Below are 72,089 nucleotides of genomic sequence, written 5' to 3' on the forward strand. Positions count from 1 at the left end.
TCGTGGTCACAATAAAGATCAAACATAGGGTTTGACATGCAATTTAAAATATGATCTTTACAAAGATCATCATCTTCTTTCTATTTCTTAATTTTCCAAGATCGATAGGGTTCCATAAGGTTGGTATCCAGTTCCTCCTTTAGGATATATAGAAGTTTTTCTTTTCTCAATAGGAATTCAATTTTCTTCTCCCCACCTTTTAAGGTTTGATCCATCAAATAGAGAAATTGTCACAGAGGATAAAGAATGACTCTTAGAGGAGGACATCAGATCCAAAGAAGGATTCATTCTTCTTTTTAATTTTTTTAAATTTTTTTAAAAAAGATTAATTAATTTCTTTGTCCAAATCAGTATCTGTAGATTAATAGTGAAAATCTAATTAAGCGAAATTAGATCCTATTAGATTTATCAAATCGAATAAATTGATTAAATCCTGACAAATTAATGAATACATAAAAGGGGCTTGAAAAATATATATAACTAGTTAGTCTTGAAATAATATAAGGTAATGGATCTGCGGAATTATAATCTGAAATAAAAGATCTACAAATTTATAAACTAAATTAAAGGATATGCATATTTATAATTTAAAATAAAGAATTTGCAGATTATAAACTGAATTAAAGGATTTGCAGATTTATAACTTAAAAATAAAGAATCTGCAGGTTATAAACTGAATTAAAGGATCTGTTGATTATAATTTCTATGCATCAAATATATCCTTCAGATTGTTAGATCAATGCAAAGAAATCAATATAATAAAAGGATAAAGGATAAATATAAATTAAATATCTGATAATTCAAAAAAAAATAAATTTAAGAATAAGTTGGTAAGAAGACACCTGAATCGAAAGTCTAAAAGAATGTTTAAATCAAATTCACATGCAGTATATTTAGTGGAGGCATGGATATATGTCGCTTTCCTGAAGACTATTCAACCCGTTGAATGGCCTAAACATACCATCCAAATCTCTTGCAGCGAAAGTCTTCAGGATATAATCACTTCTTGGTTGATGCTCACAATCTTTTATCATGAGAATTTTCTTTTAAAAAGTAACTTTCTTTTAAAATTAATTGCCTTTTCATGGTTTTTCAGCATTACCTTTTATAAGAAATTCAGACAATGACTTGGCCAACATGTACCTTCGTTGGACCAAATAGTCGGGCAAACCATAATATCCATAAAACTCAGTCAAAGAAATAAGTTCAAAAGACTCGACAAAAGTTTTGAGATTAAGTTAAGGGAAAAATAAAAATTAAAAGATATTTAATTTAAAAATCAAATTCAAACCAACACAGTGCTCAACTGTACATTTAAATCATTCATATACTTCACTGAACCAATCAAATCCTATCACATCATATTTCCCATGGGTCCAAATCATATTGAGTCAATAAAAAAAGATATTAGGCCTCATTTTGTATGGCTCAGAAATCAATAATCATATTGAATTGAAGCTCTAATTGGCTTATTAATGGATTTCTTAAGTACTGTCAACTTGAAAAAAATCAATAGTTTGAAATTTAACAAAAGGAATTTCCATAAATCAAAAGCTAGGATATTCCAATTGATCTTATTTTACGTTTACGGCGTTCCTGCAGTTCGCCCCATTGGATGAACGGTTTAATCTTAGTTATTTAGATTTCAAGTGTACAATTCTTGTTGCGTGTGTATGGAAAATCAGTCAGCCGTGAGCAGAGCATTTATAATACCTCATCGTGAGGACAGCAGAGTCGGTGTACACGACAACCGATAATCGGTGCAAACGTCTCCCACCGTCCGGCGGCAGTTTCAACGTACGTTCAAACTTTTCCCGCCACCGGTGGCTGGTGTTGGATGCACCCACTTCTCAGTATACCGCGAGTGCACTGAGCATGCGTGTTTGTTATTGTTATCTCTACAAATTGGACGTGTATAAATGAATCTGAACCGTTCATCGAGTGTATCTCATCGTGGTCCAACGATGATAAAAAAAATTCTAACCATTGAGCTAGACCAGGAAGAAAATAATTTGATGAGCAGAATCGAAGGTGTGAAATGAAAAAGGTGTGATTAATATTTCCATCGTCGCTCGAATAATGGGAGCGAATTAATTAAGTACGGCGCCGGCACCACCCAACACAGAAGCGGATTGGCTGGTGTACCACACACCAGCTATATATCGGAAGCGACGTCAGCAAGTTCTGTGGATCCCGTCATGAGGTATGTGTCATATCCAAACCGTCCATCCGTGTTTTCAGCTCGTCGTAAATCTTGTAAAAAAATAAGAGAGATATAACGATCAAGTGGACCACACTGAAAAAAACAATGGGGATTGAACGTCTACCATTGAAACCCTTTTGGGGTTCGCAGAAGTTTTGGATCAATATCAAAATTTGTTTTCCTCTTCATCCAGGTCTTTGTGACCTTATGAACAGATTTGATGGAAAATAAATGTTATGGTAGGCCCTACGAAAGTTTTAACGGTGAAAATCATTATATCCTCTGCTATTTATGGTGTGGTCCAGTTAATCTTCTGATATGATTCATTTTTTGTATAATGCTCTAAAATAATCTCTAAAAATGGATGACCGGTGTGGATATAATAAATACATCATTGTGGGGCCATGTAACTTTGATCTCCCTTGAACCGTTCGTACAACTTGGAGGTCGAGGAGTATCAGCACTCCTCTTCGAACGACACGTACCTACACCACCTACATAGCTGTGCTGACGTCAATACACAGATATATAGGGAATCGGATCGGCTACTCCCCCTGACACCAACCAGTGGCCGGTGGTTGGTGCTATGTGGGCCCCACCATGATGTAGGTGTTTCATCCAAATCCAAAAATGAGGCGTAGCCAAATCTCAGGTGGACCACATCACAGGAAACAGTGTTGAACGAGGGTTGACCATTAAAAACATTTTGGGGGCCATAAAAGTTCTGGATCAAGCTGATCTTTGTTTTTTCTCTTCATCTGGGACTGTATGACCTAATCAACATATTACAGTATAGTGGGCCTTAGGTGGATTTTAATGGTGGATATCCAATCACTATTGTTTTCATGTTGTGTGGTCCATTTGAGATTTATATTCCTCTCATTTTTCCATTAAGCCATAAAATGATATGTGAAAATGGATGAACGGAATGGATGAAACACATACATCATGGTGGGGCCCATAGAGCACCGACCATCAGCCGCGGAGCTGGTGGCAGGGGGAGTAGCCAATCCGTTTCCCTTCCACCCAACACGGTGTGGCCCTGACCATAGGGCCCACGTTGATGTCTGTGTGGTATATTCAATCCATATTTTCAGTTCATTTTAAGGTGGACCACACCACTAGAAACGTCATGAGGTCACAAAAGTTTTGAATTAGGCTTATATTTGTTAAAAAAAAAAAAAAAACTTTCTTCCACTTTTGCATGACATTATCAAGAATTTGGATAGAAAATAAAATTACAGTGGGTCTTAAGTATTTTTTAATGGTGGGCATTTAATCGCCAATGTTTTCAATCTTATGATCCACATGAAATTTGGATCTGCTCAAATTTTGAGCTCACCACCTAAAATGAGCTGGTAAAAGGATTGGATGGTGTAGATATACAATACATACATCAAGGTGGGTCCCGATCCACCCCGCCTTGTTGAGTAAGGAGGGGCCACACCTAATCGGCTCCCCGAATGGTAGGTGCGGGATAAAACGTCCAATTTTCTGTTATTTAGGCTGCAACGTGCAAGCTAAAAGGTCTCAAGTCTCAAGGCCAACTGGTTGGACCACATGTTATGATCGGTCCAGTGTATAACTTCCAATCTATTAAGTACATGCGACATCCAACCCATCCAATAGCTTGGATCAAACACAATGATCACCTTTTGCAAAAATCATCCATGTCTACACATGTATTTTCTATTTATCAATGATATACATTGTTTTCTATGGAGTGGCCCACTTCATATGTGGATATGATTGATTTTTGCATAAGGTGATACTCATGGTGGGCAAAGCTATTGGATGTGTTGGATTAGATATGCACTTAAAAGGTTGGAAGTTATAAGTTGGGTGGACTGTAACTTGTGGTCAGACCGGTTGGACCTGAGACTTGAAGAATGCTTGAAAGCTTGGGGCCTCGCCCATCCCATTAGCTTAGCCACTAGTAGAGCTGTACATGGGTCGCGCTGTGCCAAGCTCGCCTTGGCTCGGCTCAACTCAGCCACTAGCTGACCCCAGCTCAAACTTGGCTTGGCTCGGTCCTTGAGCCTGATTGTCTAGTCGATTCGATCAACAGCTCGGGCCAACTTAAGCCAAGATCAAGCTTGTGTAGCATTTTCTCAAACATACGGTGTGTACCTTCAATTTCTCATAGCATGTAAAACAATAGCAGCAATTTATACATATTTCATCAAACACTTAGTAATCAATATCAAAATCCATATACAAGAGTATTTGTTTTATATCCATACCATCCTCGCCACTGGCCGACACTTCGTTGAGTCATTTCATCAAACACTTGGTGAGCAACATCAATATCAAGATAACTAAGTCACCGAATTGGTTCGATTCGAGCTCAAACTCGGCTCGAAATTTTTTCAAGATCCAAAAATCAGCTCAACTCGGCTCGAGCTTCGAATCGAGCTTTTTCGAGTCGAGTCGAGCGAGTTAACCGAGTTAACTCGGTTCATGTACAGCTATAGCCACTAGTACTACTAGTCCTGGCCTGACCCACGAGTCAATCACCTAGCCAGATGATGGTCTCTGTCCTAGGAGGACCAGAAATTCATGTTCTGGCCCAGCCCATGGGGCTCATAATATATCAACACAAATCCAACAGAAAAGCTAGATGGGCCTGGCAGGACAGGCCAGCCCATTTTCATCCCTAACAAGAGATTGGCAGATGGCCCATCGACAGTGCTAATGGGACCCATCTAATGAAGTGTTTGGATAGTGAACGAACGTTTTTGTTGCATCGTATCTCCAATTTCGGTGCCTTTTGTTTTTTTGGAGTTATAAGCGAGAGGGCATGCGCTACGGTTCGCTTAAGGGGCCACCTAATCCATTTTAAATGGTAGATGTGGCATAGAAATGCAACAATCCAGATCGTCCAAACTGTGGGTTCCATCTTTGATTAATCACTGCCTTAAAAACTGGAAATCCAATTCGGTGAGGTCAGGAAAACACTGAGTTGAGTAAGGTCATGATGCGGCGGGATTTGATTGAAACTTATGTGACTATAAGTAAAGCTACACCACGCAAAACATGTTTGAAAAACCCGGATAACAAGTTTGTACCATTATTGTGAGACGACCTTGATATATGTATTTTATATTCACACAATCCATCAGTTTTTCCAGCTCATTTTAGGGAACAATCCCAAAAATGAAGCATATCCAAATCTCAAGTGGACCACACAATAGGAAATGAATGGCCACTATTAAAAACTTCTTGGGGCACAAAAGTTTTTGGATCATGCTGATTTTTTTTTCCCCTTAATCTAAGTCTGCGTGACCTTCTCAACAGTTGGATGGCAAACAGACATTTTGGTGGGCCTTAGGAAGTTGTTAATGTTGGGGCATTAAACCACCACTATTTCCTGTGCTGTGATACACTTGAGATTTGGATCTAATTCATTTTTAGGACCATGCCCTAAAATGAGCTTGAAAAACTGATGGATGGCGTGGATATACAACAGATACATCAAGGTGAGCTCCACAGTCAAGGCAACAGCTACTGAAGTGTTACCGGTAACACCTAATCTGCTCCTCTGAAAGTGGTCCCATGGAGGGGTAGGTGAGGCCCGGGTAACAGTTTAGTGGGCAAGGCCCTGAGCATGGGCCTGCCTTGATATATGTATTGTATATCAATGTTGTCCATTGGTTTTTTCAGCTCATTTTAGGGCATGGTCTTAAAAATGAAGCAGATCCAAATATCAAGTGGAACATACATTAGGGATCGAATACCCATCATTTAAAACTTCTCCAAGGCTACAAAAGTTTTGGATGAAGTTGACATTTGTGTTTTCCCTTCACCTAAGCATATGTGACCTTCTACATAGGTCGGATGGCAAATAAGCATTACTGTGGCTCTTAGGAATATTTTGGCGAGCATTTAATGGCCACTGTTATCTGTGATGCGGTCCACTTAAGATTTGGATCTACTTTGAGCATTCAATGGCCACTGTTTCCTATGGTGTGGTCTACTTAGGATTTGGATCTTATTCATTTTGGGACCATGCCCTAAAATGAGTTGGAAAAGCTAATAAACGATGTGAGTATACAATACATACATTAGGGTGAGTCTCATGTTAGGGCCTCACCTACTCTACCCAGTTCGGTTCCCTCCAACCGGGGTAGATTAGGTGAGGCCAAGGTAATAGCTTAATAGGTGAGGCCCTAACATGAGACTCACCCTAATGTATGTATTGTATACTCACATCGTTTATTAGCTTTTCCAACTCATTTTAGGGTAGAGTAGGTGAGGCCCTGACATGGCAAGATTCGATTGGTCCAACCTTGTGTGTGATGCCAGCCAAGTACCCTCAACCACTTTTAAATAAGACTTGGCTTTCGCGAATGTGGTGGATGGATCCCTGAGGGCCCACCAAACATGTCCCGCATGCATTTTGTCCATCCATTTTGCTATATCATTTTAGGGAATGAGCCCAAAAATACAGGAGATTCACCACATGAAACCTAAACCCTAAATCTTAGACCCAATATTAAAATTTTCTTAGGGTCATGAAAGTTTTTGATAAATGACAAGGACATTGATTATTTAATGTTGATCGATCAAGCTGATCTACTTGTTGAGGTGTTTTAGTATAAATTTGAAGAAAGGGACCTAAATATCTTCTATAATGGTCCAAACCTGTAGACTCATCAATGGACCACACATTATGACACTTATGATATACTTTTAAGTTTACAAAATAATCTTTTAGGGGCATCTTTCATAAGTTATTATTTTTTGATAGAATTTTATTTTGCTTGTCTCACTTAAGTAGATTTGCGTATTTTAGTCTTTTCCTTTAAAAACAAGAGTGTAAAATTGATATTATAACATTTACCTCATAGTTTATGCTTGATTTAAAGCCTAAATTAGTTTTAGGGCTTTTTATTTATTTATTTATTTACTTTCGTATAAAAACTCAATTATAAAAATTGTCTAAATTTTTTTTGCGACATCTTATATTATCTACAAGTTTAGGCTAGGATTTGTGTGATTGTATGTTTGCACACATGGGGCGTATGATCCAGGCCATCAAAATTAGTGAGAGCTTCGATTATTTGCTATTTTTTTTTACATTTTTTTCTTTTACTTCCAGTAAAAGAATCTCTATTCTTGGATGACTGACTGGTCAAATCATCGAATAGAATTAGTTAGTCCTGATTCACTCTGCCACTAAAGAGTATTCACCTTTCTCAGTTTCGATCCATCACCAATGGGCCTCTGTATTTGACGGTCTGGATTGAAGATATAGATGCCACTTGAATGGTCGATGAGACTACGCCATCTAATAAATGGTGGTAAACACACGATCTTGTATCCGTTTGTCTTTGACCATTTTGGAAACTGGATGACCGAGTGGCAGAACTGATGGTTGGTGGCCACCGACGCAGATTACCGAGTGAGAAGGTCACCACGTGGATTCTCTGCAGAGCCCACAGTGATGTATGTGTTTTATCCACACCGTCCATCCGTTTTTCTAGCTCATTATACGGCACGATCCCAAAGTTGAAGCATATCCAACATAAAATAGACCACACCACATGAAACAATAAGACAATGACGTCCACCGTTGAAACCTTCTTAGGACCCACAGTGATATTTATTTGTCATACTTGAAGGAGGGAAAACACAAATATCAGCTTCATCCAAAATTTCTCTAAGTTTTAAGCGGCAGGAGTTGAATTCCTTCCGTTTCTTGTGGTGTGGTCCACTTGAGCTTAGGATATGCTTCAACTTTCGGCTCACGCCCTAAACTGAGCTTGAAAAATGGATGGACGGCGTGGATAAAACATATACATCAAGGTGGGCCTCACAGAGAATACACACCATGGCATGGTGAGCTGCCCACCAGACAATCCGCGTCCCATCAGAACCGTCGAGCTATAGCCAGCATATCTTCTGCCGACTCACTTCATGTGAGTTTACCACCGTTTTGAAAGTGATGATGATTCACCCTCCTCACATGTGCAACGATGTACAGTAATTATTTAGGCATTCCTATTTATGGTTCACATTGTTAAAAAAAAGAATCTCTAAAATTACACTGATCCAGCAATCCTAACCATCCAATTGATGGGTATCAAATGAATGGTTAAAAGTAACATAGTGGCTAACCGAAACTCCTGCGTTTTTTAGATTATCAAATGAAAAGAAAATGAGATGGTCGTCTTCTATTGCGTTTTTTAGATTATCAAATGAAAAGAAAATGAGATGGTCGTCTTCTATTGCGTTTTTTAGATTATACTCCATCCATAGCTGGATTGCGGTACAACTATGCCATGTGAACTGTAGCTCTTCGAATCAGTAAAATGTAAATGGGCAGTTGTAACATACCTTTGAAAATAGAAGATTGACCAATTTTAAGTGCTTTTTTCATTATTGTTCTGATATTCCAAGTTGGGAAGAAGTGGGACAGTGGGTCTCACAACGGATGGCAGAGATTTTCTGAACTGGGAGATCCTATCCATCCGATGTCTAGCCTTTTTTAGGACTTGTCGTATTTCTCTAAACTATCTATATGTAAGCTAATGATAAATGAATAATAATCTTCTACCTTAGGAATGTTTTTCTCAATCCATGATGGGGCCCATTAAATCATTGGTTTGGATCACCTAAACATAATGCAACTTGCATGGGATTGTTACATTAAAACCTTACAAATCCTATTTTTATTAGAGCTGTACGTGAACAACCGAGTTAGCTCGGTTAGCTCGCTCTACTCGAAAAAGCTCAATTCAACTCGGTTCGAACCGAGTCGAGCTGATATTTTGAGCTCGAAAAAATTTCAAGCTGAGTTTGAGCTTACCCGAGCTTGACTTGGCTCAGATCTAACCCCAACTCGAATCAAACCAGTTCAGTGACTCGGTTATTTTGATATTGATGTTGCTCAACAAGAAGGTATGAATATGAACCGAATACCTTGTATCTTGATTTTCATGTTGCATGCCAAGTGTTTGATGAAATAACTGTAAATCAATGTTGCCGTTTTACATTTCGTGAGAAATTCCATGTGTTTGAGAAAATGCCACAGAGGCTCAATCTTGGCTCGAACTCAGCTTGAACTGGCCCGAGCTACTGACCAAACTGAGCCGGCCAGGCCAATTAGGCTCGACGACCGAGTCGAGCCAAGTTCGAGCTGGGGTCAGCTAGTGGCCGAGCCAAGTCAAGCTGTGCCAAGCTGGAATGGGTTCAACCCTTGTACAGTTCTAATTTTTATAGAAAAACATTCATAAATTTATTATTATTATTTTTTAAAGGTGAACAATGATCAGAACCAGTTATTTGGTGGGACACCATGTGGGTGGGCCATGGTCTGAATACATCTAATAAATATGAGTATTGGCATTGAATTTTGTGTTAGTTGTCCATTTGTATGGTTATAAATGGACACGGATTTCCTTCGAAAGGCTTTCACAGGAAGTTCGTGCACAAGGATACCAGACGGCCCCAAAGCTCCACAGGGATGTTTGTGAAAAATCCACCCAGTTCATCGTTTTCGAGAGTTCATTTTAGGAAATGCAACAAAAATGAGGTGGATCACGAACTCAAATGGGTCACACGAGAGGTAAAAAATAGGAAAAGAAATTCCTACCGTTGAAACCTTCTTAGGCTCCACCTTGATGTTTATATGCCATCCAAACTGTTTATAAGGTCATTACCACTGGGATGAAGTGAAAATGCCAAAAAATAAAAAAAATAAAAAAATGCCTGACACAAATTTTATGGCCCAAAAATGTTTCAACAATTCACACCGAATGCCCACTTTTTCCTCTCGTGTGACCCACTTAAATTTTGGATACACATAATTTTTGGTCGGATGTCCTAAAATGAGCTCTCAAAGCGGACGTACGGGGTGAATTTCTCAAGAACATCCATGTGGGCCCCACCTAGCATCCTTGCGGCTTTCCCAGGAAATCAGCGTCCTTGTAAATGAATGCCTTGGATTTCGATAGGTACTTATGTTTCTCGTGATCACAGGCTCTGCACACATGAAACGATCATACCTGCAAATTTTGAGGAGAATGCCTATGGTTAGGAAATGCTAACCGGAGATTGACATTTGCAATGCAAAATTCTTTGGTCATTGTAGTTAACATCATCCAAATGATGTGAGTTTTTGTGGCACCCATGGTGAAGTCTTTGGGATGAGTCGTCTAGATCTAGATGCACTTTTATCTTTTGGGTTTACAGGAAAATCAAGAGTTTTTGTGCGAGCTTGTTTAGGGCCCATTTGGATGCCGCCAAATAAGTTACTTTTTCTCCTTGTAGCTACTCGATAACTTATTTCAGATAAGTTTGGTTTCTGGTCAATTATAAGTAGCTTTTTTATTTAAAGTTAGTGTGACCAAATAGGTTACTTTTTCTACTTACAGCGACCGATAAATCAATTGTTTGAGATACGTAAGTTTGGTTTATGATCAATTATAAGTAGCTTTTTCTATTTATTTAAAATTACTTAATCAAGATAAGCTACTTAAGGCATAATTAGCTTATATTAAGTAACGGAAGATCCAAATGCCCCCTGATACAACCTCATACATAGTTTGTTTTTAAAAAAAATAAAAAATAAAAAATTATGGGAACAAAAGAAGTTAACTTTCAATACAAGTAGATTTGTTAAATAAGTTTACCATTGTAAACTTTGTTAGCTTAAACTCACTCATACCCACTAGTACAAAATTCTTATTTTCAACATTCCACTTTTTCTACTCTCCTCTCTTCCTTAATTCTCCACATGACAGACTGTCTATATGAAAGGTGGCCCTGCATGATGGACGGTCCACATTTAAGGTGAGGCCATCACAATGGATGGTCCACATCAAAGATTAGATCCACATAATGGATGGTCCACATCATAGGTTAGCCCCTAATGATGAATTGCCCACATCCAAAGTAATTCTTGTATGTATGATGGATGACCCACTTTGAAGTTCGGGCCCACAAGATGAACGGTCTACATCAAATGGGCAGTGCACAATGAAGGTGGGCCCGCATAATGGATGGTCCACATCAAAGGTCTGTCCTTAATGATGAAGGCCAACATTCTACACTGGCCCTGCCTGATGAACAGCCCAATTCCAAGGGGGGGCCCACACAATGGATAGTTCACATCAAAGGTGGCCCTTAAACATTGATGCAGGCTCCACGTAATGGACGGTCCATGTCAAAAGTCATCCTATTATTATGAATTGCTTACATCCAAGGCGGGCCCTGCATGATGGAAGACCACTTCAGAGTGGAATCAGATTGCGCATCGACTAAACTGTGGGGCCGACTGTGATGTATGTGTCTTATCCAGGCCATCCATCTGCTTAACCAGATCATTTTAGGGCATGAGCCCAAAAATTGAAGCATATCCAAAGCTCAAGTGGCCACACCACAAGAAAGGAAAAAGTGGGGATAATGACATTGATCGATGAAGCATTCCTAGGGCCCACGGTGATGCATATTTGTCATCAAACCTCTTCACAAGGTCACATAGACATGGATGAAGGGAAATGCAAAAATCAGCTTGATCCAAAACTTCTGGGGCCTTCAGGAAGTTTTCAACAAGAGGCATTCAATTCATACTATTTTCTGTGGTGTGGTCCTCTTGAGCTTTGGATATTCTTTAATTTTGGTTTCATGCCCAAAATGATTTGGCAATCGGATGGACAGCATGGATAAGACACATACATCATGGCAGGCCCCACAGAGTTTACTGAATCCGCTATAGTGTACTCGGTACACACTCCACTTCCCTTAGAGTTGGCCTGCAAGGACAGTCCACATTAAAGGTGGGTCCTGCATGATAGCAGGTCCACATCCCATGTATGACATGGTGGACAATCCACATCCAAAGTGGCCCTGCTTGATGTATCGTCCACATCAAAGGTGGGCCTTAGAAGGTAGATGGTCATATTGAAGGCAAGCCCCACACAATGGATGGTTCACACTAAAGACAGTACCAAGGTAGGGCCATCATGATATAAACAGTCCACATCAAAGGTTGGCCATGGTGAATATTAAAGGTGGACCCCATATGAATAAATAAAAATTTGAAAAAAGGAGAGGGGGGAGAGATTAATGGAAGAGATCTAAGGAGAGGGGGGTGAGATTAATGGAAGAGATCTAAAAATTGCTAATGTTTGGAAACCAAACAAAATTTTCTCCTTTTTGGTTGATATGTATACTGTTTACCAAACATACTTGTATATGCAGATAAGTAGAAACCAAGATAAGTTACCTGAGGCATAAGATGGAGCCCTAAAAGTTCTCAGCTAACAGCAATTCATTAGTAGTTAAAATTGTATAATTTTTCTTAGCCTCTTAATGCTACCACACGAGTGGCACACACCCGAGACGTGCCACATGGCCCACTTTGTAGATGACCTGGCCTGAAATTGAAAATAGCCCGTCACACTGGTAAAATGAACAAGGACTGTTAGCATTTTTTTCTTTTCTAAGAAAAACATCCATTGATTACAGTTGCTCATCAGCCAGGTCATCTACACAATGAGAGTCACCTGACACAGCTCAGATGTCCCACACGCCACAATTGTAAGCGCATGTTGGATTAGCTAACCACTCAAAATGTCACACATACCAGCTTTAAGAATGGACATATGCTAACATCACATTTTAACTGTCGGGGGGTCCGGCGACCTCTGGTAAGAGCAAGTGTTGGTAGTGTCCTTTCAACAGCAATCCTGACCAACTGCTCGTCAAGTAGGCCCCACAGTGGATGGCTAGCTGCATAACAAGCACACATATTAGACAATTCTACAGGTATGATTAGTGGGCATTTTACCTTTACAATGTGAACCTTTTGCTATTCCATTTGTAGGTCATTGATCAGGAAACTAAGACAGCCTGCTTTAGAACATTCACAGCGGGATGCACTAGATGGTTGGTTCAGATGACGGACATTTATGCCACATCTCCAATTCTCTTCAAACAAAAGCTGCTTCATTGATATAGACAAACCAAAAGTTACAGCAATACCACCAAGAGATCACCAATTTCAGACTCCTAGTAACGCCCGCCCTTACTGCATTGCAGCATCAACCATGTTAAACGCCTCGGTCCTTTGAGAGTCAGGAAGGCGACGGCATTCTTTTCATCCCTGAGAATATGGACCGCCTTCATGAAGGTCATATCATCCAATCCTTCTACCATCTGTAGTTCTTCTAGACACTTTTCGTAAGAAAGCCTGTCCTCATTTGTTGCGGCCACTTGAGTCGACTCGGCTAGTCTCTCAGAAGCTGCAACTATGCGTTCCAAGGCCGATGCAATCCTGCCGCCAGTGCCCACTCGCACTCTCTTCCTACGACGGGGTGTTGATGATACTGGGGCTCCTTGTCGCTTGTTGGGAGGGGAATCATCTGAATGGATCTCCTCTTCGGATCCTGAACTAAATTCTTCATTGTCTCCAACGACATGCAATGATGGCGTCGAATGAGATAGCATGCGATGGGCTACTGGTGTGTTTCCGCCGTTTTCGCTCTCCTCTTGACGATGCATTGAAAGCTGGGATCTTCCTTCTGAGCTTGGGTTTAAAAAATGTAAGCATTTTTAAAATATATATATATATATATAAGAAATTGAGGTCTTGCATGATACTCCAGGGTTGTTTTTTGTTCGACTCAACAATGGTTCAGTCAGGACCTGCCTTTCAATAACCTAACCCATTGATATGGCAGGTTCCATCATGGGATGATGGTTGATGCTGCAATATTGCCTCTATCAGATGAACGTAGACATCAGATGGAAATGGAAAACTAGATCTAATGGCCGACATTCAACTGAGGCCAAATGAAGCAGTTAGGAACATATGATAGGGGCAAGTTTATGGTATCTTCCACCCAGTGGGGCCCACCATAAAGGCAAACTGGATAACCACATGATGGGCCTCATGTCTACAGCATGTCATGTCAAACAACTGCTTGATCAAGCATTACACATATCCTCTCTAACAAATGTAACGGAAACAACAGAAAGAAAAGCACACCTTCGAATAGAGTTCCCAAAATTTCATATAAAGGCAGGCCCGTCTTCCTCAGAGGCCTTGCTTCAGGGTGAGTCTGCATATAAGGCCATAGGGAGATAATTAGTCACTTAACCTAGCTCTACTATTTCCTCTCTGTGAAAGGCGATCTCACCATAAGATAGCGGTCCCACACATCGTCATCAGCGGTCACAGTATGCATGACACTATTCCAAGCAAAGCCGCTGTGAGAAATGAGTTGCTTCACGATGTAGTAGTTCTTCTTGAGTTGTGCAATACGGCTTTTCAGTTGTTGTACATTGTGATGTAGCCGGAACCTTTTATTAAATGCGTCCACCACATACTTCCATGCTTCTTTACTCCAGCCCATGTTGGACCGCTTCCCCGCATTCTGCTGCTCTATTAACAACTCAACCAAGTACGCATCACGGGGTGTTGTCCAATCAGCCTTCGAAACGCCATCTTGGGAGGGAGTATATGCAGACATTTCTTGGAATCCTAAATTTGAAGAAACCAGGGTAACTTTAATTGCCTTGTTTACAAGTTCATAAAATAATAACAATAACAACAACAACAATAATAATATAGAAAGAAAGAAGTGTGGTTTCATCTGTAGTAAGTTTTTTTAAAAAAAAGACACCTGTTGATGAGAAGCACAAGGACCATGACATGCATATGCATCCATATTTAAATCTGACCAGGGGCCTCAGATAAGTTCAGGTGCAGCTATCGCATCTTTTTCCCCCCCTAATAAGGAAATGCACAATTTTCATTATTTGATTGAGCAATTTGCTTGATCCAACAAGCTGTACAGTTAGGGCCCACCATTTGTGATCCAAAGCATTCATATGAGGGTTCCATCACAAAAGAAAATAACATAATAATCTCCCCCTATCAGATGATCCAGTCTGAATGAGCTCCTGTTAAGTGTCAACCACTGCCCATAATCAGATGGCTAAGATCATCTCACATGGGAGATGTTGAGGTGCTCTTGAGGGGGGCAAGACGATCAGTTTAGATTACCAAAAGCAAGATTCACCAGCGCCTTCACTCAGTCAAACTAAAAAGGTCCTTTCTCGAAAATATGTTTTCGTATTCATAAACTACAGCATGTAGGCTGATTGTGTGTGTATGGAAAAGGTACTATGAGGTCGACCTCATGGGAAGCTTCCCATGAGGTCGAGCTCTGTGGGCCCCATTGTGATCCATGTCAAACATCCACCCCATCAGTCAGATGCATCCCTCCATGGTGGGCCACGGATCTAAAAATCAATCCAATCCTTGACTTAGGTGGGCCACACCATAGACAACAGTTGAGAGTGGATATCTACCCATTGAAACCTTCATGAGTGTTTGCAGGGCCCACTAAGATGTGAGTCAGTCATCCAGCCTATGTATTGTGTGTCCCACTTGGATGAGGGGTCAGACCAAGTTTCAGCCATATCCAAAACTCAGGTGGGCCCCAACAAGTGCTATTAGAGGTTTTAGGCATGATTTCACACAGTTTCAGATGGTGTGGCCCACTTGAGTTCCGGATACGGCTGATTTTTGGCATATGAGGGGACCCATCAAATGCACAATGTGGATGTCCACTACCCTCATGGGAGAGGTCAACCTCACACACACAGGAGCCCACACAGCTCGACCTCATGGGAGCCTCCCATGAGGTCATGCAAGTACAAACACACACACACACAGCCTGCATGCTTTAATTTATGAATATGAAAACATATTTTCATACACTAAAAGAACAAAAACAAATCATCATAATTACATGATGAGCTACCGACATTAAGCATCAAATTCTTAAACAAATACACAAGCAGATTTTGAAAAACTTCTGAAGGAAAATGTCATTGTGAGCATTTATGGACAAGTTTTGAAGCAAGTAAACAGATAATAACATGTCATCATCGAAACCAAAGATGTAAGAGGGACCAGTTTTTTGAAGCATGGTTTCAGAGTGCAATTCCCCAAGGGACCAAAACCAGTGAGTCACCCCTACTCCTTCCGACTTGGTCAGAGTTTCTGACTTGGTCGTAATCAAAGTTTATAGTATTGGTATTGGTACATGTATCAATGACCGGGGGGATACAGAAACATGTAACAGTATTACGAATATTTTTTGTTTTTTTAAAAAGATGATAAGAATGTCATTAAAAGTAAAAACAGAAAGAACAGAGCTGCACAGGAACAAGAATATACAAAACCCCACCCCACACTCTACAAAAGCCAAAAGCTCACTCATACAGAAAAAGACCTGAGCCCCTTACACTGGATTCATGGAAAACCAATCCAAAATAGACAACAAAACCCAACTAAGAACTGACGAAGCTGTGCTCCTCGTTTCTGAAAGTACGATTATTGTGTTCCAACCAAATCACCCACAGCAACAGCATTAAAGCTATCCTCTATCTTCGCTTTCCCCCTGCAGTCCCCATGCCATGCCATCAACGAGGGTCAAACCGATCCTGGCATGGCCGAATTAATGGACACTTCGATAAAAACACTGGATGAAATGATCCTAGCAAAATCAGTGGATGAACAGGTGATCCACCATTTCCTCCGCTTCGAGCCACATTATGCACACGTTATTACCGATATTATCGCCGATACTTGTAAATATCACTGTCTGAAGGAAACATTGGGGAAACGTTGGGAAAAAGGTGGAATTTTCAGTGAAGCTTCAGGAGATGTTGAAAGGACACATCTTTACACATGTAGGAATCAAAATATTGCCAAAAAAAAAAAAAGAATACACATAATAAGTATCCTTTTATGGGAGCCTAATCATGTGTTGTCGAGAAAATGAGTACAAAATAAATATATATTTTGTATCCAATCAATAGATAGGCCAACACATTAATATACATATTTTCCAATATAAAAATGGGAAAAACTAGGATTTTACCAATTTCCCTCATTTTTCACTTAAATTTAAATGTTATTTTTTCACCAAAACTTTTTGCCGATGCATGAGAATCATGCATAGACATGGATTTTCATTGCGATCCATGCTAAAATTTGGGGGGGAAAAAGAAGAAGTTTCTACGGATTTTTCATCACCTTTGAGTTCCGGCCTTATTCGTTTCGAGTCGAGATTTCTCCCCAAGTTCAAACTTTGATTCAATAAAAACAACGAGTGATCAAAATCACCTAAGGAACAAAATTCAAAAAATATTTGGGATATTATCACTAGTATTCAGGAATATTATTGATTGTATCGCTGATACCAGGGAACTTTTATAAGGTATTATTCTCAAAATACTGCAGATATTGGTAATGTCACCATTGCCAATATATATATATATATATATCAGCAATATTTGGAAATTTTTAACTTCCAGCAGTTTTGATATTGCCAACTTAGCGATACCAATAATATCGCTGATAGTTGGAAGACTGGTCTTGATCAATGAATTTTTGGATGACTTGTTCTGTTCTTCACCAACAGATTTGACTCACTATTGGACAATACTTAAAACACGGTTAGAGGCTATATGTTTTAATCATGTTTCAAAGCAATGTGCACCGATTTTTTTTCAAGTGCTTTGATCAGCTTGCTAAAATTCTATGTGAAGGCAGCTCTTAGAGTTGATGGATATGAGTTTAGGTCATGGTTCTATATATCAATATCGGTGGGCATATCGACTTGACCAAAAACTGATACAATATAGCGCAGTGTATCAGTATCGTCCCATATCAGACATTTTTTTAGCCAAAAGATACAGAAAAATATTAGAAAAAGGATGAATGTGACATTCAAGAATCTTTCTTTCTTTCTTTCTTCTTCTTCTTCTTCTTCTTCTTTTTTTTTTTTCCTTTTTTTTTTTTTTGTGGGCGCATGGTTTGAACATGTATTCAATGGTGTATCGAACCATTCTTTGGTAAGGATGTTGTTTGTCGGGTTGACCTACTGTAACTTGTGATGTCAAGTCTTTTGGTTATAAATTGTTGATGTATGTCATAAATTGAGATGATATATTATTAATATGATTACTTAACAACTATTGATCTATCATCTTCATTAAATTATGCATAAAACTAATAGAATAAATAATATAATACAATTCAATAATTAGGCAGAGATGATTAGATTTAGATTAGGAAATGGACTAAGAATGTACGAGTACTCTACCAAGCACTGACACAACATCAACTACAAATTTATGATTCCACGACACCAAGGTTCAAAAGTGACAAATCATAATAGTAAAACATATATAACATATACACCATCACGTGTTGAAGACTAAGTCCAAGCATTTTATCCGTCAATACCAAAAGGATTATCCTGGTGCCTCAGCATTACCATCCTCATTAGCATTGTCGTATTGTCCATATTCATACTGACAATATTGAGGATGGCCAAATAAGTAATTATGTCTTAGCACCAGATGGTGGCTGTGGTGTGGTTGCTATGAATAATCCTCAAGTCAACCGAATGGGTATGGCGCCGCTTAGTTTGGCCATGAAGACTGTAGCATCTGATAGGAACGCATATGTGTAGGCTCCATGACATCCCTGTACTTGTCATCATCATCATAAGCATGCATCGTCTAACTACCACCACTCCAACCATTACCATAATCTCCATGACTAGGTAAATCATCTCCATAGTTGGTCATTGTAGTTGAGTTCTTTTCACAGCATCGATTGGAGTGGCGTAAGCCAAGTGCAGTGTTGTGTAGATAAGCATAGGTGCTCGCCACTACCATCTTAATCTCACTAGCACCACGAATAGGTCTACATCTATAACCACCAGTACTACCACTATGGTCACCATCATCCCCACCACTTTCAATACTACAATCATCAAATTCAATTGCACTACGACATACTAATGAGGACATCTGACCATTTAGACTATACTAGAGGAGGAGATCGGCCCAGCCTTCACTTTGGCTCGATGACTTGTACATGGGCCTGAATGCGCCGCACAAAGGACTTGAAGACCCCACATGAATGATTGTGCATCTTTGAAGACCCTACACTAAGAAGATGCATGCGGGTTACTTATTTGAGGAGTTTTGACCGTTGGATGATGTGGATCCTTCGATTGGCAGTTGGATCATTGTGATCCGAGATCACTTTGATCTTAGTATTAGGATTAGTTGATTTTATGTTTTTTATGGTTATTTATACTTTGATCTTAGTATTAGGATTAGTTGATTTTATGTTTTTTATGGTTATTTATACTTTTGGACAAGTTATTTTCAACTGATTGCATCATGGGACGTGAGATGTGTTTTTATTATGTGATGGGTATTTTTGTCAAAACACATTTATTGAGACTATAAAAGGGAGGGACGTCCAGCCCTAGCTCATTATTATGAAATGGAAGAGAGAGAGAGAGAGAGAGAGAGAGAGAGAGAGAGAGACTATTTTGTTGGAAAAGCCCTTTCTCTCATGTGATTTGAGATTCTCTTGTGAAAAGAGATTGGTTGGTGTGAATCCAAAGGTGTGAAGCCTAGTTATCCTCTTCATCTCTATCTTATTCTTCTCTAAAATGTGTGTGTGTGTGTGTGTGTGTGTGTATTCATTCTCATCTTTTCTATTTCTCCACTTTAGAACCAAAATCTTCCTTACCCCTCAACATACTCCACATAGTCTCACTTCCAATCATCCTACAACCATAACCTATGCCTAATTGATCAAAACCAAAAAGTGTACAGTCCACCCCTGTCCGGACAGCCATACACCCTCTTCCCCCTTCCTTCTTTAATTTGGTAAAACCTTAGCCCCAATAACCTTCAAAACCCCTAACTTTCTAACCCTAGAATTGGGCAAATCTACCCATTAAATTAGAACCATACATATGCTAAAGTGAGAATTCCAGTCTCTCATTAGAACTTAGATTTTCATGCTTATGTGATTTATGCCTGTGTAGATTACGATTTAACATAAATCAGAATTTTATTATCTATTTAGAACACGTTTAATAATGGTAGAATGGCATGTTATTATATTTGACTTATTTTGATTAATCTATTAATAATCTCTTGCATCCAAATGTTAGATCACACATCATGCATTACATACACTACTACTATGTCCTTCTTCATCATCTTCAATAATTACCTTTGGATGACTCAGAGGCTAAGTTGTTTCCGCGACGAGATCTAGGAATTCTACTTAATCATTGTCGGCTACATCTTTATCTTTCTCCCTTTGTTTGAGCCATAGGAAAAGAAGGTTGTTTTAACAAAAATGTAATCCAAATTTATTGGACAATACTGTGATTGGTCATCTCTACCTCTTGATTTCTTTATATTTTTTAACCACATCTTTAAGTTGTAGTGAATGAAATTATCTCTCCACCTTGATCTGCTTTAAACTATCATGTTGCTTCATATGAATGTAGGAGAAATTGCTCCAGTTTCTCTCACAACTGGCAAAGGATGTTGTCTAACTCAAAATTTAGACTACAATACTCCTTAAAGTAGGTGCACTTTCTCCATAATTGACCTATCATTGAACTGCATGGATAACAAATGAATATCTCAGCATGTAAAATTACTAAAGACATCTTTGTTCTAAATCGTATACTTCAGTCATCCTAAATCTTACACAGCATTCCTTACACCTGGATTGGTTCTCTAGATAGTAGCTTGTGCAAGTGTATCTGCAAAGCTACCCATCGCAAGTGCATACGTCTCCACCTGTGAAAGATAGAGTAATAAGTACTACACGTGTGACATACGTAATGCATTTGAAATTTGAAACCCTAATTTTAAATATTGGTTAACTTACTTCGGCATCAATTTGTTGATTGATGTCTGGCTCCAACCTCTTGATAACATTTTTCAAACCAACAATAATTCCATCATCTTTCTCATACATTGGCACATATTGGAATAGAGGTTTAAGAAGTTACCTACAACCATTAAAGAAGATGACATATCAAAATCTTATGTCAAGACTCATAAAAAAAGTAACTTATAAATCATAGCTATAAATATGAATTGAGGAGTAAGAACCAACAATTGCTTAGTAGCTAAATAATTGTTACTTTTTTTCCCCACTGCATGGAGGTTATGGTGGAGCTGTTTATTCAACACTCATCTATCAACTTCCAACAATCCATATAAAGTTCACAACCATGTTGAATAAACAACTTTGCTCTATCCATAGCATCATAAAGAAAGCCCATCATTGGCCTATCATCAGTTTCCACAAATCCAAGAACCTTAATCAAATGATCCATTACTTTCATAACTTCTTGGGTTAATCTTCCAATACTTATTGTCTCTTACAACTTTGAACATTTCCACAAGTGTGCCACTCGTCAACTTTCGATACTTGGAGTTTATCTAATGCTGAAATGCAATCATCTTGCGCAAGTTCTCCTCTACTACTGGATAAACCTCCATGGCTATAAAATTTATGGCGAGGTGAATCTTATCACTACTAGCCTCAACAACTCTCGCTCATATGTGAACTTTTTCACAAGAACAATTTTCCAATTGTGATTTTAAATATATGTTGTGATCAATCTTACCTTCTCAACCAACTTCACTCCATTCTTTTTCTTCCCCATATCCTCGAGGGTGAGATCATTCTAGTGGACTGCACAAGGTAACCAAAATAGATTATGTCTCCTCCATAAGCATCTTTCCAAATGCCTTATAGGATGCCACATTATTAGTGATAATATGCACAACATTACTCTCACCGACTTCATTCATCATTCTGTCCATCAGGTTAAATATATATGGAACAATCTTCACTTGATTAAGATGCATTAATGGCTCTAATATACATTGTACCAAGGTGGAAGTAAATAATAAAATTTATCATGCTCAATCTAATTGGTCTAGTCCAACCATTGCACATGATTGTGCATCCTCTGCTCACCCATATCCTTTTACAAGACTATGCATAATCCCACATTCATTGTACAAACCATTTGAATACTTCGTATTAATGTCGTAAGAACTAGGCACTTTAATCCCAGGTCCAACATTTGTTGTTGCGTCTACAAACACCTGAAAGTACGAAGATCTACACGATATGGAGGGATGTTGTTGTGCAAAAATATCTTTGTTGCTGCTCTCTCAAGATTACTTACAATTTGTTTCAACCACATTTGCTTCGATTTTTTCGCTTGCTAGTAATCTTCCTATTTAGCACCTCGCCACGAAGAGTTACCTGTAGCTCCCACTCATCTCCGTCAAGATTCTGAATTCAAGCCAAGCATGGGATGAGGGTTATTGACTCGGGACTTAGCTTGTCTTCACATGCTAAAGACACGACGAAAATTGCTAAATAATCCCCTACTACCACTCCCCCCAAATAATAAATCAAACCACTCCCAAACATCTAACGTCATTGCTCATTCTCATGAGCAATTCGTAAACTTTCCCTCCTCGCCGTCAAAATATTCCTGTTCAAGTTCTCCCTTGACTCAATGTCCTCATCATCACCAATGTCTTGCTCAGGAACACCAAAAACCCCTACTCGACATGCATCAAGGGCAGCCTTCTCCTTCTTCCTCATCACCTTTATCTTTTTATTTCTTCTGAGTTATTTTCTGTTTGCTCTTTAACACCTGAAAATTTGAACCTTTTGAGCAAATTATAAATAATCTTGAGAGAGCGGGGCCCAAGTGTTTATTTAACCGAGTTATGCCCCCGCTCACACTCCTATTACAATATTTGCACATAGTTTGATATCCACTCCCTACTACTCTTACCCTATTTTGTCACCCTACATCTTCATTGTCATTCCCAGGCATTTTCCCGTTGTCAACTACCAAGCCCAAGCACCAACCCAGATCTCTTACCCTGTGTTGTCACCCTACATCTTTATTGTCATTCTCAGGCATTTTCCCATTGTCAACTACCAAGCCCAAGCACCAACCCAAATCTCCTATCTAACAAACACTAAAACAAGTTCACACTCCGCTCTATAGCAACAAGTCAACGACTCAACGAGTGCCCATCACACCAAACACAGACAGCCTAGTAGCCCACTGCAATTCTAAAAGAATGCATCCGCATTGAAAATAGCCAAAAATACATTTTTTTTTTAAATGCCTTAAAAACATCAAAAATATATTTAAAAAGATATACAACACATAGGAAGGTAGATCCATGTTCAAAGAATATAAATCTAAGGTCCGAACAACATAAAATTATCATTTTCCTAAACTGATTTTAAAAAGTAAATAATATTTTTAAAATGGCAAAAAAAAAAACAGTGGCTGAAAATACATTAAAAATAAAATTACAACATATAAAATGTAGAAATATGTTAAAAAAGTATAGATCTATCTTAAAACAACATAAATCTATCACTCTCCCAAAGGAATTTTGAAAAAAAAAAAAAAAAAACCATGACTAAAATTTAAAATGTGCATTAAATGCCAAAAATGGCCTGAAAATACACAAATAATTAAAACCCAGCAATGAATGGTAGATCTATCTTTCAAAAAAAAAAAAAGATTTAGATAAAAATAAAATTTTCAAAAAATGACCTGAAAATTAAAAAATATAGTAAAAAACGCATTTATGCAATGCATGTGTAGATCTATAGTTGTAACAATGTCTTCATGCATCATGACAAAAATTACTTGAAAAAATCTTCTTAAAAAGAGAGAGAGAGAGAGAGAGAGAGAGAGTGGCAGAACTTTTCTTATAAACCAACAGAAATCGACAAAAAAAAAAAAAAGAAGCAAATATCCCCAAATTGAACATAACACAAGCATGATTTGATCGACTTGGGACTATCATGTTGATGCAACATGATTGAAGCAATATTAAATAATATATAAAGTAGCTTTTTTACCCACTATATTTTCCTCAAATCACCCTTGGAGCATTCGATTCAAGCCCAAATCCCTTGTTTTGATCTTCGAAACAAGCATTAGATGTAGTCGGAAATTGGCATAGAAGAATCCTTTAGCAAGAAAAAATCAGAAGGAGAAGGAAAAGAGGGAGAAAAGGTGAAAAACATGATTGTCCCATGACATTTATACGCAACCGATATGCTGTCCAAATATCAGTGCCGATACGGGCCGTATCGGCCGATACTAGCTGATATGGGACTTCTTTTTTACACAGCCCAATACATACCTGTATCGCGTATCGTATCAATATGGATACAATATGGCCATATCGGCCGATAAGATATAGATATTGCAAACTATAGGCCATTTTCTGTTGTGCTTTCATATTTGCTTGTGATTTGTAAACATAGCTCATGGGGAAAGGGCTCAGAAGAGGCTATATGGTCAATTGGTCATAGCTCATGGTGGACAAGAAGAAAAATCTAATCGTTCAAGGCAAGCTGCAATCTCAACTTCACCATACTCTGAAACATTCCTTCTTTTTTCTTTTAATAATGAAGTATTCTTCAAATGAGGATTACTTTTGAAACATTCCTGATACTCTCATTTACCAAAATAATGGCTATATTATTCTGAATATGCAGAGAGAAGTGCTCAAGAGTTGCAATTATTAACCTAACCACCAATTCTATGCAATGGATCAACGTGTGAAAAGGAGTCACACGTCTGGCACCCTAGCAGTGCAAAAGGAACGCATAATGAGTTGAACAACCTGCTCTCCACACCAGGTGATCTTCACAGTGGGCCCACCTTTTGCACAGCTTGTATGTCATACCACGTGACATATTTGTATCCATTGCATGTGATGTTCACATTCAATGCAACCTTTCAAAAACATGTTCACATTCAATGCATTGTAGGTGAAAACTCCTTACAAAATCACTAGACTGCTTAAACGTCAGATGGTTCTACATGGTTTGCAACAATCGGTGGAGCAACCAAACTGACATGATCAAGTGTTCTCAGTTTTCACAAGCAATGAAACAGGCCACCAGACCGTAACAAGACCAAAATGGACTGAGAAGGAATAAGTCAGGGTGAGTCATCCCAGTTTCGGTCTCCAGGCGGGTCGCACTCCAAAATGGATCCATACTCTTAAGTTATGTTATTAATTTAATACTATATAACCATTCAAAAAATTATAATTCAATAGCGCATGCCATGTATAAAATTTCTAAAATCCTGTGCATAAACCATCAGACTCTGTGAGACTATCAGATGACTCCCTAACTCTTAATTATTTCAATTAAATATTAAATGTGTGCGTATATTAATATGTGTGTGTGTGTGTGCATATAACATTCAAAAAATAATTTAATACATATAACACTAATATCAGATATTAACAGGTGCCCAACTCAACCTGATATTTACGGGGGTCCAGTTTAAGGATCCAGATCCATTTAAATTGGGTTAGGTATCTGAGTACCAGCGTATCCAAGTACCTGTTGACAGCCCTAACAACCATAAGAATGTACATATGAACAATGGGGATACTTTGCGCACCTCTTTAAGTGATTTGATTGAAGAGCATTTGATTCTAGCAGATCTTTTATGGCATATCAATGTGATCAAGACAATCACCAACTATGACAACAAAGAGCTAACAATACCATTCTATGAGAGAGCACTTGTTTGCATTGAAAATCATCAAAAGTTCGGGAATCATTTTTTCCATATTATAGCATCAGTGCCATGTAGATAGGATGAGTTATACATGCGTGTGGGATTAGCAATCTCTTAAAATTAAACCCCTAAAATAATATTGAAATGAAGCTATTTTACAAAAATCACTTCGCTGAATCTAGTTGAGGAGAAATTATGCAATAAAACTGCAGCAAAAGAACTCCCATATAACCTACCTACTACCACATAAGTGGCAGGGGAGGTGGATGTTTGAGCACGTATTGGCTGGCTCCCGGATCAATACTTGTATAAGCCCCATGTCTCAGCTACATCAAGGTAAATTTTGTTCAATTTTTTTTTTTTGAATGATGTAAATTTTGTTTGATTTAATCCCTTTTTTCACAATACATACTGGTTTTCCAAAAACAATGACATATATTGGCCAACACGCTCCGTATCAGCAGGTGCTTTGAACCATTCTATGCCCATCCACAGATCCTACCAGATGGAGCATCAGAATTCACTGTGGTGCAAGACAGTGACCGTTGGATGGCCACGGTCAGCCAGCAATCACGATCTCAATACTTCAAGAACAGATACATGCAATGATTTTGAAAATAAATTTTAGATTCCGAAGTTAGATCTTACCATACATGTTTAATAACATCGCACCATCCAATAGTGATTACCATCGCACTAATTAGATAAAAAGTATCACAACTTCTGCGTCTGTTTGGATTTGGACTAGGGGTGTACATCGAGTCGAACTGAGTCGAGCTGGCCTCTGCTCGACTCGGCTCGGCTCGGCCACTGGCTGACCTCAGCTCAAACTCGGCTCGGCTCGGTCCTCGAGCCTGACTGGCCAGCTCGGCTCGGTCTGGTCAGCAGCTCAGGCCAGCTCGGGCCGAGTTCGCCATTGAGGCATTTCCACAAACACCTGTACTGCACCTTCAAAACCCAACTTCTTAATTCTTATAAAAATCGAAGGGCTTTTTTTTTTTTTTTAAAGGCTACGAATTTCATTAAAACCAAAGAAGCAAAAACAACAGCAAAAGAAAAGGAAAGCAAAACAAAACAAGAAGAACAACAACAAACAGAAGGCTACGCTGAGATAGCATCAGCCCTTAAGCAACAAGAAACAAAAAGTCTTCTTCCCTAAGGGATTCAGCATAAGTGGCCCACTCAACCACCATAGAAAAAGCTTTGAGAGAAACGGACTCGGCCGAGGAGGAAACATTTCTAAAGCATCTATCGTTTCTCTCGACCCAGACCGACCACCAAAATCAAAGGGCATTTTAGGAACGAAGTTTCTATAAATACGACCTTACTCAGTGCTCTCACTTGCTTCGGATCATTTCTTACTTATGGTTAAAAAAGAAAAAAAATAAATCCAATTACATCTACGCTCTTAAATTCGAAAATCAATTGCCATTTCTTGAACAGGAAATTTCAACTCTGGTAGATGGATTTGACGGATGGGATCAGATCTAGAAAAAGAGCACTGAAGAAGTTGCTTATAACCAAGAGGAGCGAAGGGGAAAGAAGACGAGATGGATAACGGCGTGATAACTGAAGACGAGCAGCAGCCGTTAAGCCCGACTGCCATTTGTTCCACGAGCCACATTTCAACTGCTATATCATCGCGATCATGGGCTCCGGCAAGAGAATCGATGTTGACGTCGTCAAAGCTGGGTTGGAGGTTACTCTGGTTACCCACCAGCTACACTTCGTTGAGTCATTTTATCAAACACTTGGTGAGTAACATCAATGGCAAAGTAACCGAGTCACCGAACTAGTTCGATCCGAGTTCAATTCGAGTTGGATTCAAGCTGGATTCGATCCGAGTCGAGTCGAGCTGGGGCATGCTCAAACTCATTTTCGAACTCAAAAAATCAGCTTGAACTCAGCTTCGAACCGAGTAGAGTCGAGCATGCTAACCAAGGTAACAGAGCTAGCTCGGTTCGTGTACACCACTAATTTGGACAGAGTTGGGTGCCGACTAGTCATGTACAACTGTAATTGTCCATGATTTGTCAACCCCCTGCGCACAAAACCCATCCAATTTTGGACTAGTCACGGATATGTTAGACCATGGATTGGGTCTCTCATGAAGAGGTGGTGGAACTACTAGTCAATGATGCTTTATACTTTTGGCGCACCATGGACATGAGGATCACAATCATCTATGCACATGCATGACATATCTTAACATACCACGTGTGCAACCATCCAAGTTCAAGCATCCCTCATGTGCATATGTGCCATTGTCAATCTTCAATCACTAAAAAATATGCCAAATGTGCACATGGGAAAATGTGTAAGTGTGACACCAACTAATCTTTAATTTCCCTAGATGTGCCACAATCTATCATGTCCATAATCCAGGGCATTTGACAAACAAGGGACGAAACAACTAGTCAGCAACAATATGTCCATGACCACCTAGCGCTAACAGCATGCCATGGATTACTAATAGCAACAAAACTTTGCCAAAATCTAAACAAGCTAATGCAACCCCATTATTGAGTCAATGAGATCTCAACAACCGAATCGCAAAGAAATGACATGGGTCAACCCACATAAATTTTTTAAAGAGTAAACCCACAAGAATATTTGAGTAAAGAGGGAGAAATAACTTTATTGATATTAAGCTTTTCTCTTGCAATACTTCAGAAAACTCATAACCTAGAAAATTTGGAAAATGCCTACCACCCACCATATCATAGACCTTAAAGACAATCCCTGTGCATCTTTAATGAAAATCCCCCAATCTATTAGATTGATTTCAAATCAATCTAATCTACCTAAGATGGCAACAAGCCTAATAATAGTAAAAGCAAATCTAGGAAATAATCCTCAAAATCTTTAATCACATTTTAAAATCAGCCCCTGTATCTTCCACAAATAGTAAATTCCAATTCCTGATATTTAGGCCCTAAAATTATCAACAAACACTCTAAAATCAGTACATGTTTGGCCCTATGGTGGGTTGTCGCCCTACATCATTCCCCCGAGTTGGGAAGAACACTACTTCGACAAGTTGAACACTACATATTACTATATTAGTATAGATCTCAACACAATCTTTTCAATTCATCGTCCATGACCCATGTGCAGTCAAAATAGGGCGTGTTCATCTATTTCACTAAGTATTGCTTATATTAATCGTGTCAAGTGTTAGTAGCCTTCACATACAAGACTTGTTCAACTTCTTCCTTTTTTCTCTAGGAGTCGTTTATCCATATCGATAATGACTTCATCTTGCACGTCAGACACCTTGTCATGGTACTCGAACAAATCACCATATTGAAAGTCGGCGATATATCTAAGTTATCTGGCAACTTGAACTCATAGGCATTGTCACCCAACATCCTCTTGACTCGACATGAACCGATCTTCTTAGACTTGAGCTTGTTATAAGTTCCCCTCAAAAACATTTATTTGCAAAGATAAACCATAACTAAGTCACCTCCTTTATATATCCTCCCGCGATATTCATTCACAGCTTCTCAGCACTTGGTGTTGCTCTCTCAAATCTCCTTCTTCGTCTGAGCTTGCAAGTCATGAATGTGCTTAGCAAAAGCAATAGCATCTTTGCTCACTTATTCTTGTACCGATAATGGTACTAAGTCAAGTACATGATATGAACTTCTCCCATTTATGATTTCAAATGAGAATTTTTCTGGCAGTGCAATTTACTAAGTTGTTGCAGGCAAACTCGACTTGGCGTAAAGCCAAGTCCCATTGAGATACATTATCGCCTATGATACTCTTTAAGAGGTTACCAAGGCTCATGTTGACTACCTCAGTTTGGCCATCTACTTGAAGATGATATACAACAGAGAATTGAAACTTAGTCCCCATCAACTTCCATAAAGTGCACTACAAGCAAACTTATTATTTTCGTACAATTACCGTGAATGATATGTAGGCGATATGCATAGCATCCATCGTCCTTTTGCATGGAATGAGGAGGGCCATCTTTGGAAAAGATCCAAGACAACGCAAATCGAATATGCTCCCCTTTGAGTCCTAGAAAGACCCAAAGTAAAGACCATAGAAATATCCATCCAAGGTGTGACTAGAACGGAAAGTGGTTTATAAAGGCCAATGTTCTGCACATGACCAACCTTTAGAGACTTATCATCGGTGAACCGTTCGACATTGGCCAGTAGTATTTTTCCTCCATTATGGCCAATGTATCTCTTACAAAATGTCCACACAATTCTCCATATAATTTAGATAGGATCTTCTCTCACAATGATCCTTCGAGAATGCATAAGTGATAACTCTTAATAAATACCCATCGTGTAAAATCAATTCACACTTTGAATCTCGGCCATCCACCCATCTGCCAAGCACTTTGCCAAAATTGGGGTCCTTGTGTTGTTCTCTTAACACCTCGAATCTCATGACCTCCACGGCAAGTGTCTCCTATAATTACACCCTCACACTCAAAGCAATGCTGCTTTGTTCCTACTTCTAGCTTTGTGACACAAAAGGAAAATATATTCTTGTAAAAAAGCCATCCACTTTGCATGACATGTACTCAACTTCTTTTGGGAGCTGAGGTATCTCACGCTTTATGGTTTGTGTAGAATGAATTCTTGATGAATCAAGTAATGCCACCAATGCCGTAGTGCTTATACCACTGCATAAAACTTGAGGTCATGCTTGGAGCAATTTTTCATGCATCATTAAGCTTCTCACCAAAGAAAGTGATCGGCCTTCCTGACTCAGCATTATGTTGATGCCAACATTTAAAACATCAATTTCCACTTCAAAGACATTATTAAAGCTCGAAAGTGTAAGAATAAGAGTCTCTGCTGTCTTCTTCTTCTTCTTTTTTGAAAGATATTGTTGTCTTATTTTTTATGGTCCTTAAGCTCCGGTCCACCGCTTCATTCCATTCAAACTTGACTCTACGCATGCAGTTGTTGACATGTGAAATAATTGTACTGAAATTCTGAATAAATCTTCAGTAAAATGTCACCAAGCTATGGAAAGAACAGACCTCTGAAAGATTCGTAGAGTGTGCCACTCTACAATAGTCATGATTTTCTCCTAGCCAACCTTGATCCCTTCTGTAGATACAATATACCCCAGAGACACGACACTATCAACAAGGAATGACCTCTTTTCAAGTTAATAAAAAGTGACTCCCTTTGTAGTACATCAATATTTATCGTACGTGACCAAGGTGCACAAATGAATTGAGATTAAAAACAAGAATATCAACAAAAAACTAAGAACTTCGCCATGAAGGGGACAAATACCTTTGTTATCAACCTCATGAAAGTGCTCGACCATTTGAAAGGGCGAATGACGTGATGAGCCACTCATAAAGTCCATGTTAAGTCTTAAATGCAGTCTTCCACATTGTCCTCATGCAGATATGTATCGAATGATATCTACTCCTCAGGTCGATCTTTGAAAAGACTTTGTCCCATGTAGCACATCCAGCATATCATCCAAGGAATCAAAAAACGATACTTGAGAGTAATCCAATTGGTCACACAAATGTCCACACACATCTTCCAAGATCCATCTTACTTGAGGATTAATACTGCAAGAACAACACATGGTGACATATTTTTCCAAATTAAATCTTTTTGTAACAACTTAGTAACCTGTCAACGGAGCTCGACATGCTCAGCTGGACTCATTTGATAGTGCGCAAGATTTGATAGACTTGAAACCTACACTAAATAAATGTGGTGTTAAATGTTTCTCATTGGAGGAAGTTCTTCCTCTTCTCTGGCTAGGGGATGGCTTTTGTATATTCTTCTTCTTTTCTTTTCTATTTTTCTTCTTGGTTGTGTTTGTTTTTTCCTTTCTTTTTTATGTTTTTCCCTTTTCAGTTTCCTTTTCCATTTTTCTTCTCTGTAGGCCAGACGGTTGGCTTTTGCCTTTTCGTACGATAAAGTTTCTTACCTTTCAAGGAAAATATATATATATATATATATATATATATATATATATATATTTCTCATAGGAGGAAGTTCAATTGGCAGTTTTTTAGGAACGAAGTCTCTATATTCATGAAGCAGCTCTTATATAAAAGGCAAAACATTTGATTGCTTTGTGTCTTCTTTAGCAACCAATACATAAATGATGCTAGTCTCCTTAATTTTCTCTTTAAACTACAATGAGCAATTTGTGTTCCTCGTCTTCCAGATTTGGAGTTTGGAAGATGTTTCATTAGATGCAATGTGCTATTAACACCATCCTTAACGAAGGAATAGGTGTTGGCCAAAGTCAAATGCACCATATCTTGGTCCCACAACCACAATCACTCTAACAAAATGTGGTATGCATCCATGGGGACCGTCACACCACGCCTCATATTCTACTTAGATCCAATAGATAAGGAAACTAAGCAACTAGAGTTAACAAAAACTTATCCTCCTTTTTAAACCAACGAATCTGGTATGGGTGTGAACACTCATGTTTTGAGTTTTAATCTATCCACAATTTCTTGTGAGACAATAGTCTCACTGCTCTCCCCATTTACAAAAATCGTGCATATCTTCCCACCAGAAGTGCAGGTGGTGCAGAAAATATTGTGTCACAATCATCACCCATCATTAATCACCCAGATCGTCGACAACATAGTCGATTGGATAACCAACATCTTGCCCACATCACCATACACATTTGCTACAGTTTCCCCAACATACGTCCTATCTTCATATGCATGTTCTTCGTATTCTGCTTTCATTTGCATACGATCGAGAATGTCTTCAACATATTATCCGTCCTTGGCCATATTTACTTTAATTATAGACTGATGTTCAGGACAATGAAAAGAAGAGACAATACCGTATAGAAGCATATGTTTTGGTTGAATTCCAGAAAAAAAAAAAAAACTTACTTTTAAACTATTTCCTAAAACAAGCTTTAAGGTTTTCAAATATGGTAAAAAAATCACTCATTTTGACATTGACTAACGGCAGTCACATAATTTCGTCTGTTATATTCCAAAAAGACAATTGTGCCCATTTTAACTTTTTGTTCATTGTGCAAGGGTCACATTATCCACTTTAACCGTGGAGTACGTCATGGGCCCCACAAAGATGCGTTTGTTTGATGTACGTTGTCCATTCTTTGTGGATCATGATTTGAGAGAATGAGCCCAAAAAAGAAAAAGATCCAAATCTCAAGTGGACCTTAAGTCACCTTACAAGAATTAACAGTGACAGTAAAATCCTACCATTAAAAAATACTAGGGCCCACTATAATTACCTTTTTTCCATCTAACACGTTCATTAGATGACGTAGACCTATATTAAGGGCCCCACTAAAAAAAATTCCATCGAACGTATTTGGCCCCTAAAAAGTTATCAAGAGTACCCTCCGTTTCCTATGGTGTGGTCCACTTGAGATTTGGATCTACCTCATATTTGGGCCCATGCCCTAAAATGACCTCAAAAAATGGATGGACAGTGTAGATGTATCGCATACATCATGATGGGGCCCACAACTTTTGAAAAACCAATGGGGAGGTAATGCTTGAGGAGCGGCACTTGGCTACACCACGGAACCAGCGGACATTTGGGCGGGAAAGGCTTTCCTGTGCCAGGAAAGCTAGGTGGGGCCCACCGTAATCTTTGTGAAAATCCACCCCGTTCATCTGTGGGAATTGAACGGCCACTGTTGAAATATTTGTATGGCTACAAAAGTTTTGTATCAAGATAAGCTTTTTGTGTTTTCAGTTCATCCTAATGGGAATGACCTTATAAATGGTTTGGATCGTATATAAACATCAAGGTGGAGCCTAGGAAGGTTTCAACGGTAGGTATTTCTTTTCCCAGTTTTTCCTCTTGTGTGGCTCACTTAAGTCTTGGATTCAGGTTAATTTTGATCACATGTCCTAAAATGAGCTCGCAAAATAAGTAGATAGGGTGGATCAGTAACGGACATCACGGTGGGCCCCACCTAGCTTCCCAACGCAAGAACTTCCTGCCAAAGGTTTTCCACAGGAAATCCGCTTCATGTGGTGTGGTCCAATGAAGCCTTCAATCTACCTCCTTTTTGGGTTGATGCCCTAAAATGATCTGTAAAAGTAGATGGACAACGTGGATATAACATATACATCATGGTGGGCCCCACCTAACTTCCAAGCGCAAGAACTTCTTGCCAAAGGTTTTCCACAGGAAATACGCTCCCTGTGTTGTGGTCCAATTGAGCCTTCAATTTGCCTCCTTTTTGGGCTCTTGCCCTAACATGATCAATAAAAGTAGACGGATGGCATGGATAAAACATATACATTACAGTTGGCCCCACAAAGCCCCTGACATGACCATTCGTCTCTAGCTGTCCTAGTGGGGCTAGTATCCAATCCACACCCAATCCCGAATGTGTATTTCCTACAAAAGCCTTTTGCAGGAAGTTACTGTGATGGGAAGGTAGGTGGGGCCCACCGTGATGTTTGTGAGTAATCCGCCCCGTCCACCATTTTGCGAGCTCATTTTAGGCCATGCGGCCAAAAATGATTTAGACCGTTTAAACCTTCTCAGGCTCCACCTTAATGTTTATATGTCATCTAAACCGTTTATAAGGTCATTCCCACTAGGATGAACTAAAAACGATACAAAACTTTTGTGGCGATACAAATGTTTCGATGGTGGTTGTTCAATCCTTCCTCATGTTTCCTCTCGTGTGGCCCACTTCATTCGTAGATCTAACTCATTTTTTTTGCACATCATAAAATGTACTCGAAAAACAAATGAATGGGGTGGATTTCTCACAAGCATTACGGTGAGCCCCACTTAATTTCCCTGCCCACGTCTGCTGGTTCCAGGGTCAAGGCCAAGTGACGCTCCTCCAGCACCACCTTACAGTTAGAGTTTCGAAAGTTGTGGGCCCTATCATGATGTATGTGGTACATCCCCACCATCCATCCGTTTTTCGAGGTCATTTTAGGGCATGGGCCCAAATATGAGGCAAATCCAAATCCTAAGTGGACCACACCATAGGAATCAAAAAGGATTAAATGCCTACCTTGATAACTTTTTAGGGGTGAAACACGTTGGATGGAAAAGAAGAATTACGATGGCCACTTAATTTAGGTCTACATTACCTAATCAACAGGTTGGATGGCAAAAAAAAAAAATGCAGTGGGCCTTAGCAATTTTTTAATGGTAGGATTTAATTTACACCATTAACTATTGTGGATCCACAAAAGATTTGGATCTTTTTCATTTTTGGGCTCATGCCCTGAAATCATAATCAACGAAGGATGGATGGTATAGTTCAAACAAACGCATCATCGTGAGGCCCACGGCATAGTCCATCGTCAAAGTGGATTCCGCAAGCCTTATGCAAGGAACGAAAGGCTTAAAAGGTCATTATTGTCTTTTTAGAATACAACAAACAGAATTCTCTAACAGTCATGAGTCAAAGTCAAAATGGATGGCTTTTTTACCATATTTTGAAACCATAGCCAGGTTTTAGGAAACAGTTTAAAAGCAAGCTTCTTCTTTTTTGGAATTCAACTAAAATTTAAGCGTCCATACACATTTGCTACATTTTCCCCAACATGCGCCCTACCTTCATATGCATTTTCTCACATTCTGCTTTCATTTGCATATGATCAAGACTGTCTTCAACATATTATCTGCCCTCGACCATATTTACTTTAACTGTAGACCAAGGTTTCAAAATCGGTTACGTAACAGTAACGGTCATAACCGTAATGCGTTACGGGGTCAAAACAGCCGTTATAGAAAAACAGGCCGTAACAGCCCTATAACGGCCCGGTAACAATTTTTTTTCAAAAACTAAAAAACGGCCGTTACGGCTCATATCATAATGATAACAGTGGTGGCCGTTACAGCCACCGTTACCATTTTGGAACACCTTGTTGTAGACTGATGTTCAGGACAATGAAAAGAATGATCTCTCAGTTACTCACACTTAAAGCATGTGAAAGGAGTGTAGTTTTGCCCAGTCTTGGGCACACTAATACCTCGTCCATAACCACCTCTCTTAGGTTGGGGTTTGACTTTACTGTTGAATGTTGGCCAATCATCTCTCGACCTATGGGAGTCAGCATACTACCCCATCACTAATAACGATCCTCGTAGAGCACCAAATCATCTCCCAAGGCCCTAATTAATAATCACTTCAACTTTTAATATAACTATGCATGCATCAGACATCTTAGATGAATCTTTGAAAGTCAATTCATTTTTTATATCCGTAATGGCAGTATCTGAAACCCCTCGATTTATTCCCTTGATGTAGATTGTGACATCTTTGATAGAAGTCATGAGCATAAGTCGTGCGTAGGAACATCCTTTTTAACCTCTTTTTTTTCATCTTTTTCCCAAGAATTTAATCTCTTCAGCTTGACGGATTCATTCGGCTTGGAGATCATCCCACCATTCTAATTGCTGATGCATGACCGAAAAACTCCAACTCCATAGCTGTTAACTTAACCTTTCGATTTTCCACAATTTCCTTGTTCTTGAACACCTTTTCCACCTTGCTTAGCCAATCGATGAAGTTATCAACATGCAAACGACCATGGGATTCTGAAATTTCTATCTTAATAGCAGACTCTTTGTCATGTTTCGACAATTGAAGGATTCAATCATTAATGTCTTCACAAGCCAGGACCCAATAATTGTCGGTTAGAACCTTGGTGAGGATCTTCTCCCATGTTTCCACATACTCCAGCTTCAATCTTCCCCCACATGTCCACGTGCCCATTTCAATCAATGAGATTTACTACCATATGTGTGAGTTTATCCATTTGCTCATCCTTCCAAAAAAAATGATCTATTTGCTTTGTGAGTGTCCGGCTCAATTGTGTTACTAGAGCAAACTCTTCCTATGTCATCCCCTTCGGAGTCATTAGGAAATTATGGAAAATCGAAAATTCACCAAGGATCACCCCACTCTGACACTAAAATGGTGCAACCAAGTTATTGAGTCAATGAGATCTCGACCCAAATCGCAAAGGAAATGGACAAGAGCAGCTCCACAAGAATAATTGAATATATATATATATATATAGAGAGAGAGAGAGAGAGAGAGAGATAACTTTATTGATATCAAGCTTCTTCTCTTGCAACATTTAAGAAACCTCACTCTCTATAATTTTTGGAAAATGCCTACCTCCTACACCACCACCACCCTTTTGTAGATCCTAAAGACAATACCTATGAATCTTTAATGAAAACCCAGCAATCTATTAGATTGATTTCAAATAAATCCAACCTACCTAAGATGGCAACAAGCCTAATAATAGTAAAAGCAAATCTAGGAAATAATCCTCCAAACCTTCAATCGCATCTTTAAATCAGCCCCCATATCTTTCAAAAATAATAAATTACAGTTCCTGATATTTAGGCTCTAAATCTATCAACAAACAATCCAAAATCAGCATACGTGGGGCCCTATGGTGGGCCATGGGCCTACATCACAAGCCCTATATGTACATAGCATCACTCCATGCTTGTATTGAATATCACACTAAATAGGTATTAAGGAATCATTCGCAATGCAAAAGAGCCTCTTTCTGCGTAAAAACTTCAATTTTTCACATTCAAATTCATAAAAAGAGTCTTTACATTTTATAGGCTTTTACCAAAGCAGTACTAACACTAATTTAATCCTAACCATTCACTAAGTCCAATTCTAGCCATCCATTTTAATAAAATATTAAAAAGGAAAACTTTCCTAAACCCTGTCACAACCATAGAGGCCTTCCACAAATGGGTCACAGCCCACTCAATTCATGTCAAGATTACGTGATCATGAGGCCATTTGGAAGCTAGCTAGATAACAAAGTGTGATCCAGATATTTTTTGGTACCCCTAAAGTAGCCCACAAAATCAGTGACAAAAATACTTAAGGGATAATTGTTTAATAAGTCGCTGACCAACTCTACCTCTAAGGTCTCATTAAACAATAAGCCAATGGACTTATGGGCCCACAGTCTGAGTGCATTGTGCATAGGGTCCAGTAACAACTCGACCTCTCATTCGGTGCCCACAAAACTGTCCTGAAAGATTGTGGGCCACAGATCACTAATGGGACAGATTGTTGAGCCCATTCTAGGCATTTGCGGGACCCACTTCTAGACTGCCTCGCCTTGCCTGCACCCATACAGCAGGGGGTAAGCAATGTCAAATTCCTCACCACCAAGCACAAAATTATAACCATCCAATCCTATCCATATAGGAAACCACAGATATCATTTAAGTTTCCTCTTTTTCCTCTTCCTGCCAGGCCACATAGATGTAGATAATGCTAGGATGTTTGTTTTTCAATGCAACACAAGCTTAAAGATTTTGCATGACAACAAAATATTAGTAATAAGTCTACGAAAAAAAAGGAGCAACACTGGTATGAGTTGACAGAACATTCAAAACATCTGCACTGTACAAATGGCAGGAGCATGGTCATATGGGCGGTTGGGTTGGCGGCCCACTAGGTGGATGCGCCATTCATCAGCTGTTGGCCCACTAGGTGGATGAGCCATTCCATCTGCTGGCGGCCCACTAAAAGCAGATGAGTCATTCACCACAATTCGCACCAAATGGACAGTTAAAACTAATTAAAAAAAAAAAAAATCAACAAAGGAGGGAGAAACCCCACCAGACGGACGAACAGATCATGGCTCATCCAAGAGGTGGGCTATCAACTCAATGGTATCGATCACCACATAAACACGTGCCATGGGACTGCAATGGTCCATCCCAAGTCATGCAAACACACAATCTGAAGCATTCAAAAAAACACTCCACAGCACAGAAAAATAGCGCCTAATCGCAGAATTCTAAGAGGCAACATCTGGTAGGGGCATTTGCTCGAACACTTGGAAGGCAGTCTCGGATAGGATTTTGGTGGGGTTCTGAGAATGAAAGAACGGAGGGGATCTTCCCTCCAAAAAAGGGGGCGTGGATTTTCCAGAAACTTACCGTTTTCTCGACGATCCGAAGGAGCAGATGGACTACAGAAAAGGGTCTTTCTTCGAACTTTGAGGATTGGAGATGGAAATCCGAGGGTTCTCCAAGCTCCTCCTCCTCTAATCTCTCCGCAGCAGAGCTTTTTAGGGTTTTTCTTTTAATTCGCTGCCCTCCTCTCTCTCTCTCTCTCTCCCTCTCCCCTCTCTCTCTCTCTCTCTCCCTCTCCCCTCTCCCTCTCTCACATTGGAGCGTTACAAAAGTGCAATAGAGGGCTAGACTACGATATGTTGTGAGGGGTTTTATACAATGCACAACCCGAGGATATTTACAGTTTGCTCGGGATCTTTAGTTCATCCAACTGGGGCCCATTTTAAATGATCCACACCGTTGATGTTGTGTGAACAGATATGGATTAACTATTTCATCAAAAAAAATTATTATAAAAATTATTATGATTGAAATTTTATAAAAAAATATGAATGGTTAAAAAGAAAATTGCAACTACAGCCAACGGGTTAGATTTTAATAAAAGAGGCTGAAGAAAACATTGGATATAATTTTAGATTTTCTGGAATTTTTAGTGAAGTGGGGAATCTACAGTGGGGCTCGTCCTATTAACGGATCAGATTACCGATCAACGGACACTGTACAAATCAATGACCCAAGCAACCGTACGAGGCAGAGCATTGGACGGTGGGATACTCAAGGCGTACATTACATGTGGAAAGTAGATAAATGATGGAGAAATTTACGACTGTGTACCCACCTTTATCCAGTGGTTTTTACGAAACAATACAAACTTAACATACGCACTTAGACCTCTTCGTACGGACACCAAATTTAAGGACGAAAATACCCCTTCCCCTCCTCTGGCTGGCGTGCAGAGACGAGCGCTGACGGAAGGTCCTGCGATGGGAACTCAGTTGGGGCCCACCGTGATGTTTGTGAGAAATCCTCCCCATCTAAGTTCATTCACGGGGTCACGAAGACCTAAATAAAGAGGAAAAATAAATTTCATAGTGATCCAAAACATCTGTAACTCCTAAAAAAGTTTCAATGATAGATGTTCAATTCCCCAATGCATTTTATAGTGTGGTCCACTTGATAGTTAGATCTATCTTATTTTTCGTCTCAAGCCTTAATATGAGCTCGCCAAATAGATGGACAATTTAGATATAACACAGACCTCATGATGTGACCTACAAAAGCAACATAGTCAAAAAAAAAATTTATTGTCGGACGGGCATATTATTATTATTTTTATGTTTTTTTTTTTTTTACAAGAAGAACTATATCTCCCTTGCATTTTTCTCTAATACATGATGATGTAAATATGTATATGTAAGTATATAAAAATATTTTTTTATCTTTTAATTGATTTCTTTGCCTATTTATTTAACAAGCATATCTCCTGTGCTAGAATGATTTACTTAACATACCACATATGATTTGGGAGTAAGAGAAGCTAATTTAGCCAACCAACCTAATTTTCCAAGATTCCATTGGGTCGATGGTCGAAAATCTGTTTCATTCACTTCGCGATTAAACTAGAAATTGAGTAGGATAAACCATAAATTGAGCCGGACAAACTAGAAATTAAGTGGGGCAAACCGAAAATTGATTGGGGCAAACTAGAAATTGAGCGAGACAAATCGAAAATTGAGCGGAACAAACCAGAAATTGAGCGCGGCAAACTAGAAATTAAGCGGGGCAAATTAAAAAATGAGCGGGGCAGACCAGAAATAGGGTTATAGGGTCTGCATATACTTGGTTGGAATGAAAGAATTGGGGCCCTAAAATTTATTTATTTTTTGAAAGATTGAAGTTTGGTGATGTTGGTCAAATAAAAAGATTGTTTCATTCAGTTGGCAAGTTTTGCACAAATTGAGTATTTAATCAATCTATAAAACTACCCTTTACAACAAAAAAAGAATGAAAAAAATCAAAGACAAAAACAAGGAAGTTTTGGTTGTGTATTTTGGTGAGAAAAAAATATTAACGATGAAAATGGATAATAGAGTTTGGGAAAAGATTCGGCAATGAGCTGGGTCATATCTTATCCAAGCTAAAGTATAGTTTGTTAGACTGCTTTCAGTCAATTCTCTTTACTCTGTACTGAGCAAAGGGGCAAACTAGAAAATGATTGATTGTTGATTATATGGTTGAAATGGCTATTTTAGAGTTGAAGATGGTTACTTCTCCTATGCCATCTATCACTTGCAACTGCAACTGCAACCATGGCATCATTTCGAGACTTGATTAGGTTAAAATAAAACAAATGTTAGGTCCAGAAAGGGTAGATAAAAAGTAAGATTGATCCAAGGTTAGAAGGACCCAATCAATTGCATCTTAAATTTCAAACATGAAATTGAGTGGGGCAAACTGGAATTTGAGCGAGGCAAACTGAAAATTAAGCGGGGCAAACTGAAAATTCAACGGGGCAAACATGAAATTAAGCGGGGGAAACTTGAAATTCAACGGGGCCAGCATGAAATTCAGTGGGCAAACATGAAGTTGAGCAGGGTAAACACGAAATTGAGCGGGACAAGCTTGAAATTTAACGGGACAACACATGAAATTCAATAGGGTAAACTGAAAATTCAACGGGGCAAACATGAAATTAAGCGGGGCAAACTTGAATTTTAGCAGGGCAAACATGAAGTTAAGCAGGGCAAACATAAAGTTGAGCGGGGTAAACATAAAATTGAGTGGGGCAAGCTTGAATTTCAGCAGGGCAAACATGAAATTGAGCAGGGCAAATGTGAAATTGAGCGAGGCAAACATGAAATTGAGTGGGGCAAACTGGAAATTAAGCGGGGCAAACTAGATATTCAGCGGGGCAAACTGGATATCCCTCGATTCCTTCACTCAATTTGTAGTTTGCCTCGCTCAATTCCTAGCTTCCCTCGCTAAATTTTGAGCTTGCCTCGCTGATAATGTGAAAGCTACAATTCTAAGAGATCAGAAGTAGAGATGAAAGCAACTTTACCATTACAAAATGCAAAGTAGAGATGAAAAAAGACTCTTCTTATCAATTGCCCCACCAGAATAATGGAGTACCCTTGTTGTGCAAGCCATTGGAAATCCTATTGATTCAAGTTTGTCAATCATATCAACTTCCGGAATAACCATCTCTAAAATTAAAAAGTGGAGATGCTAAAGCACTATAGCCCTATCTCTAATTCATTTAAATTCAGAAGCTTCAAACAAAGCACTAAGGCTACATTTGAAGACATGTAATGAGGTGGAATCACAGTGTGTTTTATTTTTCTTTTTATTTTTTTATTTTTTCTTTCTTTTTTTGGAATTGTTTTTATACAAATTACATAGAACAACTGAATAAAAGAATACTTATTTCATACACAAACTACATAATTACTTCTACCCAAATAATATTTCTCTTAGGCATTTATCAAATATCTAACAAGCATCATCCAAACAACCAAACTTAGCAAACCCATTTCATCAATACACTACATGCCCGATTTTATTTTATTTTTATTTTTTTTGTGCTTTCTTCTATAAAAAAAAATAATAATAATCCAAGTAGACAATAGTATTGGTAAGCAAACTGGTAAGTGATTATATGTAAGGCAAACCTACACGGGACTATATATATAACCTTCAAACGTGACAAGCTTGATGTGTGGTGTGTATATGAGCTTTATTGTACAAGTGTGTGGACTTAGCAAGGCTCATCATCATTACCTGTTTCAAGCCAACTGATGCCCATTCATCCATTATTGTTCCCATTCATCCATTGTTGTTCTTTTAACTTATAATTCTTGATATTGATAACTTAGGTATTAGTGAATCGAAGATGGACTGGCCTCGTACACTGAAGGTAGCACTTGGAGCAGTGAGGGGCCTTGCATTATCTACACTCGAATTCAGCACTCAACATGTAACAAAGATATGTCTAGGGTGATTTTGCTGACATCGATTTAGGAAATTTTTCATGATTTGTATGCCATTGTAGCCTTCTCAAATGGGAGTCAGAAATCATGTGAATGATATAGACAAAAGTTTATTTTACGAGTGAAAACAAAAATATGCCTTGTCAGTATCATCTGTCATGGGTTAGGTTTTGGGAAGTTTAGTTTGTGAGGTTATGGGTCTTAGGTCAGAAGATGTTACCATAAATGAATGGGTCAAGCTCGACTTGAGCTTGTCCCAATCCTACCCACCCATATAGCTTGCACACATGCATATATAAGTGCATGTGTATCATCTGCCTACTGATTGTCAGATGCCCCAAACATTCTACAAGGTTTTAAATGGCACATGGGGCAACCTATCGTCAATGTAAACCATTCAGTGCAAATGAGCATATACTAAGGTTCTTTTAAAGAAAGATGATCTGTAATCATCAAATATTGTTTGTAAAACCTATTTGATAACATGTTCAGTGCAAGTACAAATATTAAGTTGGCATACGCATTTCAGTAAATTAAGATTTAACCGCTGATTCAAGTTTTGATTTTTGTTTATTAAGATATAGTCATTATGCATGCATAAGGTGAAATGACCAGTTATAAATGACTATGATTAAAGCTAAGGCATCTCTTGATAGAGATGACTGGACCACTTAGAAGTGTGCATGCCAGCTACACCTAACATGAGATTTTCATGTTTTACACTAATGTTTTCAGTATTTATGTTGTTGGAAATGCTGACATTGTGATCATGCCTAGTCTCACTTTGATAAATGAGGTGATTATTGTCGTGGTCTAGTGTTGATAGTTCCAATTGACTAAATAATTTAGGATACTTTATAGGATCCATTAAAATATCTAATAGAATCTCGATCGTTAATGAATTACCATATAATACATTACATATTGAAGAATATCATGATTATCTCAAGTTAGAGAATGTTGGAATCATTAGCCATGCATGGCATGTTTTCATCTGGTAATGCAATGATGGTTTAAATTAATCACATTGGGTATATACGGTTTTATATGCATGAAGTACTATAGACAACTCAAGATAGAATTGTATTGAAGAATGACTTCTCTCCTCGTACGTGAGAGATTGAGAAGACGTATATAAGTGAAAGAGTTCTACAATGTGTGGATTCTCTCCTATAGCCACTCCCCTATATAAAATGCATTTGGTCCATAACACAGACCTCATGTTTGCTCCGTTAAATTTCTAGTTTACCTTGCTCAATTTCACATTTGTCCCACTGAATTTCTAATTTGCCCCGCTCAATTTCATGTTTGCCCTGCTGAATTTCATGTTTGCTCCGCTGAAATTCATGTTTGCCCCACTGAATTTCTAGTTTGCCCTGCTCAATTTCATGTTTGCCCCGTTGAATTTCATATTTGCCTCATTGAAATTCATGTTTGCCCCGCTGAATTTTCAGTTTGCCCCACTGAATTTCATGTTTGCCCCGCTTAAATTCATTTGTTATTCCGCTGAATTTTTACTTTGTCCCGCTAAATTTTATGTTTGCCCGATTGAATTTCTAGTTTGCCCCGCTCAATTTAATATTTGCCCCACTCAAATTCATGTTTGCCCCGCTGAATTTCTAGTTTGCCCCACTCAATTTAATGTTTGCCCCGCTGAATTTCATATTTGCCCCACTGAATTTCTAGTTTGCCTCGTTGAATTTCTAGTTTGCCCCGCTCAATTTCATGTTTGCCCAGCTGAATTTCTAGTTTGTCCCGCTCAATTTCATGTTTGCCCCACTAAATTTCTAGTTTGCCCTACTGAATTTCTAGTTTGCCCTACTCAATTTCATGTTTGCCCTACTGAATTTTTAATTTGCCCCACTCAATTTCATGTTTCCTTGCTCAATTTCATATTTTCCACGCTGAATTTCTAGTTTGCCCCACTCAATTTCATGTTTGCCTCGCTCAGTTTCATGTTTTCCCCGCTGAATTTATAGTTTGCCCCGCTCAATTTCTTGTTCGCCCCGCTCAATTTCATGTTTGCCCCGCTGAATTTTCAATTTGACTGCGAAGTGGTTGAAATTGACCACGAAGTGAATGAAATAGATGTTCAACCATTGACCGGATGGAATCTTGGAAAATAACTAGGTTGGTTGGCTAAATTAGCTTCTCCTACCCAAAATCATATGAGGTACGTTAAGTAAATCATTATAGTTTAGGAGATACGCCTGTTAAGTAAATAGAGAAAGAAATAGTTCTCCTTGTGAAAAAAAAAATAAATCTGACAATGGCCACAGGAGATACGCCTGTTAAGTAAATAGAGAAAGAAATAGTTCTCCTTGTGAAAAAAAAAATAAATCTGACAATGGCCACGGCACTGCCGCCGTACTGGCAGTTTGTAATTTTTTTTTTACCGTGTTGCTTTTGTGGGTCCCATCATGAGGTCTGTGTTATATCCAAACCGTCCATCTATTTGTCGAGCTCATATCAAGGCTTGAGACAAAAAATAAGACGAATCTAATTATGAAGTGGACCACACTGTAAAATGCAGTAGGAAATTGAACGTCTACCATTGAAACCCTTTTAGGGGTTACAGAAGTTTTGGATAATTATGAAATTTGTTTTTCCTCTTCATCCAGGTCTTTATGACCCTATGAATGAACTGAGACGGGGAGGATTTCTCACAAGCATCACAGTGCGCCCCACCTGAGTTTCTAATGATTGACGTTCTTTCAACAGTGTTTCCCGTAATGTGGTACACTTGAGATTTGGATATACCTCATTTTTGGTATCATACAATAAAATAATCTATAAAAACATATGGACGGCATGGATGAAAAGAATACATCATGGTGGGGCCCACAGACCACCGATGATCCACCATTGGCGGGTGGCAGGGGGAGCAGCCAATCCGTTTCCGTGCAAAGGAGGGGTATTTTCGTTCCGAAATTTATCGTCCGTACGAGGAGGTCTAAGTTCGTAAGTTGAGTTTGCATTTCCTCGAGAATACCCGATGGATAAAAGGTGGGGCCCACAATCGTAAATTTCTCTAAATGATGATGCTGAATTGTTGAATGTGTGAGGTGATACGGTAGAGCCGGAAGAACCGGATAGAGTGGAGCCTTCTCTGTACAGTACACATGGCATGGATATGTATTGATCTGGACCGTCCATATAGTGGGATTTATCATGGATGGATCATATTTTAAATATATATATCAATTAAACAACGTTTAAGATCACATTATTTCAATTTCCATTGATGAATGTTTGGCCACTAAATAATTTCATCTCGCACCGTTTCTTTGAAGGCTACCTTTGAGATGGATAGAGTAATCGATGTTCTTGCAAATGGAACTTGCACCCAACCAAAGTTGAGAAACAAGATGGACGGATCTGATTGATTCATTGCCTTACCACTTGTAGTGTGTAGAGTCCGCTCTAGCGTATCTCAATACTACCTGCTCCACCGTATCATCTCCCGCTCTTGGTGTATGAACTCTCTCAGGTGGAAACGAGGCAAAACGTGCGTGTGATGAGGGCCGCTCCTCAGGCAGTGCCAGCAATACATATGCCATACGTAAGAAAGCCTTTATGATAATCTGGTGGACCATCCCGTAAAAAATAAATGAACGGTTAGGAATTGAGCAGCGTACATGTGCGGCCCACCTTACGTTCGAATTAGCGTAAGCTGTTGCAGTTCCACACGTGTGACTGACTTCCATGCGTACGTAAGCGAGCGGTTAGAACTATCGAAATAAGAAGGGGCGCGGTATAGTGGTACCGGGGCCAGGGCTACAATGGTACTGGTAAGATGTGTGGCCCACGTTATGCGTGAATAGAATCTAATCCGTAGATCAGATTATTCAGCGCATGTTACCGTAAAAGCCTAAAAATAAGGCTGATCTGTAAATCAGGTGTCCCACACCACAGGGTACAGTTTGTGAGGGAAGGCCGCCCTTGGTTTGTATATGGAATCCAGGCCGTTCTGACCCTTCATCTGGCCTGGATGAGGGTTAGGGAAAAACGCCGACACCAGACAGGTGGCTACTGGTCGGTGCTATGTGGACCCCACCATGATGTATTTGTTTTATCCACGCCGTCCATACATTTTAAAAGATAATTTTAGGGCCTGATGCAAAAAAAATAGGTAGATGTAGATCTCAGGTAGACCACACCATGGGAAAACAGTAGTGATTGAATTTCCACCATTAAAAACCTCCCAGGGCCCAATGTAATGGTTATTTGACATCTAACCTTTTGATTAGGTCATACAGACTTAGATGAAGGGAAAAAATATATATCATCTTGATCCAAAACTTTTGTGCCCACCAATAAGTTTTTAAATGGTGGGCATTCAATCAACACTGTGTGGTCCACTTGAGATTTGGATCAACCTCATTTTTTGACTGATACCATAAAATGATCTAGAAGAATGGTTGGACGGCATGGATGAAACACATATATCATGGTGGGGCCACATAGCACCGACCACTAACCATTGGCTAGTGGAAGGGGACTAGCCAATCCCTTTCCCCCCTGCGCATGGCAACGTGGCACACGTGTGGAAAGTGGACTGTTCATCCGGATGGCTCCACTCAACGGCTAGCACAAAGACAGGCCAGTCTACTCGTTCTGTGGTCCATTCGTGCAGGAGAAAATGGACGGATAAGATTAAGTGGCGGACAATGCCCGTGTGTCCCACCTAATAAATAAAGCTGCCCAACATTTTGGGCAAAGCAGCCAAAGGGTGGGTACACCTGATGAACAACCAATATCTTGCGTACGTACTGTCGCTGGCACACGTGGGACAACTCCCACCAGACTAAGCTAGAGACGGATGATTATGTCAGGGGCTCTGTGGGGCCACCGTTGCCTATCTATTTTATCATTGCTATTTTTTAGAGACCATCTGAGGCATGAGACCATTTGAGGCATGATTCCAAAATGGAAGTACATATAAAAGTGGATCACACCACACGAAACGTGGGATTGAATTTTTATGGTTGAGAACTTCTTAAAAGCCCACCATGATGTTTACTTGCCATCCAACTTCTTTATAAACCTGTAAAATGGGGAAAAATAAATATCAATTTCATTCAAAGCTTTTGCTGACTTTAAAAAGTTTTCAACGATGGTTTTTAAATCCCCATTGCTTTATATGGTGTGGTCCACTTAAGGCTTTCATCTGCCATTTTTTTGTGCTCATGTGCCATGAAATGATACAAATAAATAGATGGACAGCTTCGGATTAAAAAACGTAAATTACAAAGAGCCCCACAAAACCTTCGACATGATTGCCCATCTTTAGCTAAGTCCCGTGGAATAGTACCTAGTCCGCACCCAACCCGACTCCATCCATGTTATAGGACTAGCTTACTAGAGATTGAATAAAAAACATAGGTCTAAATTTGGCCTGAGACCCAGCTCAAGACTCGATGGTAAACAGATTGTGTTTTATCATTGAGGTCATGGGTATGAATGCCTATGCACGGTATATATGTGCGCCAGAGTATATTTGGGTTCAGAGCCTCTAAGCTCATGTATCACAAGGCTCGGGCGTGGAAATTTTTGGGCCCATGCATCGGACCAAGGCTTGATAAATGGCCCGGAGTCAGGGTCTAACTTCTGACCATTGATTTCCCGCATAGAATTCATGTGGATCGATCATCTAGTGGGTACCCGTGGTGACTGGCCAATTCACATTTCAGAAAATGATCAATTAGTTGGAAATTTAAAAAAATGTGCAATTTTCAAGTGAAGGCCATTTACAGATGGGGCCCACTAGTTGGACAGCCGAGATAAGATCTCCATAACCATATATCTATGCCGTTTTAGGACCGGTCGGATATCTTATATTACTATGTGCAGGACATCCCATCCGTGAAAGATGAGGGTCCCACCGTGAACTTCTAGTGCAGAAATCAAGCTGATCAACACATGACGTGCCACACACCGTCCATTGCTTTCGATGACGTTGCTCCTCCTCATGAGTGGACTGCCCTGATTTCACGGTGGGGTCCACCGTTGGCACGTATGTGATACACATGCGGCGTTGGAGGGAAAAGCTGCTAACCGTTGTAGCTAAAATCAGGCTGATCCCGACATGAGGTGGGCCACACAAGTAGCTTTTTATGGCACGGCCCCTCCTACTAAATGTATTGGCCTGATTTCTTGGTGGGGCCCACGGCTGACGTGTTGACACGTTGGCAGGAAAAAAACAGCAAAGCATGCTAGCTAAAATCAGTCTGATCCACACATGAGGTGGGCCACACAGCTAAACATGGGTTCGCCGTCCATTCTTCTGTTCTTTTGTCATGGACCCCTCCTAAATGGACTGCCTGATTTCATGGTGGGCCCAACAGGTGGCACGTGTGTTTCACACATTGGCGGGAAAAACGTCGAATTTGTTAGCTAAAATCAGGTCGATCCACACACATGAGGTGGGCCACATAACAAAAAATGGGGCTCGTCGGATATCCATTGCTTTACATGGGACGCGGATTGCTACCGAGCAAACTCTACGGGGTCCACCATGATTTTACATATTTTATCCACTCCGTCCATCCATTTTAACAGATAATTTGAGGGCTTTAACCCAAAAACGAAGTATATCCAAATCTCAAGTGGACCTCACCAGAGGAAGCAGTGTGAATTGAAATTCTACCATTGAAAATTTCTTGGGGCCCACGAAAGTTTTGGATCAATCTGATATTTGTATTTTCCCTTCATCCATGTCTGTGTGATCTAATGAACAGGTTTGATGACAAATAAACATCACTGTGGGCCCTATCAAGGTTTCAACGGTGGAAGTCATTATTCCCACTGTTTTCTGTGGTGTGGTCCACTCGTGCTTTTAGAATACTTCAATTTTCGACTCAATTGCTAAAATGAGCTCGAAAAACCGATGGACGGCATGGATAACCCACACACATTCACGGTAGGCCTGACTGAGTTTACTCAGTATGATAAAAGCGTACTGAGTAACTCAGTCCGCAATCCGATTTCCTTTACATGGTGCTACGGCTCCTACTAAATAGACTGATCGGATTTCATGGTGGGGCCCAGTATTGGCACGTACGCCCCCACACGTGGCACATTGGCGGGAAAAACGGCGCAACATACTAACTTAAGGAGGTGGGCAGATCAAGGGCAGGGAAGAAAAACGCGTGAGAAGGCCTAAGCCCACCACGTAATGGAGGGACCGACATCTCCGGACCGAAACACAAGCTCAAACCTCATAACAACGTTCTGCATGGACGTGTAGGTGGGCCCCACACCTTCTCTCTACGCCCTTTTCTCTCTTCTCATTTCCATTCAAAACAGATCCTATTTTTCTCAAATCCCATTTCATCAAAATCACATTCATCCAAACGAACCAGAAAAAAGAGAGAACAAATACAAATCATACTAACATAAACCAAGAACTGCAAAACCAGAAACCGAAATGTCGCCCAACGGAGCGTCGGGCGGCGGCGGCAACAGCAAAGACTCACTGCCGACGGGCAGCTCCAGGCCTTTAAAGAAAGGACCGTGGACCGCCGCCGAGGACGCCATTCTCACCGAATACGTGAAGAACCATGGCGAAGGGAATTGGAACGCTGTCCAGAAGAATGCAGGCCTGTCTCGTTGCGGAAAAAGCTGCCGGCTCCGATGGGCTAACCACCTCCGGCCAAACCTTAAGAAGGGCTCATTCTCGCCTGAGGAAGAGCAGCTCATCCTTGAATTGCATTCCAAGCTCGGCAACAAATGGGCCCGTATGGCCGCTCAGGTACAACGATCGATCTGTCTTCTTTTCTCTTCCGCATTCGTATTCATCGATTGGTATTCAGATTGCAGTTGCGTTTGCAATTCAATTCACTTGCGCATTCGATATATGTTTGGATGTGCTATCGAATTGAATTTTGATTCAAATAAGCAAATTATGATTTCGTTGGCATGCACATTAATGGCTTGATATCCACATTGTAATTACAATTCACAATTCAATTCCCTTCGCGTTTGGATGCGCGCATTACATTATGTTTGAATGCGCTATTGAATTGAGTTTTGATTCAAATAACCAAGCTGGCATTCGTATCGATGGCTTGACATCCACACCGTAATTACAATTCACAATTCAATTTCCTTCTGCATTCTCCTCTGATTCGTGTTTGGATGCACTTCAAATTGGATTTGGATTGAAATAACTTAAATTACGATCTTGTTGGTATTCATATTGATGGCTCCATATCCAACTTGTAATTGCACATCTCAATTCAGTTCACTTGCATTCGTGTTTGGATGTGCAGCTGATTTGAATTTATTTCATTAGTATTCGTAATTCGATTCACTTGTGCGTTCAAATGCGGCTTCCAATTCCCTTCTGCGTTCTCCTCTGATTCGTGTTTGGATGCGCTATTGAATTGAATTTTGATTCAAATAACCAAGCTGGCATTCGTATCGATGGCTTGACATCCACATTGTAATCACGATTCACAATTCAATTTCCTTCTGCATTCTCCTCTGATTTGTGTTTGGATGCGCTATCAAATTGGATTTGGATTGAAATAACTTAAATTACGATCTCATTGACATTCATATTGATGGCTCCATATCCAACTTCTGATTGCACATCTCAATTCGGTTCACTTGCATTCCTGTTTGGATGTGCAGTTGATTTGAATTTATTTAGTTAGTATTCGTAATTACGAGATTCACTTATGCATTCTCCTCTGATTTGTGTTTGGATGCGCGCATTCCATTATGTTTGGATGTGTTATTGAATTGAATTTTGATTCAAACAACCAAGCTGGCATTCTTATCGATGGCTTAACATCCACATTGTAATTACAATTCACAATTCAATTCCCTTCTGCATTCTCCTCTGATTTGTCTTTGGACGCGCTAACAAATTAGATTTGAATTGAAATAACAGAATTACAATTTCATTAGCATTCATATTGATGGCATCATATCCAACTTGCAACTGCAGTTCTCAATTCAGTTCACTTGCATTCATGTTTGGATGTGCTGTTGAATTGAATTTATTCATTAGCATTCGTAATAGCAGATATATTCGTAATTCAATTCATTGCCCATCCAAATGCAGCCTTCATCTCTGTCTTTCTTTCTTTCTTTTCTTTTTCTAATATATAGATTCTCCATTTACTTGTAATAGTTGCCAGGAAGAACAGATAACGAGATAAAGAATTACTGGAACACGCGGATCAAACGGCGCCAACGTGCAGGATTGCCTCTTTACCCGCCTGAAATGCAAAGGAAATCAAATTTCCATCAACACCGGATGTCTCTGTCGCCTCCATCGTCGCTTTCATCGTTGCACCAGAAGACCCATTTCTCATCTCAGCTGTCGCCAATGCCATTCGATACTACCATGAACTTCTCTGCTAGGCCACCTCTGCTGACTGATCACAACCAATATCTCCTCCCAACCCCAATTCACAGATTCAAGCGATTCCGCGAAAACGGCATCGCCGATCCCTCAGCCTCCTCTTTGTCTCTTCCATTCTCTTCTCATTTTCTGCCAACTCCGCCTTTGTTCGATCAAAATCTCCACACCCAACAGCAAAATCAGCAGAACCAGCATCCTCAGACACTTCAATTCAATTCTAGCAGCTTTGGTTTTAATCCACAGCCTATTCAATCCACATTCGATCCCGACGGGCTTTTTACCACTCGCTCAATCTCCATGAAATTGCAGCTCCCTTCATCCCAAATTCCTGATGCAGCTTCTGCATCATTGGACCGGAGCAATAGTGGTTTATTGGATTCTTTGTTGCAGGAGGCCCAGGTGATGACAGACGGTAATGATTGGCAGAGAGAAGGGCTGTTGCCAGAGCCCGAAACGGAAAAATGCAATTTAGATGGTTGGGTTGGAGATACAAATCCTTCAGGGCCGGATTTTGGTGAGTCCACGCCGGTGGGATCAGCTAGCCAGTGGGACGATATGGGTCACGCTCATTCATCGATTGGTGAGTTTTGCTTTGAGATTTAGATACAGTAGCTCCATTTCTATGAATTGCAGATGAATGGATGAATTTGCATTTTGTAATTGGATGCAGTTGGCTGCACCAAATATCATGATTTTTCATGATTAATCAGTACCATTTCATGCAAAATATCATTAAATTTCAAGATATTTGTTGCAACCAAACGCATCCTTATCAAGAAAAATAAGTGAAGATTTTTTAATTTTCTATTCTTATTAGAATTTCCAAAATGATGCAATGATACTCATGTGGATATGGAAGAGCTCTTTCATTTCTTTCCAATATAGTGCAAAAGAGCACTCCATTTTGGGATTTTTAGAAATTCTATCATGGGTTTGGTTGCACCAAATATGGTGAAATTTCATGATTTATCAGTCTAATTTTGTGTAGAATTTCATGTTATTTCATGAAATTTGTGCAACCAAATGCAACCTTAAGAATAGAGATTCCAAAATCACAAATTATTTTTCTAAGGCTCATAAAGTAGTTCCATCATGATTGGCTTATGATTTCAAAGTAGCATTTTGGTTTAATGATGCTAACCATCCCTTATATGGCTGGTAAAAAAAAACATATGGTTGTAAGGGGTTAGGGTCATCTAGTTTTCTGACTTGATTTTTCAACCATTTATTCCCAAGGGGTAGAAATGAATGGATGGCTGAGATCGATGATTGGACATTCGCGTGCCACTTAAAAACTTTTGGGATAGGTCATCTTAGCATTCCCCTTAAAAAATTCAAGGACCATTTAGTTGCTTGTTAAAAATGATTTCATCTCATTTTAGTTAATCATAATTATGTATTAGAGATTTTATTTATTTATTTTTATTTTTATTTTTTTAAAGATTATGGAGAAATGATCCCATGATATCAAAGCGCTGGAAGTTACACTGCTCTTACTTGCTTTAGGGTGCTTAGTTCAATTCATTGATCCAGACTGTTCATTATGTCCAAACATGCATTTCTTGGGCTACAAGGCAAAGATCACACCGACCCAATAAATATTAACCATTGATCAATGGCCTTTGACGGTCAAGATTGTTTAACAAAATAGGTCCAATCAACAATTTGATTCATCTCTTTGTTAAGGCCCATCATAGACTGCTTATACTTCTAAAGAATCACTTTTGTTAGACGATTGTAGCCATCACATCTATAGCTTGAAAAAAGGATAGTTAAAGAAAGATAAGGCCAAATCAAGGATGGATTAGATTCATCTGATCTGTATGATTTTTGCATGATATCCATGAACTATATTATGGACTTAATAGACGGTTCAGATCGATTTGACTGGACCGAAGCAACTAGGAGCACTACAACCTATAGCACTCAAGCATGCCCTAAAAATCAATTTTCTTTTCAATTATACTCCTAGTTTTACTCAAAAACCAAAAACCAATCTCATCAATTCGCCCCTTTCTCAATTCCAAAGGTTTGGATTTAGAAACGGGGAATGATCACATGGAACGTGAATTCTCATGATTTTTAACTGTCTGGGGCCCACCGTGATGTATCTGAGACATCCAAACCATCCATCAGATGTGCCACGCCATGTTTGGGCCAGATCCCAAAAATCAGTCTAATTCAAAAATCAGGAAGTGCACATAACAAGGAATATGGGGAGCAATGGGGAGGGGGACACCACCTGAGGCACAGAAACTTTGACTTGTGTGCAGTATATATATTCCATCCAACCTATTCATCAGACGTGCCCCACTAGCATGAAAGGACACCACAAAAATCAGGGAATACCATAATCGAGGTGAGCCACACCACATGAATTTTAGTAGTGTGAGGCATGATTTTGCATTGTTCCCTGTGGTGTCTAAAAACTTTTCTGAGCTGGTCTTAGTTTTGGACTGTACGGTGAATATGAGGCGGCACACCTGATGCACGGTTTAGATTCTACAAAAAATCATGGTGGGTCCCACAAAATTTCAAGATTTTCTCCTTTTCTTTTGGTCCAAACGCATTGCAATTTGATACATTTGGCAACGCCAATGCCGTTTGATAATCATCCAGTATCGGACTCTTGATCCTTTCCGTTTGATCGACAGGGACGAAGATGGAGAATGATCGGGCGGACGAGATCAATTCAATGGAGGATGATTTATCATCATTGCTCGATATCATTCCGGCAGCGATGCCGACGGTCCCAGAATGGTACGGCGACGGTGGGGATATGTCCAATGAGCAATCAGATGTGAGAAACGACGATTTCACTGTCGAAATGCCGCAATTTTCATCGTCTCTCTCAGCCGTTGAGCAGGATTGGAGCCTCGGATCGTGTCCGTGGAACAACATGCCACGGATTTGTTGAAATGTACCAAGATTTTATCTGATGCATTGTATGATGGTGGGGTGGGGATGCAAATGTCTTAAGGTCTTTTGTTTGGGGACATTTGGGTGAAATGGGTCATTTATGCACTTTTAAAGCGTACGTGGAAAGATTTGCTATTAAAGATGGCCGTTGGACATGGCACGTGCAAGTCACGTGGATTATATTTATAGGGAATTTTATATTAAAAAAACCTACCTACTTAGTATCTACTTAATACATAAGCAGAGGCATTGGTGACTGGGGCTCCATTGTGATGTTTATGTGAAATCCACCCCGACCAATAGGTATGTCACCTGATGTTAGGCTTAGGGACAAAAAATCATCCCCATCTATCATTCAGGTGGACCACACAATTGGAAATAGTGTACAGGGGTATGTCCTCCCTTCAAACATTTTCTACTGATTTGGCCTACCTGAATCATGGATGAGCGTGGTTTTTGAGCCCCATACATAAATTCTATTGTGGCATCTAATGACTGGAGTGGATTTCATATAATTATCATTTAGCCCTATAAAATTTAAGGGCGTACATCTTTCTCAAATGTTTTATTTTAGATGGCCATCTCGAATCACATGTTAGCTTAATTTTTTTTTGGCCCTGGTGCAATGCAGCCCTGCTAAAAATCAAGGGTAGGCATCCCACTAAAATTCCCTTAATATATTAGCTAGGGATGTTGCCCTTGATTTTTTAAGGGCCACAGTGATTTATTATGAATCCATTCCCAACATTAGATGGATAATCTGGCTCAAGTACAGGGCAAAAAAATTAAGCTGACATTTGATTCAAGTAGGCCACACTTAAGGAAATAATTGAGAGAGAGACATCCAATCTTAATTTTTAAGAAGCCCATCATGATGATTATATAAAATCACTCCAACTATTAGATGCTATATTAAAATTCCTTCTCCTAACACGAGTGAAGTACCTAGTAATCAAAGTGAATTTCATAAAGATATCACCGTACGGCCCACTAAAGTTGTCCACCCTCTTCTCATAAGGCCCACCCTAACTCTCAGTTAAGAAATCCAACAAAGCTATCCAATGATAATTAATATGTAAATTTTATATTAAGTAGGCATGTTAGATAGACATGTATCCCATGCATCTGATGCACCGTTCCATGGTGATCCATTGACCTAAAAGCCAGCCCATCCATGACTTAGATGGGCCACACCATAGGCAATAGTTGAGAGTGGATGCCCACCCACTGAAACTTTCTTGATTGTATATAAGGCCATGTGAAATGTGGTTTAAACAACCAGCCCATCTATTGTGTGTATCTCATTTGGATGAGTCACACTAAATTTTAGGCAATTCCTTGAGTCGGCCCTACTTAGATGTTTTAGTTATGATTTTTTATGGTTTCAAATGGCCTGGCTCACTTGAGTTCTCAATACGACTGATTATTGGCACCACCGATAGCCTAAAGGAAACCTACCAAATTCATGGCATGAATGGCCATCACACATCATGGTCAGGCCAGAAAGTTCTCCTGAGGATCCCTTCATATAACGGAATGAGAAAAGGGTGCGGGCTAAAATAGTGTAGGAAAGGCACTAAAAATTTGGCATCACTCATTGAGGCAGAACAAGTAAAATCTAATTCGTCTGTTGACAAGCGAACACACTATGAAAATACTCCTAACTTATGTTAAAAATTCCCTATGATGTCCTATTAAACCTCGAAGTTTAAGAATTCCACAAAATTAATAGCCTAGACAAAGTTCTCACTTATCCATTTACACTTTTTACAATAGATAAATGAGATTTACTATCACATTATTGTTTTTGCATATGTAACATTTTAATTTACTCATTTGATAGAGTAAAATGACATAAAATGATTCATGTAGCATACCCCAATTAGTTGGATATGGCTTAAATGTTGCTGCTGGTGATGATGAAAGGTCGTAGTGGATGGATTCAGTTGGTGGGATTAAGTGGGGCCCACTTATTTTGCAATGTGTGTTTTTCCACAAGGTTCCCTTATGTAACACATGATTTTTTTAGGACTTGCATTTCCCCCATCAATTCCCAAGATTATGGCCTAGTGGTAATCAATGATATAGTGGCCCCACAATATATTTATGCCCAATTTTCATCCGTGATCCGAACCATTGATGTAAAGAGGTAGTTTGCAATGCTCGTGCTGAGTGGTTGTACAATACCGTTTGGATTTTCGGTTTGTAAATGCGGGGCCTAATAATAGTGAGCCAAACCTCGCTCTTATGGTCCCACTATATATGTTCCAAGCACCAAATCTCCTTAGATGGAAAGGTTTTAAGTTATGAACTAAACCATCGACGGAAGAGGTATTATACAATGCTGGCAAGTGATTCCAAGGTTTAGTGATCTATGCGGCTGATATTTGGTCCTTGCTTTGAGATGGCCTATGCACTAGATTATGTTTAAATATATGTATTTAGGAGATAAGGTAATTTGTAATCATTATACCTTTTTATTTAAATTATCATGAAAATCTCCCATTCAAATAACAATATTAATTTATTTTGGTGACGATATAACATTGAAGTAATATAAAGATGTTATTATTATGATTTTATCATAAATAAATCAAATACGATAAAATTGTTATTATTGCAGTCAAATGTAACTGATGTCAAGAGACAATTAATTTGTAATCATTGTCTATTTCTTTTATAATTGATGAGCCACACTAGTTTAAAAAATGGAGGACACCTACCATAGAAAATGATATGAATATCTTTTTTTTTTGTCTATTGGTTTCTATAAACCCATCCAACCCATTAATAAGGTGAGTCTTGTCAAGATGAAGGTACCCACAAAAATCAGTCTCATTTGACATCTAAGTTCTTAACAAGACTACTTTTTGGGGTGTATTTTTCATAATGGGCAACACATAACTCATGATATGGATGCTGTGGGCATCTAAATGTGCCCATAGACAACTCAACATTGTCACATGTACATAACAAAAGCATGAGTTGATGTACTTGAAAAGATTAGATCATTGTTGAATGGGAGTGGGCGATCCCATGGACGTAAATTGATGATACTAAGGGGGTATTTGGATCGTAAGTTACTAAGTTACTTTAGATAAGCTATTTGTGCCACAAGTAGCTAATCTTGGTTTCTACTTATTCATTAGATAAACATGATCGGTAAATAATATACTTATCAATCAAAAAGTAAAAATACATGCTTGGTTTCCAACATCATAAGTATTTATCCCTCAAGCCTGTTTGGTACCCCTAACATCCACCGTCCATCATGTGGGATCAACCTTTGATGTGGACCATTCATTGTGTGGGCCCCACCTTTGATGTGGGTCATTTATCATGTGGGGCCCACCTTGGATTGAGCCATTGATCGTTAGGGGTTTAAAGGGAGGTAGATTGTAACATCCTGAATTTTTCACTGTTTTGGATTTCCAAAAATCCTTGAAATTTTCTTCTGTAATTAGCTTATAATATCACTTACTGACCATTAGCACTCAATGTTAGTTGTACACGGCTGGTACCAGTAAAGAACCACACAAGTCCGATTAATCAACTGTCGGAAGCCAACGAATCCGCCCGGATCTTGACTAATAGACCAAATCAACCCCGTTACTCTTTTAGCCTAAAACCGACGGTTTAGAGTAATCATGACCTAATCTCCACTTTCACTAGTTATAAATAGGCCACACTATGAACATAGTTAATCCAAACCCTAATCATTGCCCACGAGAAATCTCACTACCAAGTTCATTCCAGAAATGCCCTGATTCTCCGAACAAGATCTAGACCGCTCATTGGTGGGCCACTAGTTCCAAAATTATAGAGTAATGTCCGTCTTACTGGGCTTAACATCCATTGCAGGAGTCGGACCTGGTTGGTGCCCAGAACCGCTCAACTTGAGCCGAAGGACGAGTGCATGAGAAGTGCATATACCCTAAAGAAAGGAGCTAGAACTTAAGTGAATTGGGTCGTTCACTCTTATGCAAAGTTGAGGATTTCGGACCGTCGGTTTATGACCGAACTTTACCCGTGGAGTAAGGATATTTTCCTACTCATATCCGTATAGCCGCGGTCCTGATTGACCATCGATGACCGTTAAACAGACTTCTAATCATATTCGTTGATTGGTACATCCAAATGGCGGGCCGATCATATCCATACGTAGATCATCATTAAGGCTAACCATCCTACGGTGTATATCGACTTGTACACCCCATAGTGGGCCCTAGAGGCTAGAAAAATCCTTCCATAGGGTTAGTATAGTAAAAACCCAACACTTAGGGCCATTTGCACCAAATCTGGCATTATAAAAGGGGCTTCTTTGGGGCACCCCTCTCCCCATACGAATTTACCCTAGAGAAAGGAAAGATAGAAGAGAGAAAAGGGAGAAAGAAGAAAGGAAGAAGAGAGGAAGGGAGAGTGTAGAAGGGAGGGGAGTGGATCATAGATCGAGGTGGGGCCCAAGGGAGTCCGATTCTTGCAACTCATCACCTCTTCCTCAACAAATCCTTCAACCACAACCGGAAGGACCCCTCTTCGCCGATTGAGTAGGTAAATTCCTCATCTCTTAGAAACCTCTCATGTTGAGGGTGGATTTGCATAAGATTTTAACATATAAGTACATTGTCTTAGGATTTCAGCCGATCGACACTGAGTTCGGCGCTCCTAGGTTGTTTTCCAAGCCTTCAACGATCCATAGGTGCGGACTATTATCCTTAGGTGGCCTAGCACCAATTATACTATGAGTCTAATGATTTTGATTGCTTGGATGATGTATTTGGAGAATCTAGAGAAAACCTAGGATTTGGATGTTTGTTTGGGGATTGTATGGGATTGTATGTTTTGTTTAGTTCTCATATGATGTTGTTCGTGCTTCTCACATGATTAGGTTACAATGGATGATTACATGTTCATGTCTTGTATGATTTTCTCATATGGTGTTGCTTTGTAACATGTATGATTCATTAACTCTTGTGCATTTGATCTACGAGACGTAGGAAGTGCTTAACTTCCTCACTAACTCACACAACACACATGCACCTTTGTTCATCATAATGTTAGCTTTGCTTGTTAAAAGATTTGAATCGTATGTTGAGAAGTATGAAAACATGATATGGTTTATGCTAGTTGATACATTGATAGTTGGCATGTTATGGATCACCATCAAAACCCTTAGGTTGGTCAGGAATATGAGGAGAGTGAAGGTGGTCCCGTTGGTAGGACTAGCCTGAGGCTAAACCTATGGATTTGGTAGAGTGCGTGTGGGCCACAATAGTTAAACTACATGGGTCGCTCGTACCCGATGTCGTCTGTCACGTGCTTACCTGAACTCGTGCGGTCTAGTCTACCTACTGACCAACCTGGCTTGTTAACCCTATCTGCTCACACATGTATAGAACCTAGAACACCCTTCAACCATTGTAGCCCATTGCTAACCATTTGAAACCGATCCACCATCTCGTGAGCCAGGCATGGTGGAATGGGACACTGTGTCTGAGCTGTCGGCCTACGTTCTGGCGATGAGCCTCCCCGTAGTGACCTCGAGCGATCACTTTTCTCAGCACTCCCCATGTGCTTGAAGTCGGGGATGGGGAGCCCGACAGGATCAAGGATCGCGAAGTCTTGGCCTCACATGTTGGGGGCATTGGCCTCGCAACCAGTTCAGGGCATTAATACATAAGGAGCATCAGTTTCCCCAGCCTGCTAAATAAATAGAATTAATTAAGAACTTGACTAACACTACCATCGCATTGCACTAGCTAGGTTGGCCACTTGGCAGTTGAGGTCGCAATGAGGGAGTGTTGTTCATACGCGATCGTTAGATGGAGTTGCTTGAGGGAGTGTTGTGGCGAGGACACGCATCATATCATCTATCATACATATGTAGTAACAAGATTAGTTATGTGTTTATGAATGATTGCCTTTCATTAAGTTCATAATGTAATTGATGCTTGTTATAACTTAAGACTAATAGCACCCACTGAGTTGATCACTCACTCCCACTCTGGGGCGGTGTTTTAAAACACCAACCAGACTCTCCCGTATATACGGTGACGTAGAGTACGAGAAGCCTGGTAGCGCGAGTCTTGAGGAGGAGGACGAGTTGTCCTACTTCCAGCTGATGGACGGTCCTCCATCGGCTTAGTGGACGAGTTTTGGGTCGCTGAGTGGTGGACTCAGCCCTATTCTTTTGGTCATGACATTCTTTTTGTGATTTTATCAATCAAAAAGTAAAAAGACATGTTTGGTTTCCAACATCATAAGTATTTATCCCTCAAGCCTGTTTGACACCCCTTACATTCACCGTCTATCATGTGGGATCAACCTTTGATGTGGACCATTCATTGTGTGGGCCCCACCTTTGATATGGGTCATCCATCATGTGGGGCCCACCTTGGATTGAGCCATTGATCGTTAGGGGCTGACCTTTAATGTGTAATGTCCATTATGTAGCGCCCACCTTTGATATTGTTCATCCATTGATTGTGTGGGCCCCACCTTTGAAGTAGGTCGTCCATCATACCAGCTCACTTTGAATGTGAGATATTTATCATTATGGGCCTACCATTGATGTGGACCATTCATTATGTGGGCTCACATTAATATGGGTTCACTCATCTTTTAGGGCCCACCTTTGCTATTGTTTGTTCATCGCATGAGCCTTACCTTCCATGTGGATGGTACATTATGTGGGGCCTCCTTTGATATGGATCGTGAGAGAGTCTCCTTTGCTATAGACGATGAGGGAGAGAAGTTTTAAAGTAACAAGTCAACTAGAGATAAGTTACTTTTACAATGATACTTACCAAACTAAAGTGGAAAAAAAAAAGACAACTTAATCACTTAACATAAGCTAAAAAGTAACTTTTTTAGTGGTATCCAAATAGGCCCTAAGCACGAATATCTCTATTGAACCTTGCCTTTTCCATATCTTGTTTTCTGGTATGTATTATGCTGGATTTGTAACCTTCTATGGTTCAATGTAAAAGTTAAACGGTTGAGATTTACTTTCCATCCATTTCATTTGAGGTATTCAATTAAGAGTTCAAAAGTGCCCAATGCAAAGAGAGGAACCATTTTGAAACAATTTATTTCTAATATTTTTTCTATTATATATAATGTGAGAAGCCAAAGACAACACAATTTGTTTGAGAAGAGTTTTAGCTTTTGTAATTTTATTGAATGTTAAATAATATTTCCAATATAGATCAATGATATTTCTAGAATTTTAAAAATGTGTTTATAAAAGAATCACTTGGATTTAGTTGCATCAAGTGACGGCTTAGATTTCACCTACTTTTTTCTTTGCATGCAAGTAACCCGTTATCACCTCTCTTTATGTTAGAACGTAGCTTATACAATGAGCTCATCTAACAAAAGCTATGTAGGGCTTACTGTAATGACCTTCTAACATTCTTATCTCCTGTTAAGACTTCGGTCCAGACAAGAGGTAGATCTAAAACTTAAGTGGGCCACATGATTGAAAAAAGAATAGATGGATCACCTACCATTGGCACCTCCGCTTTTTCTTTGTGCGGGTGGCATCCCTCTCTATCTCTCTAACAAAAGCAAGGTTCCCACATTTAATGCCATAAGCCAATTTGGTCAAGCCATTGTCCACAAACCAATGGCTCAACATGCAAAATTTATTGATTGAATGGTTAAGATTGTCCAAATGATTTAATTTTCATCCATGCCCATTCATGTATGCCATGTGGTTCACGTGGCAACATATACAGCCTAGATGGGCTAAAAATTCTTCAAAAATCACATTTGCAAGAGCTGAATTACTATGTGCCCTTTTCACAGTTTCTTAAATAATGGGACTTATCCTTCCTAAGTATGGCATCCATCGGTACTATTAGGTCTGTCAAGATACATGGACCCACATTTACCAGATGGACCCAACCGGATTTTAATAGATTTGGATCCCATTTGTTGGACCTAAGAAGTTGGGTTGAGTTCGGGTCTCACCTTTTAAACCTAGTTTTAAAAAGAGGGTCTGGTTTCTTTTATTTATTTATTTATTTTTTAAATTTTAGTTTTACACATGCCCATACACCCCCCACACACTCACGCTAGTGGAATTTCACCACCTATGGGTACTCGAACCCTTGGCCATGTGTTGAAACTCCTGAGAGTCTACCACCGGAGCAAGAGTAAGGACCCAAAAAAATCAATAGGGTCTAGTTGAGTTCAAGTAAGCTCCATGTGATGAACTCGGTTAAAGTTGGGTTGTGTGGTTCTAGTCATGTCTTAAGTTAGGTCTATTTCATTTAAATAGTAATTTTTTTATATGTTTAATACATATTAATTACTCTAGCAAAAGAAATAAGGTTTTTAAGCCACACACATATAAAAAAGCTTCTTTACACACCATCCACATGTCGAAGTGGCACATATATTTGCTATCTAATTCATCCATTTGATACTGGGCCCAACTATGTAAATGCTCCTATTTGACCCAAACTCAACACCAAACTTAGATCCAAAGACCCAATGGATACCCAAGCAAGTTCAAATCAGGATTTAGTCAACAATAACTAGACAGGGACTTGTAAGACCTGAACCTGATTAACCCTACTACAGGTATAATACGAGTTGACCTGAGCTCAACTCGTTGGCGACCATATCTAACCTGACCATGTATAGTCGGACGCAATTTATCTACCATTAAGCAATGCATTAAGACTCATATATATTAAAGCTTTGCAAACATAACCTCTCCATGAGCCACACATGTATAGAAAGGCAAGCCATTCAATTATGTGCCCCACATGTAGATGGAGCATGTGCCAGAAATCATCCATCCAATTGGTGGCTGCCAAATGGACGGCTGGAAGGAGATTCTCAAATTCCTTGGCCAAAAGTCAGATGGTGAATTCTTCCAAGTAATGATTTATGGGTTGTGCTCCATTCACAACAGGTCTGATGATATGCCACGTGTACAGTGGATCAATCACCACATTTTAAGAAAGAGGCCCATTTGGCACATCATGACCTCCACGGGCTGCTGAAACAGGGCCCACGATATTCATCAATTTCCACGGCTGGGCCATTGCTCCTAAGGGGCCTGATTTGGTGAGTGATTCCCTGACCGTTGGGGCTTCCTATGTATATGTTGTATATTAACACCGTTCATCCGTTTTTTTCCATATCATTTTAGGGCACAGGCAAAAATAAAGTAGATTCAAATCTCATGTGGATCAGAACACATGAAACAATGGTGATTGACTAATAAATACTTTTAATTGACTACAAAAGTTTTGGATCAAGCTGATGTTTGTGTTTTATCTTCATCTAAGTCCACGTGACTTTATCAATGGAAAACAAACATTGAGGTTAGCCCTATGATTTTTTTTAAATCATGGGCATTCAATAACCTCTATTTCATGTGGTGTGGGCCACTTGAGATTTGGATCTACTTCAATTTAATTCAATCTCTTCAAATGGGATGGAAAAATTGATGAGCGGAGTAGATATGCAACACATGCATCAAGGTGGCCCTACAGTCAGGGATTCACCCACTAAGCTGTTACCCCGCTGTTACCCCCCCCCCCCCTTCTTTGACTTGAGTGCCGAGGGTTACGTGTTGCCAATTCTACATGCATGTGAAACCTTCCACGTCTACACGCAAGCCCCTGTACCAAAATAGTAACACGTGTGAGATCTGATCCTTCCATTTGGTGAGCTAGGCTATTTAAATTTCACACTTTGGCCCGAGCATACCAAAACAAAGAACGACTGGAAAGAAATTTTTAACAGTAAATGTACCTTGTTCATTGAGGCCCACCTGAAAAGTGAAACTGTTTTGAACTCGGATTGGGTAGTGACCCCTCCAGTACCTACGTTAGTCGGCACTGTGGGCCCCATAATGATGTATGCGTTTTATCCATGCTGTCCATCATTTATCCAGCTCTTTTCAGGGCACCACCCAAAAATGAGGCAATCCAAATCTTATGCAGAGATCATCATGGAAAACAATGGTGATTAAACACCATTATTAAAAACTTCTCAGGGCCACAAATGTTTATTTGCCATCCAACTTATTGATTATAGGTCACACAAACTTAAATAAATGGAAACACAAATATCAACTTCATCTAGAACATTTGTGGCCCCAAAAAGTTTTTAATGGTAGGCCTTTAATCACTTATGTCTCATGTGGTGTGGTACACCTGAGATTTGAATTGCCTCCCCCTTTGTTTCATGCCAAAAAAAAAATCCAAAATGAATGTATGGCATAGACAAAACACATACATCACGATGGGCGTAGGTACTCAAGGGATCACTGGGTCTAGCTCCATGACTTGAGTGGTAGGCAGACTCCATTTTAACACTCAGGCAAAGGACGAGTGCTCATGTGGTATGAGTAAGTGTGTAGGATTATTATGCTTTCCTACATTGTGATTAGTCTACATCATTATTGGCATTGTTGTTATCAACGGGCGTGGTTTGCTTCCTACCCGGCCCATCTCCAGCGATGAACGAGGGGGAACTTTGAGTGGCCACCATGATGTATGGATCTTATCCACACTGTCTATCTATTTTTTGGTATCATTTCAGGGTATAAGTCCAAAAAAGAGGCAAATCCAAGACTCCATTAATAATTCTCACCGTTGAAACTTTTCTAGAGTTTACTGTGGTGTTTATTTTCCATCCAAATGAAGAGAAAACAAACAAAACTTCTGTCGCCTCGGGAAGTTTTCTGTGATTTACTTGGGCTTGGATCTACCTCATTTTGAACTTATATTATAAAATGATATGAAAAAAATCAACAGACACTGTGGATAATACCCGTACTCAAAGCTCCTTACCATTCCCAGCTGGAGACCGGTGGGGGTGGGACGAAATCTGCGTGCGTTATCACACTGCTGCATTAAATGCAGCGTGTCTTAATGTGGTCCAAGTAGACTGCAGCAATCGTGTTTTCATACCTGTGGCAAGCAATGATCCGGATTCAACATTATTTCTAAGTTCCAACCTTAAGAAAACATGGGCGGCTCACACGTTTTGTGCGTGTGGATGTGTACTGCTCACACGCTTGTGGAATAAATAAACCTCTCGTCTATGAAAAAATATCTTCAACCATGAGTTATCACATGCACGTGCTAAAAAGATACCTTACGTCACCCGTACCGAACTATAACGTGGCGATGATGTATTTATCCGGACCCTCCATCCAGTGGATCCTACCGTGAATAGCACGTGGTTAGAGGGAGCGAATTATGTTGCCTCACCGTGGGGGGTACCTTGATATATATGTTGTATATCCACGCCGTCCATCAGTTTTTTTAATATTGTTTTAAGAACGGTTGTAAAAATGAAGCAGATCCAAATTTCAAGTGGTCAACACAGTAGGAATTAAATACCCACGGTTAGAAACTTCTTAGGATTACAAAAGTCTTGTATCAAGGGTGTGGTTAGAGCTGCACACCAGCCCAGTTAGCTTGGTTAGCTCGCTCAACTCGGCTCGAACCGTCAAATCGAGCTTTTTTGAGGCTATTCCGGCTGATTTTTTTAGCTTGAAAAAATTTTGAGTTCAGTTCGCGTTTACCCGAGCTCAACTTGCCTCGGATCGAACCCAACTCGAATTGAACTCAAATCAAACTAGTTCAGTGACTTGATTATTTTAATATTGATGTTGCTCAATAAGTGTTCGATGAAATGACTCAACGAAGCATCGGCCAGTGCCGAAGAAGGTATGGATATAAAACAAATACCTTTGTATCTTGATTTTTTTATTATTTATTATTTTTTAATTTATTTAAAGCACACGCGCACACACCACCTATCTTGGCCAATTGAGCTTTTTCGAGTCTAGTCAAGCTGTCTTTTTGAGCTCAAAAGTTCCAGTTTACCTGAGCTCAACTTGACTCCGATCGAACCCCAACTCGAATTGAGCTTGGATCAAACTAGTTCAGTGACTCAATTATTTTGACATTCAGTGACTCAATTATTTTGATATTGATGTTGCTCAGTAAGCGTTTTATAAAATGACTCAACGAAGCGTAGGCCCGTGCCGAGAAAGGTTTGGATACAAAAAAAATAACTCTGTATCTTGATTTTTATGTTTTTTTATTTTTATTTTTATTTTTATTTTTATTTTTATTTTTAACACACACACACCCCCACACACTCACGCTGGTGGAATTTCACCACCTATGGGTACTGGATCCCGGGTGTTGAAACTCCTGAGCGTCTACCACCGGAGCAAGAGTAAGGACCCACATCTTGATTTCTAGAACCCTTAAATAATCTGAAAAAATGGACCACTTAGATAAAACCCATACATTACAGTGGCCCCACAGAGCCCTGCGTAGACCGAGTCCGTCCATGCATGGGCAGCACGCAATCCTCTTCCCACTCATCTTGACCGTGACAGAGGAAATGCGAAGGAAGCTCGCACCCAAAAAGCCAAGTTTCAAAAATCTATATGTATGTACGTTTGCACCACGAACAACATTTCAAAACACATACAAGGAGGAGATTGCTCTGAAGCCTTCAACGCCCCCATAAAGTCTTGCATGGCGTTCTTCACCACCATCTTCAGCTGCTTCAACGACTCCAGGCGTCTCACGTGCGATGGAAACTCTTGCACGCTTCGCAAACAAAGCAAATGGCGATTTGTCATCAGTAGCACCAGATCAAAAGGTGGATCCAAGACGAGCCCATCCTTTCTGACCCCCTTCCTGTCTTTCCGAAAGTCACCTCTTTCTCGCACGTGAGTGCACGTGGGAAGCATGGTTCGAATCATCATCTATATTATCTACGTATCGGCGACAACAACTGATACATGATGGGATCGATTTTCGGGTGAATTTTCTTTTTAAAGGCCTGAAATGTTGAAAAAAGTTGTTTTATATCATATCCTTGTATGTATTTATTTTTTGGTTGCACTTAAAATATTTCGGACCGATTTAGATGGACTAATAATGAAAGTTCATGATATTAATTTGTGCAACCAAGCATCATGATTTATGGTATCATTGAGCATCATGATATTAAGAAAATATGTAGTTTTTGTATATTGATTTATGGTATCATTGATGAACCATGCTTCATTAGCTAGGGTCGATATTTTAGACTATGGTGGGAAGTGATTCAACCCACACCTTCAACATTGTGATCTATTTCTAGTGAGAAATGCTAAGGCTAGGGGTGCATACGGGTCGGTTCGGTCTGGTTTTGGGGTGAAACCGGAACCGAATCGTTCCTAACGGTTTTACAAATATTGGAACCGGAACCGGACCGTTAGCACCTTAGAACCGAACCGGAACCGGACCGTGAAGAACAGTCCGGTCCCGAATCGGATCTACAGTTCTTGGCTTTTATAACTCCAACTCATTTAGTTGATTTGAAAAAAAGAAAAGAAAAGAAAAAAAATTTCGCATTAGCTGACTTCACGACCAGCGCACGAAAATCCCATACATCAATTCTAGTTCTTTCCATAGACTCAGCAAGATCCCTAATCCAATCCTTGTTTCGATACCACAATCTCTTCCTAAACATCAAAGCTTTTCATTTTCTCTTTTCCAATAACTAAAGATCATAAAACTCAATGATCCATTGCACTATAGAGAGAGAATTCCGACGAAAAGAAGAAGAGGAAAAAACACAAAATCCGATTCAGGCATAGGTGAATCTCGAAACAGATAGTAAGAAAGGATCGCAACCCATAAATAAATCAAACCCAAGATTTCAAAGAAAATCATACATGCTCAAGTAGAAATATCGACAACAAAGATCCACATTAAAAAATAGAAAAAAGAAGAAGAATGATATAAAAATCCAGCATCAGAATTGATTGCTCAAAACCCTAGAATCATCAAAACAAACCCTAAACTTGAATAAGGACTTGCTTGGTAAGCTGATGGCTTTTCCTTGGTTTCTTGAAACCCTAGAAAGAGAATAGGAGATCGAGAGAGAGAAAGAGAGAGATCTAAACAACAATTGAAGATGATGGAAGAAATCGAGAATGAGAATCTCTCTCTTGTATATGCAAGAAGGGAAAGGGGATTTGCAGAGAGAGAGAGAGAGAGAGAGAGAGAGAGAGAGAGCTTAGACGCGCCGCAGCTGCACGGCCTTCGGGCTAGGGGGTGCCGATGTCTGGGATCGGGACAGAGAGAGAGAGAGAGAGAGAGAGAGAGAGAGAGAGAGAGGGAGTGCGGCGAGAGAGAGGGTAAGGGGCAGGGAGTGCGGTGCGAGAGAGGGCAGGGCGTGGACTTAGGCAACTTTAGGGTTTTTTTTTTTTTTTTTATTTTAAAAATATCGGATCGACGGTTCTTGTCACGGATCGGTTCTACGGTTCAGATCAACGGTTCAATTTGGTTCTACAGGACCCTAAACCGGAACTGACTCGTAATCAACGGTTTTCAACATTTGGGAACCTGAACCAGACCGTTTGCACCCTGGAACAGGACCAAACCGGACCGATCCAACGGTTCCGGTCCAGTTCCACGGTTCCAACGGTTAAATATGCACCCCTAGCTCAGGCAACCCGTGTGAAGATAATGGAAGAGGTAATTCATGGTTAGGGATCCATGCTAGTCTTTTAGTGGGGCTCGCTGATCAACATTCTCAAGCCCTAAAATTGGGCTGAGTGTCACGGATTTTTGAGTAGAATGATTTTGTTGAGAAGATAATAATGTGAATCCGACATGTAAGACTTCCATTAGGGCCTGTTTGGATTACCAAATATCGTCATATAGTAATGTATATCCTTATATCGTACTAATTTCGGTCTAATAAAGTTGTCTTTTAACAATATTTGGATACATCGTAACCGACTTAGGAATATGAGTGGCGGTTGTAGACATGTTTGGATGTAGGCCATATACATCAGAACTATGTTTGGATGTCGAATGCTATTTTTTACTCTCTCTCTCTCTCTCTCTCTCTCTTCCGGTGCATGTCCGTGTACATAAGCTCATTATGGCTACTGCTACTTTGACGGGATCTCTCTCTTTTCATCTTCTTCAACCACGGTTTGAAGGGGTAGAAATGTAATTAAGAAGAGGCAGGTAGGTGTAAGGAAGGCAGGTGTGAGGAAGGCAATTGCTATTGTATAGTCACCGGCAAGGAGGTGAAGGGGCTAAATCAGAATAGAACTCTCTCCTTCTCCACAAAAAATGGTTTGTGAGATTAAAATTGAAACCATCACTAATTTAATAGGAAAAGCTTGATGGAGCATCTCTATTTTAATGTAAATAAATGTACCAGATCCATTCAATGGTCAATTCTCTCGCCATAGAGATACAGTGGTAATTTGCATTAGATTTGAATAAGAGTCATTGGTTTATATTGATGTGACTAGACTAAATGGGTGACTGAAATTCGTCGAGATTTGCATTCCATTCAAGTATGGTTAAAAAATAATAATAACCCTTTTTACCATACAGTACCATGATATTTGGTAATCCAAACACGCCCTTAGGTGGGTCCATGTGATTAAGGTTTGGATGATCTAACCATTGAATTTGGTGTGAGCATACTGGTGGGCCCTCACAATAATTGTGATTGATTTAGAAACGTAATGGATTGATGTGCTTAGATTATTATGTATATTTCAATAAAATCTATAAGTTTTTTAAAGTTAAATTAGTTTTTTTATTTCCAATTATTTTAAATTATTATTGTTATTATTATTTGCTTTTCTTTAGTCCTATACTTAATAGAGTGGAAAAATCTTTTCATCCACCTGACTTGAGATTTGAGCCATCCATAAGGACAAGGATGGACAACCTAAATCAATTATTTAACCTTTTAGAGAATAATTACTTTCAGTACTTGCCATTGACCTAGATTCATCCGATTCTTTTAGTATCTATAAACAATAAAAAAAGGTGAGTTCCATATGATAGGTGGTACAAATCAACAACAAAATCTTTTCCAATCTATCAATCAAGAATCGTAAATTGGTTCAAGCCATCCAATCAAGTGATGTTTAAGATCCATACGCAACCAAAGGTGAGGACCAGATTGTTGATGGAACCTTTTCCATTATGATCTGATAATGACATCTATTTTCTTTGGTGTTGATTAAATGTGATAGGAATATTCAATAAAAGCAATTCTGTGAAGATTAACGGTACATCGAAGGTGGGCCACACATAGATGGCCCGGACCATCATCAATGATAAGACCTTTTAAAGGGATATCAATGATCAGACCACACATGGATGGCTCATCAAGACACCGAGCCGGCTTGGTCGACCTAGGATTTATTATGCGAGCTGGACGGACAGACCTTGGCCTGGCCAAGGGCCTACCTTAATCAACTTGAACAATCTGGTCCGTTCCTTAGATTGATGGTCAAAATTGTATGATCAAAGTGATCTTTGAGAAGCATGGGCAATCAAAGGTCGATCAGCATGGTAGATGATCTAGATCAATGGTCTTATTTTATCAACAATCAGTCCCATTGAGAAGTATGGCCAATTCAAGATGGACCCCACATTGGATCGTTTTTTCATGTACGTAGAAAAAAAAAAAAAAAAACGAGTTTCATATGTTTACAACAGAAGAGAGAGATTATTCAATTCGCCCTCCAAGGAACGGTTAATGATACCGTGGAGACAGTTGAATTCTAACATGGTACAGCCTCCACTCCACCATACACGTGGCAGAGTTTTGGACAAATCAGGACCATCAATCTATTTAATTCTACAATAGATAGCCCAGTATTTAAAATTAAAATGATCAGATGATCGTAGTCCTCTAAGTAGTGGGCCTTAAACTGACAAGAGAAAACAAAACATTTAACGGACAATATTAACCAGAGAAAATTACAGAAACTGATGACTACTATCAAACGATCGGTGCATTTTTTGAATCATGGGCCATCATCCTCTAGATTGGCGGTCTGGATTTTCTCCCTGTCGAGTGTCGAGTATGTGATGTAGATAGAGGTCTACCATATTCCATACACCACCCGACTCTACCTAGTCATTTGCCCATATTTTCCCACCAGCCTAACATAATTTTTTATTTTTATTTTTAATCAGTGCCTGCCAATCTTGACTTGGTATCCCAGAGAATGGAATAATCAAGAAATATGGAGGAATAGATGAATAGGTATCATACATTGCTTGACCAGACAATATCCACCGTACACTTGGGATTTCAGTCTGCACAACTGGTGACCATGGTTCAGCAATCCAAACCGTTGGTACCATGAACCCCACTAAAGATGATCCGTATACAAAAAAGGATTTACTATGAGCCGAAGATCTGAACCATTCAATTGGTGGCCAGGAATGGAAGGTTAAGAAAGAAAATACAACA

General features: G+C 39.5%; 2 protein-coding genes across 6 annotated transcripts; one reads left to right on the forward strand and one right to left on the reverse strand.

Moving 5' to 3' along the window:
* Positions 1-12,447: 12,447 nt before the first annotated feature.
* LOC131240388 (L10-interacting MYB domain-containing protein-like) lies at positions 12,448-38,748 on the reverse strand. 5 transcript variants are annotated; one of them, XM_058238592.1, is made up of 6 exons: positions 38,604-38,739; positions 30,948-31,237; positions 14,350-14,693; positions 14,199-14,271; positions 13,207-13,731; positions 12,448-12,940 (listed from the first exon to the last, which is right to left on the reverse strand). In XM_058238592.1, exons 2-5 carry the CDS (start codon positions 31,021-31,023, stop codon positions 13,220-13,222), a joined length of 1,005 nt encoding a protein of 334 aa, XP_058094575.1. In that variant the 5' UTR covers positions 31,024-31,237; positions 38,604-38,739; the 3' UTR covers positions 12,448-12,940; positions 13,207-13,219. The 5 variants fall into 5 exon arrangements, with proteins under 5 accessions (XP_058094575.1, XP_058094593.1, XP_058094566.1 ...); XM_058238610.1 differs by lacking the exons at positions 12,448-12,940; positions 30,948-31,237 and adding exons at positions 20,766-20,857; positions 20,949-21,072 and having other exon boundaries at positions 12,961-13,731; positions 38,604-38,743; XM_058238583.1 differs by lacking the exon at positions 12,448-12,940 and having other exon boundaries at positions 12,961-13,731.
* Positions 38,749-49,738: 10,990 nt separating this feature from the next.
* LOC131222604 (transcription factor MYB101-like) lies at positions 49,739-54,998 on the forward strand. The gene is made up of 3 exons (XM_058218107.1): positions 49,739-50,261; positions 51,651-52,464; positions 54,539-54,998. The coding sequence occupies exons 1-3, from the start codon at positions 49,938-49,940 to the stop codon at positions 54,799-54,801; spliced, it is 1,401 nt and encodes a 466-aa protein (XP_058074090.1). The 5' UTR covers positions 49,739-49,937; the 3' UTR covers positions 54,802-54,998.
* Positions 54,999-72,089: the final 17,091 nt, after the last annotated feature.

This window comes from Magnolia sinica, chromosome 1, assembly GCF_029962835.1.
Source record: "Magnolia sinica isolate HGM2019 chromosome 1, MsV1, whole genome shotgun sequence".
Classification (NCBI taxonomy): Eukaryota; Viridiplantae; Streptophyta; class Magnoliopsida; order Magnoliales; family Magnoliaceae; genus Magnolia; species Magnolia sinica.

What these genes read in the sequence shown, in the direction of transcription:
- LOC131240388 (XM_058238592.1), bottom strand. Translation starts at nt 31,023, where the DNA reads ATGGACTTTATGAGTGGCTCATCACGTCATTCGCCCTTTCAAATGGTC. An exon ending in TCATGAGGTTGATAACAAAG is followed by an intron (nt 14,694 to 30,947) that starts GTATTTGTCCCC and finishes CTTCAAATTTAG; the next exon opens with GATTCCAAGAAATGTCTGCA. An exon ending in TGTGGGACCGCTATCTTATG is followed by an intron (nt 14,272 to 14,349) that starts GTGAGATCGCCT and finishes CCTTATATGCAG; the next exon opens with ACTCACCCTGAAGCAAGGCC.
- LOC131222604 (XM_058218107.1), top strand. Translation starts at nt 49,938, where the DNA reads ATGTCGCCCAACGGAGCGTCGGGCGGCGGCGGCAACAGCAAAGACTCA. An exon ending in GGGCCCGTATGGCCGCTCAG is followed by an intron (nt 50,262 to 51,650) that starts GTACAACGATCG and finishes TACTTGTAATAG; the next exon opens with TTGCCAGGAAGAACAGATAA. An exon ending in TCACGCTCATTCATCGATTG is followed by an intron (nt 52,465 to 54,538) that starts GTGAGTTTTGCT and finishes TTTGATCGACAG; the next exon opens with GGACGAAGATGGAGAATGAT.